Source organism: Hemiscyllium ocellatum, chromosome 17 (assembly GCF_020745735.1).
Source record: "Hemiscyllium ocellatum isolate sHemOce1 chromosome 17, sHemOce1.pat.X.cur, whole genome shotgun sequence".
NCBI classification, from domain to species: Eukaryota; Metazoa; Chordata; class Chondrichthyes; order Orectolobiformes; family Hemiscylliidae; genus Hemiscyllium; species Hemiscyllium ocellatum.
The window spans coordinates 31,704,036-31,776,124 of NC_083417.1; the positions used below are offsets into that span (position 1 = coordinate 31,704,036).

Genomic DNA, 72,089 nt, shown 5'->3' on the forward strand with positions numbered 1-72,089 from the left:
TATTGACCAATTTGTTGAAAGTTGTTGCAGGAAAGGGCATTAATTTGACTTTTCCAGAAAGGCTCATTGAGTTAGTAATCATCTCCACACAAATTAAGGTCTTTAGGAAGGCTCCTTTAGACAACAAGGGCCACACCATTGATGCATTACTTGAGGAACAATACTGATATTGGCCAACAACAACAACATGTTTTAGGGGCAGACATCACTGTTGCTATAGTTAGGAAAGTGGACCAAACAACTGTGAGGAAGGCATATGGTATACTGGGCTTTATTGGCAGAGGAATTGAGTTCCGGAGTCCTGAGGTCATGTTGCAGTTGTATAAGACTCTGGTGCGGCCTCATCTGGAGTATTGTGTGCAGTTTTGGTCGCCATACTATAGGAAGGATGTGGAAGCTTTAGAACAAGTGCAGAGGAGGTTTACCAGGATGTTGCCTGGAATGGTAGGAAAATCTTATGAGGAAAGGCTGAGGCACTTGGGGCTGTTCTCATTGGAGAAGAGAAGGTTTAGGGGAGATCTGATAGAAGTGTATAAGATGATTAGGGGTTTAGATAGGGTAGATACTAAGAACCTTTTACCGCTAATGGAGTCAGGTGTTACTAGGGGACATAGCTTTAAATTAAGGGGTGGTAGGTATAGGACAGATGTTAGGGGTAGATTCTTCACACAGCGGGTTGTGAGTTCATGGAATGCCCTGCCCGTATCAGTGGTGAACTCTCCTTCTTTATGGTCATTTAAGCGGGCATTGGATAGGCATTTGGAAGTTATTGGGCTAGTATAGGTTAGGTAGGATTCGGTCGGCGCAACATCGAGGGCCGAAGGGCCTGTACTGCGCTGTATCCTTCTATGTTCTATGTAACTGTTACACATATGGCTTGTGATATCTTCCCAAAAGCTGACCGTTTTTTAAAATATCTTTTCAATTAAGTGTCAACAAGGAGCATTGGCACACATATACATACATCTGGTTCCAAATGTTATGATTCCAGCTGATTATTGTTGGGCAATGACATGGATGAGTTGAAGTCTCTATTTCCGTGCTGCACAGCTCTATCAGTAAGTCAGATTCCAAACACATACCTGAGTTGATAAATAATATTTTACTGTTTCTCTCACTGAAACATGGCCACACAAGGCTGCAGATTTTGCTTGAACAATAAAACAAGTTTATACCAAAAGAAATGAAGATAAAAATGACCCATATTTCATAATTGTGATATAGATTCAAAGATTTATAAACACACTGTAGAAATATGATCTCATTATATCAAAATATTCCTTTATTGTACCCAAAACACAACCCTACTAAAATACAGGTAATTCTTCTGTAACATGCGTTTAATCAGTGCAAATTGGCTATAACGTGATTGATGAATTGTGGACTTTGTTAGCATAACGCAAGCTTTCTGCTGAATGGGTATATGCAATCTTCTACAGAGTGATTTCTATAACCATTTCTCATACCACAATTTTCGATAGCACAAGGTTGCAGAGGATCCTTAATTTTTTTGCCCTGATGGCAAGTCTCAAAGTGCTCAACATCTTCAGGATGCTCCTCCTCCACTTTGAATGGTCTTGGGCCTGTGATTCCCCGGTGTCTGTGGGAATGCTGCGCTTTGCCAGTGAGGCCTTGAGGGTAGCACTGAAGTGCTTTCCCTGTCCACCTGGGATGGACTGCTATTTTGAATTGGGAGTAGAGCACCTGCTTTGGGAGTCTTGTGTCAACAAAAGAGTGGTCCGTATCTTTAGGCTAGGGATGTTGGTGTATCTTTCATTTCAGCAGATACACAGAATCATGCACAAGAGGTGTTGGTGGTACTGCTCCATGTCTCAGAGCCATATAAGAGGGCAGGAACCAGCACAGCGTGTAAACCATGAGCTTGGTGTTGAATCTGATGTTGTTGTCCTCAAACACCCTTTTCCTCAGGTGACCAAAGACTGCATTAGCACACTGGAGGTGATATTAGATCTCTTCATCAATAGTTGCTTTGACTGAAAGGATATGCCTGGGGTATTGGAAGTGCACAACATTCTCAAAGACCTCCCCATGGACCTTGATGATTGGAGGTTTGCTCCACAATGCCAGGAAAGGTTGATGGAGGATCTTTGCCTTATGGATGTTCAGGGTGAGAGCCATGCTCTCATTTGCCCCCATAAATATGCTAAGAATGATCTGGAGTACATTCTCGGGGACTGCACATACACATGCATCATCCTGTGTACTGCAGCTCAACGACACTGGGGGTGATTTTGGTTGTGGTTTGAAGGCATCACAGGTTTGCACAAGTTCTGTAAGTTAGCTTCACTCCAGCAGGGAGCTGTTAGGGGTGAGGTAAAGCATTACAGTAAGGTAGATGAGTCAGAGTATTGAGTACAGGAGTTGGGAGATCATGTTGCGGCTGTACAGGACATTGGTTCAGCCGCTGTTGGAATGCTGTGTGCAATTCTGGTTTGCTTCCTATCTAAAGGATGTTGTGAAACTTGAAAGCGTTCAGAAAAGATTTACAAGGATGTTGCCAGGGTTGGAGGAGTTGAGCTATAGGGAGAGGTTGAATAGGCTAGGGCTGATTTCCCTGGAGCATCGTAGGCTGAGGGGTGGCCTTATAGAGGTTAAAAATAATGAGGGGCTTGGATAGGATAAATAGACTAAGTCTTTTCCTGGAGTGTGGGAGTCCAAAACTAGAGGGCACAGGTTTAGGGTGAGAGGGGAAAGATATAAAAGAGACCTCAGGGGCAACCTGTGCATATAGAGGGTGGTACATGGATGGAATGAGCTGCCAGAGGAAGTGGTGGAGGTTGGTACAATTGCAACATTTAAAAGGCATCTGAATGGGTATATGAATAGGAAGGGTTTGGAGGGATATGGGCCGGGTGCTGGCAGGTGGGACTAGATTGGGTTGGGATATCTGGTCGATATGGATGAGTTTCTATATGAGGTCAAGACTCAGTGGTTAGCATTGCTGCTTCACAGTGCCAGGGACATGGATTGGATTCCAGTCTCAGTGACTGTGTGGAGTTTGCACATTCTCCCCGTGTCTGTGTGGGTTTCTTTTAGGTGCTCTGGTTTCCTCCCACAGTCCAGAGATGTACAGGTTAGGTAGATTGGTCATGGGAAATGCAGGATTACAGGGATAGAGGAGGAGGATGGGTCTGGGTGAGAATCTTTTCAGATGGTCCGTGGGCCATATGGCCTGTTTCCACACTGTAGGAATTCTGTGATCCTATGAACATTATTGGGGCAGTAATGCAGCCCTGCTTGACATTGGTCTGAATGGGCAATCAGTCGGTGGCGGAGCCATTTGTCATTACCACAAATTCTGTGCCCTCATGGAGCAGGGGAAGGATGGTGACAAACTCCATGGTGCAACCAAAAGGAGAAAGATGCTCCTTAATGCTTACCTATTGACAATGGGGAGAAAGTGAGGTCTGCAGAGGCTGGAGATCAGAGCTGAAAATTAGATTAGATTACAGTGTGGAAACAGGCCCTTCGGCCCAACAAGTCCACACCGACCCGCCAAAGCGCAACCCACCCATAGTCTACATTTACCCCTTACCTAACACTACGGGCAATTTAGCATGGCCAATTCACCTGACCCGCACAATTTTGGACTGTGGGAGGAAACCGGAGCACCCGGAGGAAACCCACGCAGACACGGGGAGAACGTGCAAACTCCAAACAGTCAGTCGCCTGAGTCGGGAATTGAACCCGGGTCTCAGGCGCTGTGAGACAACAGTGCTAACCACTGTGCCACCGTGCCGCCCACTGAAGTCTCATTCCTGAAGAAGGGCTTATGCCCGAAACGTCGAATCTCCTGCTCCTTGGATGCTGCCTGACCTGCTGCACTTTTCCAGCAACACATTTTCAGCTACCTATTGACAATGTCAACATTACAACACTGGAAGCAAGGCAATCTTAAGAATATGCACAAACACATCAATGAGGCATAGAGGCAACCAATTGATAGACAAATTTCACGAGATGACCAAATTTAACATATTGTTAACCTCACCTATATGTCACTGGTAAAAGGTGATCAAAAGCTTTTACAGTATTTCCTGGAAAGATAGGACACCATGCACCAAAAGCTAAACTTGACACAAGAGCTAGCGCCTACATATTGGCACAATATATCTGATTGCTGGTTCATGGCCCACAAGAGACCATCTCACAACATGTAATGGATCATCGGTTCTATCCAATGACAGAATCACCCTGCTGTGCTAACATGCAAGCTCATTTTGACTTCCTGAAATCTACCTGATAGGTAACTAATTGTTCCACAACACCAGGTCATAATCCAACAGGTTTATAAGTACAAACTTTCAGAGCACTGCTCCTTCATCAAGTAGTCCAAGGTCCCTTGCTATCTGACAAACGAAAACTTGTACTTCCAAAAACACCTTGTTGGGCTATAACCTGGTGTTTTGTGAATTTTAACTTTGTCCACCCCAGTCCAACACTGGTACCTCCACATCATCACTAATTGTCCAGCAGTGGCAGGACTACTGGCATTTTCGTAGTTATAGTTCATGTGATTCAAACACCACCAAATGTAGAAGAACAGACCACACGTATCACAATGTAATCAGTCACTAATCTTCAAGGATAAGACTTTGAAATGAGGTATAAGTCAAGTACGAGGATAATTGTCTGACATAGTGAGTAAATTGTTCCACTCCTAGATATTCCTCTGAATCCACATATCAATGCTCTGGATTATTAAACTGAAGGTGTTATCCAGGCTGAACTGTTGCTGTTTATTCAGAGCCAGTCTGAACAATCGCAATTGGCAACGACTGAAGGTGAGTATCCAGTGATGGCCTGATAGTATGAGAAACTGGAGAATGTATTCATTTCTGGCCATACAGAGATAAATCAGATATATTGAAACGTCATTTTCAGGATATCCATTGCTTCATGAAAGCATGTGCCTTATGCCAAAAGTATCAACCTGAGCATTGGAGGGACCCCCTAAACCTGATGACATTGACTCATGAAATTAAAATGGCAAAAAAAGTATTGAAGTATTCACAGTTCATGGAGAAGATTATCCTTGTAATGGATTGCTTCTCTAAATTTCTTATTATTTGACAATTTGCCATTGCAACAAATGTAACCATGACTAACAGAATGAGCACAGTTTTAGTACATTCAACTTTTCAGAATGGATAGTGTCTGACAACAGACCGTAGTGAACTGGCAAACTGTTTAAGATGTGTAATAATTTAGGAATGATGCGTATCCCTTCATCATTTCATTACCTATGTTCAAATAGTCTGGCAGAATGTATGGTACATACATTCAAATAATTGATCATTATGTTTCAAGCAATGAAGCAAAATGTTCATATTGCTCTGCTGCATTCTTGTGCATCACCAATAGAAAAGGGACTACCATCCTCAGCACAACATATGCTCAAAAGTTAAATGTGCATCATCTTGCCTAGCAATCAAATGTCGAACCATTCCGATCTTCTTCAAAGATAGAGGAGAATGAAAGACATACATGAGCACGCAGGTTAGCACAGCTGCCTCACAGTGCCAGAGACCTGGGTTCAATTCCAGCCTCAGGCAACTGTCTATGTGGAGTTTGTACATTCTCCCCGTGTCTGCATGAATTTCCTCCGGGTGCTCTGGTTTCCTCCCACAGTCCAAAGATGTGCAGGTTAGGTGAATTGGCCATGCTAAATTGCCCGTAGTGTTCGGTGAAGGGGTAAATGGGTGGGCTGCTCTTCGGAGGGTCAGTGTGGACTGTTAGGCCGAAGGGCCTGTTTCCACACTGTAAGTAATCTAATCTAATCTAAAAAAACACTTGGATACCGACAAAGGTTTCTAGGCTATGTAACCAGTCTTGATCATGAAGTCAACACTGATCATAGTGCTACTTTGCAAAGGAACAAAAGCCAACTCACACTGACTTAGGACATTCAAATAATGCATAAAGGAAGTAAGGAAGGCCACACTGATGATGTTGGTTGTGTCGCGATGATGTGTGACAACAAATACAACCGAAAATGGTACATACTTCTCCAGATTAGGTAAATGATCACCAGATGAGGATGAGTTGTCATAATTGCAAAACATTACACTTAAATTTGAAATGTTAGTCTTGTAAACTCTGTCCTACCTGTTTTTATATTTATCAAATTGACTACACATATCAATGTACAATCATATATATGTGTTTGGAATATTTTTTAGCTTTGGAGAAAGAAGAATGTTGTGTTATGTCTCACGAATCGATATGTTAACCTATCTTTAAGAAACATGCTCATGTTGTTGTCAGCAATCATTCACTATTGAATAAAATTGTTCATCTAGCAAATTCTGTGTTACTGGTCATGGATTCTGTGGGTCCTTGTGTGGCTGATGAGCCAATCCTAGAACCACATCTCTAAGCCATGCATTTAGCATGTGTTTCCAGGAGGTGGAAATGGTCCTTGGCTTCAGCTGACTGGCATTCTTTTTTCCGGTACTCTTCCGTACTTCCTCTTACTAACGATGTTCTTAAAGAATTGTGTCCCTTCCTTCACAAGATTCCTTCAAATCATGCTTCTGCTGAATGACAGTCTCCCATGCTTTAACATCAATGTTGCATTTCTTTAGGGAAACCTTCAGAAGTCTTTGAAATGGATCCTTTGTCTTCTCCTCTTTCGAGTGTATTACTTGAGCTGGGTGAAGAAGATTTGCAATGACAGTTGGAACTCAGACATCCTAAGCAGCAGTGTTAGCCTTGGCTTATCATGGCCTCAATGCTAGTGCTTTTAAGTTCTTCAAAGACTTCATTCACCATATTTTCAAGATATTCTTGATTACTGGTTCCTTTTCCCATTTATGGGCAGATAATTTGAATCTCTTAACTGATCTTCATGGTAAGGATTATCTAGAAGATCCCGCCTTCTGGTCAATTCCAGGCAATTCTCGTTTAAGTCCTCATGAATGTCTTCTGTTCCCTTTGAGTTCAAACATATTCTGTGTGGTGTTACAATCAGAAAGAAAATGAACTATCAACATTCAACTTTCATTATTAAGCTTTTAATACCTGAGATCTGCATGAACTAAAAATGGTTTGAGAAAGATGACACTGTGCTATCCATTCTGTCTGCTTTTTTATCTTTCTCTTTTTTTTTGTTTTTTTTAGCTTTTTAGTTTTTTTTAAAATTCACTTCTGGTGAGAACTCAGTCCTGGAGGCAGCAGCGATGACGGCATCAGAGTGTGGAGTATGGCAATGGCTGGGGTCAGCGTCAATGCAACTGGCAAGTCCAAATGGCAGTCGCAAGTGAGGGATTCAGCCCAGTGTGGGGTAGAGTGAGCCCTCATGGGGAGTGTGAACCCAGTATGGGGAGAGAATAGGAGAACATAGAACAGTACAGCACAGTACATGACGTTGCCAGTCTTTTATCCTACTCTAAGATCAAACTAACCTACATACCCTTCCTGGTACTATCTTCCTTGTGCCTATCCACAAGTCACCTAAATGCCCCTAATGTATCTGACTCTATTACCACTGCTGGCAGTGCATTCCACACACCCACCACTCAATGTGTAAAGAACCAACCTCTGACATCTCCCCATACCCTCCTCCAATTACCTTAAAATTATGCACCCTCATGACAGACATTTCTGCCATGGGAAAAATTCTCTGGCTATCCACTGTCCACTATCCCTGATCGGTGATACCCTTACTCTAGCCATTTTCTTGCTCCTGACATAAGTGTAGAATGCCTTGCAGTTTTCCTTAATCCTACCTGCTAAAGCTTTTTCATGCCTCTTTCTAGCTCTCCTAAGTCCATTCTTCAGTTCCTTCTTGACTACCTTGTAACCCTCCAAAACTATGTCTGATCCTTGCCTCTTCAAGGTTAAGTAAGATTTCTTCTTCCTCTTGACTAGATGTTCCACATCCCTTGTCATCCAAGGTTCCTTCACCCTACCATCCCTTCCTTACCTCAGTGGGACAAACCTGTCCAGCATTATCAGCAAGTGCTTTCTAAATAACCTCCTCATTTCTGTCATGCATTTCCCTGAGAACATTTATTCCCATTTTATGCTCCACAGTTCTTGCCTAGTAGCATTGTAATTCCCCTTCCTCAAGTTAAATACTTCCTCATACTGTCTGCTCTTATCCCTCTCTGTGAATATAGTAAAGGTCAGGAAGTTGTGATCACTATCATCAAAATGCTCACCTACCAATGATTTGACACCTGGCTTGGTTTGTTGCCAAGCACCAAATCTAATATGGTCTCCCCTCTAGTCAACCTATCTACATGTTGAGTCAGGAATCCTTCCTGGACACACCTGACAAAAACTGCTCCATCTAAACTATTTGAACTAAGAAGGTTCCAATCAATATTAGGGAACTTAAAGTTACCCATGACAACGATCCTGTTACTTCTGTAACTTTCCAAAATCTGCCTCCCAATCTTCTCCTCCTCCGTCTCTGTTGTTATTAGGGGGTCAGTAGAAAACTTCCAGTAAATTGACTGCTCCTTTTCTGTTTCTGACTTCCACCCTAACTGACTCTGTGGACAAACTCTCCTCAACAACCTCCCTTTCTGCAGCTGTGATACTATCCCTGATTAGCAATGCACTCCTCTACCTCTTTTACCTCCCCCCCATTCCTTAAGAAGCATCTAAACCCTGGAACATCCAAGAACCATTCCTGCTCCTGTGATATCCAAGTCTCTGTTATAGCCACAACATCATTATGGGCGGCACGATGGCACAGTGGTTAGCACTGCTGCCTTACAGCGCCAGAGACCCGGGTTCAATTCCCGCCTCAGGCGACTGACTGTGTGGAGTTTGCACATTCTCCCCATGTCTGCGTGGGTTTCCTCTGGGTGCTCCGGTTTCCTCCCACAGTCCAAAGATGTGTGGGTCAGGTGAATTGGCCATGCTAAATTGCCCATAATGTTCGGTGAAGGGGTAAATGGGTGGGTTGCGCTTCGGCGGGTCGGTGTGGACTTGTTGGGCCGAAGGGCCTGTTTCCATACTGTAAGTAATCTAATCTAATCATAGTTCCAAGTACTAAACCTTTGTCCTATCTAGTGCCTATCCCTCCTCACAGACTCTTTGCATGCTGTAACTGGTTTTTCATTATCTACTCCATCATCTGATCTGTAGCTCAGATTCCCACCCCCAACCAATCTAGTTTAAACCCTCCCGCAGAGTTCTAGCAAACCCTCCCATCCAGGATATTGGTGCCTCTCCAGTTCACATGCAACGCATCCTCCTTGTAGAGGTACCATCTTCCCTCCCAGGATCCATACATCTGAAGCCCTCCCTCCTTCACCTGCCCTGCAGCCACGTGTTATAGTTGCACTCGCTCTCTATTTGTAGTCTCACTAGCCTGTGGCACCGGCAGCAACACTGAGATTACTACTCTGCTCATCCTGCATTGTAGCTTCCAACCTAACTCCCTATATTCTCTTTTCAGGTCCTCAACCCTTTCCCTACCTACGTCAGTAGTACTGATGTGTACCACGACTTCTGGCTGCTCTCCCTTCCCCTTCAAATTCTGTAGACCCGATCCAAGAAACCCCTGACCCTGGCATCCAGAAAGCAACTTACCATCCGGGAGTCTCGCTTGTAACCACAGAATAGAGTCATAGAGTCATAGAATCATAGAGATGTACAGCACGATAACAGACTCTTTGGTCCAACTCGTCCATGCCGACGAGATATTCCAACCCAATCTAGTCCCACCTGCCAGCACCCGGCCCATATCCCTCCAAACTCTTCCTACTCATATACCCATCCAAATGCCTCTTAAATGTCGCAATTGTATCAGCCTACACCACATCCTCTGGCAGCTCATTCTATACACATACCACCTCTGCGCGAAATAGTTGCCCCTTAGGTCTCTTTAATATCTTTCCCCTCTCACCCTCTAGTCATAGAGTCATAGAGATGTACAGCATGGAAACAGACCCTTCGGTCCAATCTGTCCATGCCGACCGGATATCCCAACCCAATCTAGTCCCACCTGCCAGCACCCGGCCCATATCCGTCCAAACCCTTCCTATTCATATACCCATCCAAATGCCTCTTAAATGTCGCAATTGTACCAGCCTACACCACATCCTCTGGCAGCTCATTCTATACACATACCACCTCTGCGTGAAAAAGTTGCCCCTTAGGTCTCTTTTATATCTTTCCCCTCTCACCCTAAACCTATGCTCTCTAGTTCTGGACTACCCAACCCCAGGGAAAAGACTTTGCCTATTTGTCCTATCCATGCCCCTCATAATTTTGTAAACCTCTATAAGGTCACCCCTCAGCCTCCGACACTCCAGGGAAAATAGCCCCAGTCTGTTCAGCCTCTATCTATAGCTCAAATCCTCAACCCTAGCAACATCCTTGTAAATCTTTTCCGAACCCTTTCAAGTTTCACAACATCTTTCCGATAGGAAGGAGACCAGATTTGCACACAATATTCCAACAGTGGCCTAACCAATATCCTGTACAGCTGCAACATGACCTCCCAACTCCTGTACTCAATCCTCTGACCAATAAGGGAAAGCATACCAAACACCTTCTTCACTATCCTATCTACCTGCGACTCCACTTTCAAGGAGCTATGAACCTGCACTCCAAGGTCTCTTTGTTCAGCAACACTCCCTAGGACCTTACTATTAAGTGTATAAGTCCTGCTAAGATTTGTTTTCCCAAAATGCAGCACCTCGCATTTATCTGAATTAAACTTCATCTGCCACTTCTCAGCCCATTGGCCCATCTGGTCCAGATCCTGTTGTAATCTGAGGTAACCCTCTTCGCTGTCCACTACACCTCCAATTTTGGTGTCATCTGCAAACTTACTGACTGTACCTCCTATGCTCACATCCAAATCTCTACTTCTGGATTCCCCCACCGCAGGAAAATATTTTGTCTATTTATCTTATCAATGCCCCTCATGATTTTATAAACCTCTGTAACGTCACCCCTCAGCCTCCGATGCTCCGAGGAAAACAGCCCTAGCCTATTCAATCTCTCCCGATAGCTCAAATCCTCTAACATCCTTGTAAATCTTTTCTGAACCTTTTCAAGTTTCGCAACATCTTTCCGATAGGAAGAAGTCCAGAATTGCACACAATATTCCAACAGTGGCCTAACCAATGTCTTGTACAGTTGCAACATGACCTCCTAACTCCTGTACTCAATACTCTGACTGATAAAGGAAAGCATACCAAACGCCTTGTTCACTATCCTATCTACCTGCGACTCCATTAAGTGTATAAGTCCTGCTAAGATTTGCTTTCCCAAAATGCATCACCTCGCATTTATCTGAATTAAACTCCATCTGTCACTTCTCAGCCCATTGGCTCATCTGATCAAGATCTCGTCATCTGAGGTAACCTTCTTCGCTATCCACTGCACCTCCAATTTTGGTGTCATCTGCAAACTTACTAACTATACCTCTTATGCTCACATCCAAATCATTTATACAAATGGCAAAAAGTAGAGGACCCAGCACCGATCCTTGAAGCACTCCACTGGCCTCCAGAGTGAAAAACAACCCTCCACCACCACCCTCTGTCTTCTACCTTTGAGCCAGTTCTGTATCCAAATGGCTAGTTCTCCCTATATTCCATGAGATCTAACCTTGCTAATCAGTCTCCCATGGGGAACCTTGTTGAACGCCTTACTGAAGTCCATATCGATCACATCTACTGCTCTGCCCTCATCAATCTTCTTTGGTACTTCTTTAAACAACTTAATCAAGTTTGTGAGACATGATTTCCCATGCACAAAGCCATGTTCTGTTCCTTTCATGATTGAATCTCCTATCACTATTGCTCTCCTATTCTCTCCACTTCCCTTCTAAGCCACTGTGGCTTTACCCTGGTAGGTCCTCACCAACAGTGTAGAGAAAGGTATACTGATTATTGAAGGGAACGGCCACATGAGCGACTCCTCATGACAAGTGCAAACCCAGTTCGGGATAGAGTGAGGTCAGCGTGGGGTACAGTGAGTCCTCATGGGGGGAGCGAGCCCCTGGGGGAGATGTGTGAGCCCTCAGGGGTATGGTGAGCTCTCAGGGGTATGGTGAGCTCTCAGGGGGAGAGTCATCCCTTCAGGGGGAATAGGAGCCCTCGGGAGTGGTGGGTGCGCGCAAGCCCCCATGGGGTAGAGCGAGCCCTCGGGGGGGAGAGTGCAAGCCCTCAGTGGGGGGGTGGGGTGAGCCCTTGGGGGGAGAGTGCGAGCTCTCGGGGCAGGGTTGCGGGAGTTGAGCACTCTCCATGATGGCTGGCACTCTCCCTAAGGACTCACACATCACCCCGCCCCCCCACCCCATCGAGGATTCACACACCACCCCGACCCCCCCCGAGGACTCACACACCACCCCCGAGGATTCACACACCCCCTGAGGGCTCACACTATCCCCCCCCCACCCTCCCATGCAGCATGAAGTACAGCAAGCCCAGAATTGGGTAGAGTGAGCCCTAATGGGGAAAGTCCAGCTCCGACTGACTGCAGGCTAAAGAAGGACTGCAATGTTGAATTTTATTTTCTCTACTTTATATGAAGAAGAACTGTATTATTGAACATTAACTTGTAGCTTTATTTTTCTATTTTGTACCTAAGATTTAGTCCCTACGTATTTGTATACCTAGGATGATGCCAGAATGGTAACTTTGTATAGTTTTCTATACCTGAATACATGTGACAATAAAATCTAATTCTAATTCGAAAAAATGACTATGATCAACTGAAAAGCCTGGGAAACCCACATGGACTATAACAGATTGGCTGCATTTAAGCATCAAGAAATCCATGTCTCTTGTTTTAATTACACTTGCATGATAAATTCACGTATTGAGACATGAAAGATTGCCTAGAGCCATCCACTTTGGAATGAAACAGTAACACAGACATCAGCATCTGCAAAGGATCAGTATATCAACAATAGTCTTTGAGCAACAAAGGAGAAAGAAAGCAACATGTACTGGTAACAGTAAGGATGCTGAAAGCTCTTCTCTCTGCGCTCTCAATCACCGAAACCAGGGCTGGTGAAAAGAAAACTTGGAAAACCACTGTTTACTACAAATCAAGGCTACTGCAAGCTTCACCACTCCTGAGGGATCATGGAAACAGGTAAATAGTTGCTTATTCTAGCAACCTCAAGGACTCTATATACTTTAATCTGCAAATACCTTTACATTCCTATCAATATTGAAACCCCTCCCATTTCTTTCTAAAACTTTATTACCTGTGCTTATATGTTTGATGTCACATTAACTTATTTTCATTGGGTTTAATAGATAATAAAACTCCATTCACTCAGTCTGAATTGATTCACCTTAATTTATGATCTTATTTAAGTTTAATTAAAGTGCTAAAAAAAGGCACAAAAATGTTTCTTATGACCAAGTGAGAGGGATTTAAAAAGAGAAGAACTCATCACGGTTCATTACCAGTGGTTACAAACTTGGGGGTTCATTGGGACTTAGAATCTATTGATTACAGATGAAGTAGAATGGTGAAACAAATTGTTTCTTCAAAATATGTTTACAAAAAGCTGAAAAAAAAGTTTTATTTCATTCTGAGCTTGAAAGATGCCAACATATCCACATGTGATGTTGATATTTTACATGTAGCAGGATGAATGAACTTAGGAAAACAAAAAAAGCCTCATTCCTGGAGGAAAGAAAAGAGATAACTAAGTGCTCAGAGGTGGAGTTCTGCGTAAAAACCAGGAAAAAAAGTAAAAATAAAAATTTTTACTGAAGTAGCTGAAGTGGCTACAGCTATATACTGATAATAATGAGGCGGATAAAGTAAAATTGAAACACATATGAGCTGGAATTTCTGCAAAATAAATGGAAAGAGAATTTGAGGAAAAAGGAAAAAGTGATGGGAAATGGAAACAAATAGAGTGAGATAGGAAAGGAAGCAAGAAAGAGAATTTTGAGAAAGGGAACAAGAAGAAAGGAGTTCTAATTGAGGCAGATTGAGCTGAGAAAAGAGGCTGGAAGCGGCTTATGTAAGGGAACCATACCCAACTGAGATTTAAGGGCTGAAGTCTTCAATTTTTCCTATGAAGTCCCTAAATTTGACAAGAAGATGTGGACACCTTCTTTATCTCTTCTGAAAGATTAGTACAGAAGTGAAAGTAGCCTTTCCTGATGAAGGGCTTTGGCCTGAAACATTGATTTTCCTGCTCCTCGAATGCTGCCTGACCTGTTGTGCTTTTCCAGCACTACTCTGAACGTAGTGAAAGTAGCCAGTCCATTCTTGGATAAGATGTTCCATGGCAGGCTAACAGAGAAAGGCAATAAACCTTATTCCCTCTTACCTGAGGACAATTTCACTGACTCTGATGCCATAGTAAAAGGGACTGTTTCACTTGTGTACCAGTTAGTGCCAGAAGTACATGGAAAACATTCTTAACACTCAAGAAATGGCCTGGCCAGATGTACTGAGAATTTGAATGGCTTAACCAACTTGTTTTTGACAAATAGGTATTGGCACTTAAAATTGAAGGCAGCTATGAAAACTTTAGTGAAGTAATTCTCCTCAAAGACTTAAAAGAATCTCCATACTCTCTGTAATTTTGACTCCTGATGAGAAAGGTTGACGGATCCTAGAAAGGTGTAATTCTGGCACATTGCCATAAACTCAGAGAAGTGGGTCTGGAAACCATCACAGACCAGAGAGAGAGAAAAGGATGAGGAAGTTAGCCCAGAGACAAGTTGCAAGGAAAGGGAGGCCAGGCAAAGAAGACAGAGCTGTCTCGAACAGAGAGACTCGGATACAAGATAGCTTGTTCCACTCATTGCAAACTAACCTGTATGTAGAATAGCTTAAGAAAAACATTTAAATTGTGGAGGATCCTTTCCTTCTCAGTGTCTATCTCCATTGCAATACAGATCACAGTGACCTGATATGTAGATAGAAATGCTAATTAGTTATCTTTTAGACTCTAATTCCATTCTATCTGGAAACTAACAGTATATCCATTGTCAGCATAGCTGTCTGGTTATCATTTATAAGTGCAAATACCTGCTCCTTCTTTCTGTACAGAAATGATAAATGATAAGGTTTAAATAAACAATGCTGTTCTCGTAATGATAAAATTATGTTTTAATCCTGGATTATGTTCAGATGCTCCCAATATAAATTATTTCTTTAATAATCTTTCAAACTGCTAAATGAGATGCCATGTAGAATCATTTGAGTAATGGTGTGGGGCTAGTGATAGTGAAGACAATCTGCAGATCAATGTCGCAAATGATCAAACATTGAAAGTTACAAGCATTTGGAGCTGTTCTCAGCTAGTTTACTTGTCAGAGTAACTTCCAAAGCTGAGGGCAGAGTGTCATAGTCAAATATGCAACAAAATAATTGAACTATCAATAAACTGAATGGCCATACTTGTCTGTGAATTTTTGTATTTGTTTATATTTAATTGTACTTCCAAATAAATATTATGAAGACATTGTTTTAGGTCCCCACTCCAAACTCCATTCGCTTGCAGACTGTATCCCTCGCTTGCCCTGAGATTGTAGATAAAGCCCTGGCACAAACTTAGTGCATGATTTAACTTGCTACTTCAGAATTGCACCAACAAAGTTCCAATGTCAGAGGTACATCTTTCTCATGGAACATGAGTTCTGCATCTTAGGGGTGGCATGGTGGCTCAGTGGTTAGCACTGCTGCTTCAGAGTGCCAACAGTGCTAATTTGATTTGATTCCAGCCTTGGGTGACTATGTGAGTTAGCATGTTCTCCTGTGTCTGTGCAGATCTCCTCCAGGTGCTCCACTTTCCTCCCACTGTCCAAAGATGTGCAGGTTAGGTAGAATGGCCATGCTAAATTGTCCAGATATGCACGCTAGGTGGGAGAGCCGTGGTAAATGTGGGATTTCAGGGATAGGCTAGGGATCTGGGTGGGATGTTGTTCAGAAGATGGGGTGGACTTAATGGGCTGGAAGTCCTCTTTCCACACTGAGGGATTCTATGATTCTCTGTTCAATTACCACTATTTGAAGAGAATCATGAGAGATGTCCATGCGTACATTTCTCCCTCAGCCAATAACATGTTGTCTGGGCTATTGAAAGTTCCTTTGCAATAGCAATAGCAATAAATGCCTTCTATTTTTGCAGTGAGAGTGGTGAGAGCAAGGACAGGTGGGGTGGGGGGGGTACTGCTGCCAGGATGGGAACTTAGTTGTATAAAAAACTTATAGTGTGAATAGGTGAAGCACATGAGCAGGGGCAGACATGGGAGGGATGAATAAGTGAGGTTATATATTTGGCCAGTTGCTTTACCAACATTATTTAGATAGTGTCTCCCAACTATCCTCTTCCTCTAACAAACAAAAAGGTCCTGTACGTTGATTTGGTAAGGTTACTAGTTTTTCTTTCAGTAGTCTCTTTGGGACTTCAGAATGGTGGGAATGGATGTTAGGGCAGTTGAATGCTCCTCCTCTAGAATGTGGGAGGCTATGGTCACCAGCAGTGTCTCTGCTGACTTCATCTGCGAGAAGTGCACCCAACTCCAGCTCCTCAGAAACCACGTTAGCGATCTGAAGCTGGAGCTGGATGAACTTCAGATCATTCGGAGGTGGAGTGGGTTATTGAAAGGAGTTATGGGGGGTAGTCACACCTCAGGTACAGGAACAAGGTAGATGGGTTACAGTCAGGGGACGGAAAGGGGATCCCCTGTGGCCGTTCCCCTCAATAACAAGTATATCATTTTGGATACTGTTGGGGTATGGCTTACCAGGGGTAAGCCATGGAGTACAGATCTCTGGCATAGAGTCTGTCCCTGTCTCTCAGAAGAGAAGTTAAGAGGAGCAGAGCATCTGTCGTTGGGGATTCCATAGTTAGGGGGACAGATAGGAGATTCTGTGGGAATGAGAGAGACTCGCAGTTGATGTGTTGCCTCCCACGTGCCAGGGTCCATGATGTCTCGGATCTTGTTTTTGGGATCCTTAAGATGTAGGGAGAGCAGCCCTAAGTTGTGGTTCATATAGGTAGGAAAAGGAATGGGGATATAAGGCAGAAATTTAAGGAGCTAGGGTGAAAGTTTAGAGCTAGAACAAACCGAGTTGTAATCTCTGGTTTGTTACCTGTGCCATGTGCTAGCGAGGTGAGGAATAGGGAGAGAGAGCAATTGAACATGTGACTACAGGGATGGTGCAGGAGGGAGGGACTCAGATACCTGGGTAATTGGGTCTCATTCTGGGATACTTAGGACTTCAATACTGTGGCTATTTTGGAGACATGGATAAAGTAGGGGCAGGAATGGTTGTTGCAGGTTTTGGGATTTAGGTGTTTCAGTCAGGACAGGGAAGGTGGTAAAAGAGTTGGAGGTGTGGCATTGTTAGTCAAGTATTACGGTGGCAGAAAGGACATTTGATGAGGACTTGTCTACTGAGGTAGTATGGGCTGAGATTGGAAACAGGAAAGTAGAGATCATCCTGTAGGGCATTTTCCATAAACCCCTGAAAAGTCCCGAAAGATGTAAAGGAAGGGATTGCAAAGATGATTCTGGATAGGAGTGAAAGTAACATGTAGTTTTATGGGGACTTTATTGGTAACTTTCCTAATATTGACTGGAAAAGCTGTAGATTGAGTACCTTCGAGGGGTCAGTTTTGTCCAATGTGTGCAAGAGGGTTTCCTGACACAATATGTAGATGGGCCAACAAGAGGTGAGGCTACACTGGATTTGGTAATGGGTAATGAACTTGGCCAGGTGTTGGATTTGGAGGTAGGTAAGCACTTTGATGATAGTGACAAATGTTAAGTTTACTTTAGTGATGGAAAGGGATAGGTACATACTGCAGGGCAAGAGTTATAGCTGGGGGAAAGGCAAATTTGATGTGAGTAGGTGACATTTAGGATGCATAGGATGGCAAAGGAAAAGGCAGGGGATGGGCACAATTGAAACATGGAGCTTGTTCAAAGAACAGCTACTGCGTGTCCTTGATACGTATGTATCTGTCAGGCAGGGAGGAGGTGGTCGAGTGAGGGAACCGTGATTTACTAAAGAAATTGAATCTCTTGTCAAAAAGAAGAAGGAGACTTATGTCAAGGTGAGACATGATGGTTCAGTTAGGGCACTTGAGAGTTACAAGGTGGCCAGGAAGGATCTAAAGAGAGAGCTAAGAAGAGTCGGGAGGGGATATGAAAAATCTATGGCAGATAGGAGTAAGTAAAACCCTAAAGCTTTCTATAGCAATGTCACGAATAAAGGAAAGTCTACAGTACGATTAGGGACAGTCAAGGACAGTAGTGGGAAGTTGTGTGTGGAGTTCAAAGAGATAGGAGAGGCACTAAATGAATATTTTTCGTCAGTATTCACACTTGAAAAAGACAATCTCGTTGAGGACAATACCGAGATACAGGCTATTAGACTAGATGGGATTGAAGTTCACAAGGAGGAGGTGTTAGCAATTCTACAAAGTGTGAAAATAGATAAGTCCCCTGTTCTGGATGGGATTTATCCATTAGGATTGTCTGGGAAGCCAGGGAGGAGATTGCAGAGTCTAGATTAGAGTGGTGCTGGAAAAGCACAGCCGGTCAGGCAGCATCCGAGGAGCAGGAAAATCGATGTTTCAGGCAAAAGCCCTTCATCAGGACTGAGCCTCCACTCTGGAGGCTCCCTGCCTTCAGACCTGCAGTCCTCAATTTTGCCGAGGAGATTGCAGAGCCTTTGGCTTTGATCTTTATGTCATCATTGTCTGCAGGAATAGTGCCAGAACACTAGAGGATAGCAAATGTTGCCCCCTTGTTCAAGAAGGGGTTTAGAGACAACCCTAGTAATTATAGACCAGTGACCCTTACTTTGGTTGTGGGTAAATGTTGGAAAGGATTAGAAGAGATAGGATTTATAATCATCTAGAAAGGAATAATTTGATTAGGAATAGTCAACACAGTTTTGTGAAGGGTAGGTAGTGCCTTATTAAGTGCTTTAAGAAGGTGACCAAACAGGGGGTAAAGCAGTCAATGTGGTGTATATGGAGTGTTTGATAAGGTTTCCCATGGTAGGCTATTGCAGAAAATACAAAGGTATGGGATTAAGGGTGATTTAGCAGCTTGGATCAGAAATTGGCTAGCTGAAAGAAGACAGAAGGATGGTGGTTGATGGGAAATGTTCATTCTGGAGTTCAGTTACTAGTGATGTATGTCAAGGATCTGTTTTGGGACCACTGCTGGTTGCCTTTTTTCTAAATGACATAGATGAGGGTGTAGAAGGAAGGGTTAGTAAATTTGCAGATGACACGAAAGTAAGTGGAGTTGTGGATAGTGTGGAAGCATGTTGCAGGTTACAGAGGGGCACAGATAGGCTGCAGAGCTGGTCTGAGAGGTGGCAAATGGATTTTAATGTGGAAAAGTGTGAGGTGATTCACTTTGAAAGGAATAACAGAGTACTAAGCTAATGGTAAAATTCTTGGTAGTGTGGATGAGGAAAGAGACCTTGGTGTCCATGTGCATACATCTTTGAAAGTTGTCACCCAGGTTGATAAGGTTGTTAAAAAGGCGTATGGTGTGTTAGCTTTTATTGGTAGAGGGATTGAATTTCGGAGCCATGAGGGCATGCTGCAGCTGTAGAAAACTCTGCTGCAGCTGCACTTGGAGTATTGTGTACAGTTCTGGTGGGCATATTAGAGGAAGGACATGGAAGCATTGGAAAGGATGCAGAGGAGATTTACCAGGATGTTTCCTGGTATGGAGGGAACGTCTTATAAGGAAAGGTTGAGGGACTTGAAGCTGTTTTCATTAGAGAAAAGAAAGTTTTTCCTCGGATAGTGATGGCTTGCAAGAGGGGACATAGCTTTAGATTGAGGGGTGACAGATATAGGACAGATGTCAGAGGTAGATTCTTTACTCAGAGTAGTAGGAGCATGGAATGCCCTGCTTGCAACAGAATCACCAACTTTAAGGGCATTTAAATGGTTATTGGATAAATGTATGGATGATAATGAGACCATGTAGGTTAGATGGGCTTCAGATTGGTATCACAGGTTGGCTCAACATTGATGGCTGAAGGGCCTATACTGTGCTGTATTGTTCTATAATTTATGTTCAAAAGTAATCTGTTGGTTACAAAGTGCACTTGGGTCATGCTGGAGAATAAATGCAGGTACTAATGAATTCAGTTCATTTTGTGTACACACACATCTCAATGCCATTTTAGAACTAATAAGAATGCAGAAATTAATTGATTTCCAAGCTGCTGTTTTCTTATTCATGTGACTGCAGTGGAAACATTTAATAAAATTGAGAATAATGAACAGGGAAGAGTTCCCTGGATCATTCTTTCAAAGAGTGCACAAACCTGACAACCTGGATAACCTCCCTCAATGATATCTAATTCAAAGGTTCTTTGTTCAAGTTTAATCTGTTTGCCCTGTAAAATAAAAAGATTAGGAGAAATCTTTACTGATCTAAGAAATTAATTTGATAAAGGTATGGTAATTTTGTGCTGAGTAAATGCATATCATTAATATTGCAGAAGACAGTCTTCAGGAAGGAAATTAAGAGTTTGAAAAACATTTGGTATATGATATACCTTAGTTGTATGTTCAGTAATTGAAATGTCCTGATTTTCAGAAGAATTTCCTGAACAAAACATCTTTGTCAGGATAAGAAGATCATGGATCAAATGTTTTTTATCCATTAAAACCTTAGGTTAAGAACGGATTTCACATTGTGGAAATAGCTGACTATCACAATTTCCAACAGAAGATGGCACTATTGTGTTTCCTAGCATATTTGGATTTTTTCAGTTGAAACATTTTATTTCCAAAACAACTTGAAATGTATGTTATTGTAGCATGTGAGGGAGCTGTTGAAAATCATTTTGGTTCAACCACGTTAGAACCACATTGTTTATTGAAGTGTATTTCTACTATAGTAGACTATTCTAATAAGACTTAGTGTTTAAATGTTTTACTATTTGAGGTGCAATTAATACATTTAATATACCAATGAACACATGCTAATAACTTTATAGCCTCTCTCTTGTACTTGCTGAACCAGTGGTTCAGAAAAAAAGCTGGGAGCAGACAAGTATTTCAAAACAAAAGACAAAAGCAATAAATTGATGGTATGAAATGTTGCACAATCTAGTTACCTTCTGGAAAAATGATATACATGCAAGCATTGATTAATTGAAGGAGCATTCAAGGAGGGCATATAGCAATGTTTGAATGAAGTATAAACACTGGCATACAAATTGGACATTAATACCAGTGTCAACACAATATGGAAGTTCAGTATTTGTTTAGAGTTTCTTTAATGTACCCTTACCCTTTTTGTATTACTGGTTATATTAAAAGTAATCAGAAAGGTAGTGAGCTCATTAAAAAGGGTAAGGGTATAATGACATTAAAGGATTTTGCAGGAACTATCCGAATAATCTTTATAATTAAATGTCATGTGTTGTGTATGAAACAAAAATGGTCAGAGGATAAATGTCTGGCACCTTAGAAAGCATGCTAATTAATCCTTTTGATAAATTAGTTCTTTCAACAATCAAAATAATTGATTAAAGCTATTTTCTTACCAGTTTTAAAATATGTTTAAACATTTTAGTGAGGACTTAGAACATAGAACATTACAGTGCAGTTCAGGCTTTTTAGCTCTCAATGTTGGACTTGATCTGTGAAACCAATCTAAAGCCCTTCTAACCTAAACTATTCCATTTTCATCCATATCTTCATCCAATGACCATTTCAATGCCCTTAATGTTGACAAGTCCACATCTGTTGCAGACAGGGCATTCCATGCCCTTACTACTCTCTGAGTAAAGAAACTACCTCTGACATCTATCTTACATCATCACCCCTCAATTTAAAGTTATGTCCTCTTGCACTAGCCATCACCACCCGAGGAAAAAGGCTCTCACTGTCCACCCTATCTAATCCTCTGATCATCTTGTTTGCCTCTATTAAGGCATCTCTTAACCTTCTTTTCTCTAATGAAAACAGCCTCAAGACCTACAGCCTTTCCTCATAAGACCTTCCCTCCAAAGCAGGCAACATCCTGGTAAATCTCCTCTGCTCCCTTTCCTATAATGCGGTGACCAGAACTGTATGCAATACTCCAAGTGCGGCCGCAAACTAGTTTGTACACCTGCAACATAACCTCATGGCTCCAAAACTCAATTCTCTACCAATGAAAGCAAACTCACTCGCCTTCTTAACAATCCTATCAAGTTAGGTTGCAACTTTCAGAGTTGTATGCACACGAACACCAAGATCTCTCATCCACACTACCAAGAATCTTATCATTAATCTGTATTCCAGTTACTCCTCCAAAGTAAATCACCTCACTTTTCCACATTAAAATCTATTTCCCACCTCTCAGACCAGCTTTGCAGCTTATCTATGTCCCACTGTAACCTGCAGCATCCTTCTGCTCTATCTACAACTCCATCGACATTAGTGTCATCCGCAAATTTATTAACCCATTCTTCTACACCCTCATCCAGATCATTTATAAAAATGACGAACAGCAGTGGCCCCAAACTAAATCCTTGCGGTACACCACGAGTAACTGAACGCCAGGATGAACATTTCCCATCAAAAAACATCTCTGTTTTCTTACAGGTAGCCAATTTCTGAACCAAACCGCTAAATCACCCTCAATCCCATGCCTCCGTATTTTCTGCGACAGCCTACTGTGGGGCACCTTACCAAACACTTTACTGAAATCCATATACACCACATCAACTGTTTTATCCTCATCCACCTGTTTGGTCACCTTCTCAAAGAGCTCAATAATGTTTGTGACAACCCTTCACAAAACTGTGTTGACTATCCCTAATACCATTATTCCTTTCTAGATGATTATAAATCCTATTTCTTATAACTCTTTCCAAAACTTTGTCACAACTGTAATAAGGCTCACTGGTCTATAATTACTAGGGTTGTCTCTACACCCCTTCTTGAACAAGGACAACATTTGCTATCCTCCATTCTTCTGGCACTATTTCTGTAGACAATGACAACATAAAGATCAAAACCAAAGGCTCGGCAATCTCTTCCGTAGGTTCCCAGAAAATCTTAGGATAAATCCCACCTGGCCCAGGGGATGATCTATTTTCACACTTCCCAGAATTGCTAACACCTTCTCCTTATGAACCTCAATCCCATGTAGTCTAGTAGCCTTATCTCAGTATTCTCCTCAACAACTTTGTCTTTTTCCTGTGTGAATACTGACAAAAAAATTTCATTTTGCACCTCTCCTATCTCTTTAGACTCCACACACAATTTCCCACTACTGTCCTTGACTGGGCCTAATCTTACCCTAGTCATTCTTTTATTGCTGACCTAGCTTTACTTGATCCTACCAGCCATAAATTTCTCATGTCCCCTCCTGGCTCTTCCTAGCTCACTCTTTAGGTCCTTCCTGGCTACCTTGTAACACTCACGCACCCTAACTGAGCCGTCAAGTCTCATTTTTACATAAGCCTCCTTTTTCCTCTTGACAAGCGATTGAACTTCTTTAGTAAATCATGGTTCCCTCTCTCTCAACCACTTCCTCCCTGCCTGACAGGTACATACTTATCAAAGTTGTTCCTTGAACAAGCTCACATTTTCAATTGTGCCCATCGCCTGCCTTTTCCTTTGCCATCCTACGCATCCTAAATGTCACCTAATTGCATCAAATTTGCCTTTCCCCCAGCTATAACTCTTGCCCTGCAGTGTATATGTAAACCTTTCCATTGCTAAAATAAATGTAATCGAATTGTGGTCACTATCACCAAAGTGCTTACCTACCTCCAAATCTAACACCTGGCCTGGTTCATTATCTTGTACCAAATCCAATATGGCCTTGCCTTTTGTTGGCCTAACCATATAATGTGTCAAGAAACCCTTTTGCTCACTTCAACTGACCCATTTAAAGTACTCGAATTATCATGTTTCCATTCAATTTTTGGAAAGTTAAAGTAACATAATAACTACCTTGTTACTTTTACTCCTATCCAGAATTATCTTTACAATCCTTTCTGCTACATGTGTGGAACTTATTGGAGACCTGTAGAAAACTCCCAACAGGATGACCTCTCCTTTCTTGTTTCTAACCTCAGCCCATACTGCCTCAGTAAACAAGCCCTCATCAAGTGTCCTTTCTGCCACCGCAATACTGTCCTTGACTAACAATGTCACATCTCCCCCTCTTTTACCACTTTCTCTGTTCTTACTGAAATATCTAAATCCTGGAACCTGCAACAACCATTCCTGCCCCTGCTCTATCCATGTCACTGAAATGACCGCAACATCGAAGTCCTAGGTACCAACCCATTCTGCAAGTTCACCCACCTTATTCTGGATGCTCCTGCCATTGAAGTAGACACACTTCAAACCCCCTTCCTGCCTATCGGTACATTCCTGAGATCTTGAATCTTAGTCACGATCTCATTACTCTCAACCTCCTGTACACTGGAGTTACAGTTTAGGTTCCTATCTCCCTGCTGAATTAATTTAAACCGTTCCGAATAGCATTAGCAAATCTCCCCCCAGGATATTGGTACCCCTCTGATTCAGGTGTAGACCATCCCATTTGTAGAGGGTCCACCTACCCCAGAATTAGCCCTAATTACCCAGTTATCTGAATTCTACCCTCCTGCACCATTCCTGTAGCCACATGTTCAACTATTCTCTCTCCCTATTCCTCGCCTTGCTAGCCCGTCGCTTGGGTAACATTTCCCCCCAACAACTCTGCTTATTCAGGCTCGAAGTTTCCACCCTAGCTCCCTGAATTTCTGCATTACATCCCCAACTCTTTTCCTACCCATGTAATTGGTGCCTATATGGACCATGATTTGGAGCTGCTCCCCCTCCCCCTTAAGGATCACCGAAACACAACTGAGACATCACGGAACCTGGCAACATACAAACCGCAAGTCTGTCTCATTCCCACAGAACCTCCTATCTGTCCCCCTAACTATGGAGTCCCCAATGAATAATGCTCTACTCTTCTCCCCCTTCTCTTCTGTGCAACAGGGACAGACTCTGTGCCAGAGACCGATACCCCATGGCTTACCCCTAGTAAGTCATTTCCCCCCCAACAATGTCCAAAATGGTATATTTGTTATTGAGGGGAAGGGCCACAGGGTATCCCAGCACTGATTGCTTCTTACCCCTTCTAACAGTCACCCAAGTATCTTTATTTCTACGAGTAGCTATTTCCCTGTAGCTTGTATCCATAACTGTCTCTGCCGCCTGAATGATCCTGAGTTCATCCAGTTCCAGCTCCAGTTCCCAAACACAGTTTTCAAGGAACTGGAATTGGGTGCACTTCCTGCAGGTATACTCAGTTGGGACACTAATGGTGTCCCTCACCTCAAACATCTCACAGGAGGAACATTGCACTGCCAGCACCGTCATCCCTGCTAACCTCCCTTATAAGAAACGAAAGCTTACCTGATTTGGGCTAGTGTTTCAGAGTTCACACAACCTCAGGATCTAATGGCCACATAACATGGCCAAACAAGCAGTAAAATAAGTGCTTCCTGTTCATCTAGATCCATGTAGTATCTGCAGTGCAGCAGTCTCTCATGTTAAATGACTCTGCCCACAGGTTCTTGCTGAGAGCAAGCGCCATTCTCTTTCAATGGACTATCACAAATCCAGCCATTCACTGAAAATAACAACTTATTGGTGACCACAAAGTTGAAGATGAATGGTTTAATGAAAAGGAAACCATGTGCCTATTTTTTAATGATATTTTACCACAAGGTAAATATAATCCAAAGGTTGTTTTGCAATGATTATAATTTAAAGTGATATTTTTGTTTTTGCCCAGATGCCACATTTCAAACAAAGTTATCAATCCTAGGTGGTGTCCCTATATTGGTATTACTGCTTGTGTTCAGAAATGACATTGTTGAAGGTTATTTGAAGTCTACATCAGACCCAGTGGGATAGTAATATACGTAAATGTAAAATTCTGAGGAGTCCTATCGGAAGGATTTTGTGAAACTTGAAAGGGTTCAGGAAAGATTTACAAGGATGTTGCCAGGGTTGGAGGGTTTGAGATATAGGGAGAGGCTAAGTAGGCTGGGACTATTTACCCTGGAGTGTCGGAGGCTGCGGGGTGACCTTATAGAGGTTTATAAAATCATCAGGGGCATGGATAGGATAAATAGATAAGGTCTTTTTCCTCGGGTGGGGGAGTACTGAACTAGATGACATAGGTTTAGGGTGAGAGGGGAAAGATATAAAAGAGACCTAAGGACCAACGTTTTCACGCAGAGTGCGATGTGTGAATGGAATGAGCTGCCGGGGAAGAGGTGGAGGCTGGTGCAATTAGAGCTTTTAAAAGGCATTGGCATCGGGCGGCACGGTGGCTCAGTGGTTAGCACTGCTGCCTCACAGGGCCAGGGTCCCAGGTTCAATTCCAGCCTCGGGCAACTGTCAGTGTGGAGTTTGCACATTCTCCACCCTCCGGGTGCTCCGGTTTCCTCCCACAGTCCAAAGGTATGCAGGTCATGTGGATTGGCCTGCTAAATTATCCATAGTGTCAGAGGGAAATGTGTCTGGGTGGGTTACTCTTTGGAGCAACATCTAATCGAAAATGAATAGGAAGGGTTTAGTTGGATATGGGCCAAGTGCTGGCAAATGGGATTGGATTAGGTTAGGATATCTGGTCGGCATGTCCAAGTTGGACTGAAGGGTCTGTTTCCGTGCTGTCCACCTCTATGTCTCTATGATTCTAAGTAATAGAATCCAGTACTTCTAAAATAGATCATCATATCAACTTGAAGAAACTAGTTCATATCTCATATAAAAGCAAATGCTGGAAATCTGAAATAAAAACAGCAAATGCTGGAGAAACTCAGCAGATCTGGCAGCATCTATAGAAACAGAAACAGAGTTAACATTTTGATTCTGGTACAGGTTCTGAAGTTCTGAATAACTCTGTTTCTCTCTCCACAGATACTGCCAGACCTGCTGAATTTCTCTAGCTCTTTCTGTGCATATTTTAAATAATATCTTACATTTGGTGTGTAATACTTTTCTATTCAGAATTTAGCCTCCAGTCTGGTCCAGTTTTTGTATTTGGTACTGACTTCATGTGGTGTACAGCAATGTCACTTAGATATAAACATTGTTTCAAAATGCTTATAGAAAACAACAGTCCAGTACTCCGTAAATTTTATACTGGTTTGAGTGCTGTGAGCTCTAGTGACATTTTGGCAGAATTAGACAAGAAATCCAACAACACAGATAGCAACATCAGGAAACTCTTACTCCATTTTTATGCTTTTCACAAATAGGGTGGTGGGCTTCTCACTAGGCAGTGGTGAGTTGCCAATTGAGGGGGATTATTACTTGCCTTATTGACTGCCCAACTTACCTCATTAATGTTCAACTTTCTACCTTAAAAATGTGGTAGAGAAACTAATTGAGATAACTCAGTATGAAAACCAGAGCACATACCTAGTTAATTCAGTTTGCTACTTACTCCTAGGGTCAGAGTCAACGTAAGTCCCATTTCTGGTAGGTGGACCCCACCACCCCACCCAAAATATAGGCTCCCACCCAACTCAGATAGGGTTCTTCCTGTTCACCTGGAACGTATTGATTGGCTATAATTTATTGCTTTTGGTGTGAATCACAGAGCATTTTGGGCATTTAGAAGGGCACTGCTGTTTTATAATGTAATAATTAGCATGCTCGATAACATTCATTCAAGCCATGCATGAAAAGATTTGATCTGCTTATGAAAATCGCCCTTTTTGCAGTGAACTTGAATTATGCGTGTTGTAAGGCAGCCTGAATCATCATGATTACCATAGAAGTAACCAATCATTTTAGTTGTGATGTTGGTTTACTACCTACTCTTCTACTAAGAATAAATTCATAGCATAATTACATGACAAGCAAAATTATCTTTCTAGATTTGAGCAAAAGTAAATGCATATTTAACAAATATTGGGCATTGTAATACTTTGTGATCTCAAGCAATCCATTTCAATCCAGTCTCTGTGTTCTTTGTTTAAAGACAGGTCCTTGACTCATTGTTTGCTGAAGCTTTTAACTGAATGGTTTTCTTGGCATTTTCTTTCAGTTATAAGGGCAGGATAAGGAAGCTGTTCCCAAGACTTGCTGAGCCAGAATAGAATCCAAACAAACACTAGCCATCCAGTCAATTGAGCTAATACGTCCCCATGCAACCATCCTTCCAAATTCTGATAACTCTACAGCCTTGAATCAGAAATTTGAGAAACTGTTTTAGATTTCCAAAGCCAATAATTCATTATTCCCTGTCCAAGGTGCCTTTGCATATTAAATGGAAATTGCAATCTTACAATGTCTTCAACAACTCACAATCAATTACTATTCTTATGCTGATTATATTATTATTAATTTTATTAGTATGTTATGTTCCATTGTTGAAATATAAACTTTGCCAATAATTATTGAATCAATTTTTTGCCATTATATATCGCCATATTTATATAAAATATGGTAAGGTCAGTTTGTGCAGACCTAGATGAGGTCCTAATCCTGCAGAGCCAATACCATGTTATCGGACCATCATATGTCTGACAGGCACTGAGGAGAGAAGACCATGAGGGAGGATGTCTTCAGAAAGATGTGCCATGTGCCAGAGAAACATTCTGGTCTTATTTCCCATGAAATGTTTTCGTACTTGTTGTCCATAACAGCAGAATCTGATAGATCATTGCATAGTATTAAAGGTGGCTTCTGTGTTCAATTTTTTTTGTATAAGAGACCCCCTTCCCTTGATAAGTTTCACATTTCCAGGATCTGCCTCTTCTCTGCTCCCCCCTTTCCACTCCCTGCCCTGTTAATAACCTCTGAAAGTCTATTAGCCAAAGGAAAACAGCACAATCATTGAAAAATACCAAACCACAGAGGGCTCAAGAGATTCCCTTGTATCCATGGTCATGCATTTTTCAAAATGTCTTTCAACTGTTGCAATGACTGGTCCAAATTCAGACATTCTCTATGTAATGACACATGCAAGTTATAAATTTATATGCAGTTATCTGAACCTTCATGAAATGTTGGTATGGAGCTACAGTATTCATGCAGTACACTGAAATGTCTTGCAATGTTCACTTAATTTATATACAAAGATTAGCCATCTTTTCCATTTACCATCAATGCAAGGAGCACTTCAGAAAAGTGTAGTACTAGTAGCAGATATTTTTTCTGCTTTCTCTCTATAATACCAGTTCAATGGGGACCAGACCACAGGTGTTGCGCGGCTGAGGAGACTCGCTGCATTTATTTTTAACCATCTATTGTTTGATATCCTTTGGCCACTGATTTTACAGCCAATGCAGTGAGAAGCTGTTGAGAATGTGTACCAGTGAAGTGTGTTCTGCTCAGCATAAGGTCAGTAGGAAACAAGTCAACAGCTGTACAAATATTAAGAGAAAAATAGATTTGATTTCAGAAGCAAATGTCTGTTGTCAGTTGTGGTCTGAGTATGTGAAGGAGTTTTGGAATAAGAGTGAATAACAATAAATTTGTAGGAGCTGCAAATAAAAAGTCCAATTCCAAAATGTAAGATTTGAAGAATAAAAAAAGTTAACAGAAAATAGGAAAGTTTAATTTTGAAATGGTTCAGCATAAGATATTTAACTCAATTATTTAACATAATTATGTTACTTTTTGAAAATAATAAAATAACAGAAGACAAATCCAGGCTATAACCAGCAGATTGATTTAATTAAGTAGAGCTTAAAATGATAACCAGCTGTTTTCAGACAATTAAAACTATTAACTTCCACACTATGAAAAGATTATCCAATCACTAATTTTCAGAGGTTATTCTTTTCCCTGCACTCTTTTTTTTTAGACCTGTTAAAGGTTTTGGCTGAACTTCAATTTCCATAAGTTTCTGGTATTGTTGATTAAACTGTTAAAAAGAGCACCTTGCAAAAATTCAGTGTTGAAATGTCCTCTGTAAGGGGACACACGTTACCATAATCTAACCAGTTCCAACGTGGAGGTGCTGATGTTGGACTGGGATGGACAAACTTGAAAATCACACAATACCACGTTATAGTCCAACATGTTTATTTGAAGCACTAACTTTCGGAGCACAGCTCCTTCATCAGGTGGTTGTAAAGCAGGACCATAAGACACAGAATTTATAGCAAAACATCAAAGTGACATGCAAGTAAAATGATATATTTAACAAAGCTAGATTGTTGTTAAGTTTTTTTATCTTTTAGAATGGCTTACAGGTTTTGATTCATTAATATGTAAATCACAGAACTTCTTTTAAGTCACGTTTTCAAGATAACAAGGTTTTATTTAAAAAAAGGTGACATCTTAGCTCAGACAATGCATTAAAGGTGTGAGGTCAGAGACTGTCTGTATCCCAATCCTGAGTCTGACTGGTTCGATTTCCAAAGTGAATTTACAAAATATTACATGGATTGACTGTCTGCATTGACTGCCTGCAGATTGTGCATTTTTTGAGCAAAATAGAAAGTATCTGCAAATATAATTCTGCAAGTGTAAATTCACCCCATAGACTTATATGTGTGTGCACATGCAGGATACAGAGAGAGAGAGAGTGTGCGCATGTGAGAGTGTGCGTGTGAATGCACATGAGAGAGTATGTGTTTGCATATGTGCAAGCTTGGTAAAGTGTGTTTGCGAGTGTGCTGGGGTATAAGCCTGTGAGAGGGTGTGTGCGTGGGTGTGAGTGTGGGGAGTGTATGTGTGTGTGTATGACAGAGCGTATGTGAGAGAGATGGTCTGCGCGAGTGTGTGAATAGGTAAGTGTGTGTGTGTGTGTGTGTGTGTGTGTGTGTGTGGGTGTGTGTGAGAGAGAGTGTACAGTGCAATGGGGTCACTTGTAGTGTGAATGCCAAGAAGCATGGTACATTGGCGAGACCAAGCAAACGCTACAAGATTAATGGACATAGGACATTCACCAGACAGGAGTGTTCCCTCCCAGTTGGGGAACACTTCAGCGGTCAGGGACATTGACTTTGGATCTTCGAGTGACCATCCTCCAAGGTGGACTTCAGGACAGGCAACAATGCAAAGTGGCCAAGCAGAGGCTGATAGCTGGAACCCATGAGGACGGCCTCAACTGGAACCTTGGGTTCATTTAATATATTCTGTAACCCATTCTAAAAGATGAAAGACTTAACAACAATCTAGGTTTGTGAAATATATCATTTTACTTGTGTGACACTGTAATCATTTGCTATAAATTCTGTGTCTTATGGTCCTGCTTCACAACTATCTGGAGAAGGAGCAGCGCTCTGAAAGTTAGTGCTTCCAAATAAACCTGCTTGGACTATAACCTGGTGTTGTGTGATTTTTAACTCTAATCAGCTTTAATTGAACTAACCAGAGTCAATCATGCAACAAATGTTCTGCAGTGTCCTCTATTCATGGTCGACTTTGAGAATTTTCATGGACATTTCATGGTCCTTCTTCAGGGTCAGTCAGAGACAGTGAAGACCTTAAGAGAAAAAATGGTCACCTTGAGCATTCCTCATCCAGGTCTGTGAATTGCTGTTGCAGCAAGGACAGGGAGGATACCTTTGCTCTGACTACCTTATCCATATCTGGTCATTCTTGATTGGGTTAGTATACATTGAGGGATTGTGTTGGGATTTACTTAGGTGTACAATAGCATAGAAGCACACCAGAAAATCATAATTAGGACTATATGCATTAGAGAGTATTTTCTATGGAGGCCGAATTAGCTACTGAGTTATCAGAATTGAATCTTATAATTAATTACTCATATTAACAGAAAACCGGTTCTTAAGTTTAACATTTCTCTCAACCATAGCTATCATCATGTAAGATACAATTCGTCACAATATTGTAGAAAGCAGGCATAATATGTTGAGAGCTGAAAATAACACTCAGTAATCACAATAGTTAAATAACTGAGAAAAAATTGAACAGCAGAAATTCATGAACCAATAAAACCTTTCAAAATAAAACTGAAGTGTCTAGAACAAAATTTATTAAATATTAAAATGTAGTTTTCTTATTGCTGTTATTTCAGTTATAATTATTTTATAAACTAATTACTGAATCAAATGACCAGAAAGTTCAAAAAAGTAAAATAGTAGTTGAAGAAATTTATTGGTAAGGTACCTCCGCAAAACAGGAGGAAAAAGGTAAAATAGCAGTTTTGAAAAGTTCAGCAGGTTTTCTATTTACTGAAAGCATGTATAGCATGGAAATACCATCAAAGGCTTTGCAAAAATACCTGCTAAAGTACATACATAATAATTTTCAACTAAATATTACATTGGGAACCACATTGTAGAACAATTGCAAAAGGAAAAGAAAGACTTAATACCTACATTATCCTAAAGCAACATGTTTTGAAATTGATGGGCATTCGATGACTAAATTGTTGAATTACGTGTAAGGATATAAGCAGTGTAACCATGGAAGCATATAAGCAGTGTAACTATGGTTACAGATATAAATTCAGATCAAAAGCATGTGACTAGTGGCTGATTGAAGGGGACTATATCAACCTGCCCTGATTGGGTTGCCTACAATATTGTAACAAATCTTCTACAGGGGGCTCTGCAGTCTTTCTTCATAAGTCTTGCCTCATCAAGAATCAAGGATATACACACAAACCTTCTCAGAAAGCGAATGTTACCAATGCAGTGGATTTTATTTCAAGGTATGTTAATTACTTTGAAAATTATTATCTTTGGAGGAAGTACAAGTTTGAGAGAAGGAAACTAACAAGAATTTTAAATTAAAAATCTCAAATGTTCATTGTAAAACTAAATTAATGACTGAGTAATGACTATTTCAAAATGTTTGAAGTAAATGTATTTCAGAATTTGCAAATTAAAACTATGTTAATTATACTGATTACATTCCTTACCTGCTTAATTGAAATATTACCAGCATTCATTGTAAACTAAGAAGAAAGACAGCTACAAATAGGGGTATGGTTAATATTTTCAAATGTATTAGCATTTTCCCACAGCATGTAAGGAAGTTGATAATCCGAGATGATGGATAGTTTTGGCTAATCTGTGTTAATTTGTTTCTGTTTTAAATATAATCCAATTAATTATTAATTATATGTAAGGTCCGTATGTGTAATTACATTCTAAAGTTATTTTGAATCAATAATTCACTTTGGATATTCAAAGTAATAGTTTATCGTATATTTAGTTATATGTTGCAAGAAGCTTAAATCAACAAATAATATTCAAGATCCTAGAATGGAAAGATTGTACCAAAAAAAATTAAGGCATAAAACAGATGAATGGAAGAATAAGTTTGTAAATTTGAAGATGGTCCATATTAAATAGTAATGAAATAGATATCTTTATCACATGTTTAAGTACTTGATGAATGAAGTAGCATTTTGAAATAAAAAGAAAACTAATAAAATTATGTTTTCAAATAGATTCCAAAAGGACTATGTTTTGATAAAACCTTGAGAGTTAATAATTGTGCAGTTTCTTTTTAAATAAAAACAATCTTTTGATATTCGTGAAACAATTGATTTTCAAAATATTTTCAAAAAATTAAGCAGACGCTTTTCAAAAACTGGAATCTTTCAGTCTTCAAAGGTTCATTCTTTGTCCCAAATAAGCAAACAATTTTGTTGTGGTGTGTGCATGTTAATAATGGAATTACGAATTGAATATATCAAGTATAAATAACGGCAATGGCTTATTTTTTACAGACTAATACTGTGTGGGGCCACAGAAGCATCATCGTTCAAGTTAAATCCTTTATCTCCTCTTAATTTGGGAGAAAAACAGACTTCGTTTTCCACTATGAAAAACATGAGTAGATTTCTGACCCCCACTAACATCTCCCTAGCAAATTCTGCTTCTGCTGGGACTGACTTGATTTACAAATCCTTAGAATACAAGGCTGCCTCAGTGTTGTTGGTGTTGGCCATTTGTGGAACTGGAATCATCGGGAATATTATGGTGGTCCTGGTGGTCCTGACTGCCAAACACATGAGAACCCCAACCAACTGTTATCTTGTCAGTCTCGCTGTGGCTGACCTGATGGTCCTGGTGGCTGCAGGGTTACCCAATATTTCTGACAGTCTGATTGAGAAATGGATCTATGGGCATGTAGGATGCCTGGGTATTACCTACCTCCAATACTTGGGCATTAACGTGTCATCCTGTTCCATCACTGCATTCACTGTGGAAAGATACATTGCCATCTGCCATCCAATAAAAGCCCAGTCCATATGCACTGTCTCCAGAGCTAAGAAAATCTTAGCATTTCTATGGGCAGTTACATCCTTCTATTGCATGCTGTGGTTTTTCTTGGTGGACATCAACATCAATAGCAGACAGAATGCTCAGTGCGGCTACAAAGTCTCAAGGAATCTGTACTTACCTATTTACTTCATTGATTTCACCATCTTCTATGTGATTCCCCTGATTGTGGCCACTGTGCTCTATGGTCTGATTGGGCGGGTCCTTTTCCTCAGTCCTATTCCAAACCAAATTGAGATAGGAATGGAGCGTTGGAAGGAGCGGCCTGGGACAGAAAGTAGCAGTTCACAGTCTTCCAGTCGGACAAGCAAGGGGGGAGTCTCATCTAGAAAACAGGTAATGCTGTGTCTTGGGAAATGGGCAGAATACAGTTGCAGGGTTGATTGTTTTGTGTAGAAAAGCTGACTGAAATACTTTGGTTTTAGTGGTAATGATTCTGCTGAAGAAAGGGGAATGATGAAAGTAGACTGGATCTGAAGTGAAGAGAACAATCAGAAACTCAATGTTAAAAAATAAATAGAGTTCCCGAAGGAATTATGAGAGGATTTTCTTGCTTCAATAAATAATTGAAAAGACAGTAAGGAACATTTTCCTTCAGGAATGTTCTCCACCTGCACTCCGATTTTGCACTCACACCACACTTAAGCTGGTGGTAGTCTCTACGTAACACCTTATTTCTAGGTCACACCTTGGACTGTCTCCTTAGTACTTTGACCTAATTTGACCCTTTCCTTAGTTCCAACCTCATCATTCTGATTTCCTAATAGTCTCCTAAGTATTTCACCTCTCAGCCTCTACTTTTTGTCTTTCATGATTTCGATTTTCATCTCAATTCTTCTTGTTCCTTTATCTCTGAGCACGCTGCTCCCCTTCCCTGTATAAATCTTTCTCTACATACTTATACACCCACCCACATTCATCACTACCTCCTCAATCTTGCCATCTGGTGTAGTCTTGCTCTTCCTACTATATTGATCACTGATAAGGTCACCTCTTATTTTCTTTCATCTTCAAAACCCACTTCCTTCTGTGTCAACCCCTGGAAAAACACTTTGGTAAATAGCTGTGCTGCTGACACTCCTTTACATTGGTAAAACTGGATGACTGCTTTGTGGAACACTTCTACTCTGTTCATGGGAATGACCCTGACCTCCCAGTTGCTCACCATTTCAATTAACCATTTTGCTTTCATGGTAACATTCCTGTTCTGGGCCAGGAATGTTTCAATGGTGAAGGGTTTATGCTGGAACCGTCAATCCTCCTGCTCCTCGGATTCTGCCTAATCTGCTGTGCTTTTCCAGCTCCACACTTTTCAACATGTTCCAACGAAGCACAATGAAAATTCGAGGAATGACATCTCAATTTCCATTTAGTGGACTTGTAGCCTTGAGGTCACAGTATTAAATTCCATAACTTCAAAACTGACTGAATGGTGTCTTTTCTCCAATTTTCTTACATTCTCTTCCTATGCTCCTAACTCTCCCCACAGCTTTGGCTTGTTGGTGCCTGTTTACTTTGCTTAGTAGAGAAGATTCAGTCTCTCCCATTCACATTATAACTATTTTATGTGACTTTATCTCTTACTCCACCATTAACAACCTCTTGTCTTTTGCACTGAACCCCTGCTTTTATCAGAAGTACAAAAAGTTCATTTCCTTTCAGTTCTCGAAGTGTCATATTGAACTCGAACCATTAACTCTGTTTCTCTCTCCACAGATCCTGCCAGACCTGCTGAGTTTCTCCATTATTGTTTGTTTCTGGTAATTAACTTACTTCCAACAACTAACAATTTCCAACTATTTAGTCCATGATTCATTGTAACATTTCTACAGCTTCTGATTTGCCACATCACATCCTCTCCATCAATTTAATTAGAACCCGCTCACCTCAGTCATTTTGACAATTTATTCTACTCAAATTGCAGGAGTGTAGATTTGAACATCTTTAAAAGAGAACTGGTTTAGCAATCCTTTGTCAGATCTGGCTAGACCACATAAAATATAATCAGATCCTGGTCTCCAACAGTAAAACTGCTTCAATTTCAAAGATCATGCAGGAATGAAATGAGAATATTCTCTTTTTTCATTACAATTGAACTCCTTGAACCATCCTTGCATGCCTCCTCTTCTCTCAGTGAATGTGAGAGGCTCATGGATTCTTTTTTGTCAGAAATGTGAAGATCTTCTGTTCAGCTACCCCTGCCATTCCTGTTTCTTTTCCTCATAAACTCAAATGCCTTGATCCAAGGACCCCTGTCTTTGATCTGCTCCAGAAACTATTGCCTAGCCACTGACTCCATTCCTTTCTACTGGAACTGTCCAAGGCTAAACTGGACCGTTAGCAAACGTAGTATCATATTTGATCTCAAGTTGCACTCCTGATCATTTATCTTCGCCATCACTAAATCAGCCCATTTCTAAGTGCACAATATTGGCTGCCTCCACCTCTGCCTCAGTTCTTCGGTTGCGGAAATCCTCATTAATGCCTTTGGTATCTCTCTGTTTGACTATTCCAACATACTCCTGGACAACCTCCCAAAGTCCAAAACTCCATAAATGTAAACTCTGCTGCCTGAGTCGTAACTTCTACCATGAGCCCCAGTGCACATGGACCTTTTTTTAGCCCTGGTTATGCAACACACCAGTTTTAAAATTCTCATCTTTTGAAATCCATCCCTGAATGGAGTTCTTTTGAGGCACTGGGGGGTCTCACAGTCTGGAGAGCTGATGAAATACCTCAGCTGCCTCTCCTAGCTGGGCCACTAAATCTAACACAAACTATTTATTGTTGAGGCCAGTCAGAAACTAGCAACTCTTGTACTCACAAGCAACAGGGAGGAGGCTATGGCTGCTGCCAGGATTAACAACTAGGACTGTGGAGGACTCAGGAGAAAGGTAAGTGATTTGTTGGATACTTTGGGGGTGGTTTAAAAGCTTGGGAGTATATGGGAAGATGGCTGCAATAGGTTAGAAGAAAGGGTAGGAGGGTGTTGCTCAGTGCACAGCGTCTGTCTATGTCCAGTCCATTAATCAGGCACTGATTTCCTTTCCTTGAGTGATGTCCCTCCCCACAAAGTGACAAGCTGCCAATGACAACAGAAATTTCTGGGGAAACTTAGCAGGTCTGGCAGCATCTGTGGGGAGAAAGCAGAGTTCACGTTTTTCTAACAAGCTGCTTAAATCAGTTTGAGCTGTTGGGCATGATGCATGGCGACTGGACAGCTTACAACTGGGTTAGTCTCTCCAGTGGCAGCTTGAGACCCTTCTGTGGTCATTAAGTGGGGACTGATTGGTCAACTATTGGTCTCTCCATCTCAGACCTTATTCAGATGGAGGTTTGCATATGCAACTGGCTCATTTCATTAAGTGCCCTACTCTTCTCTAAGCATGTCCCCTCCAGGAGCAGAAAAATCTGCACACTATCTGTTATGATCTCATCCAGTCCTATAACATTGCAAGATATCTTTGCTCCTCAAATTCTGGACTCTTATACATCACTGATTTTAATCACTTTACCATTGGTGACTGTGCCTTTAGCTGCTGAGACCCTGGGATATTATTTATCTGTTTCATTTTAGCCTCATTTAAAATGTCCCTTAATACTTAACTCTGATCAGTCTTTTGATCATGTGCCTGAATATCTAGTTTGGTTCAAATTCTGTTTGGTAACTTGCTTGAGAATTGCCTTGGGATATTTTATTATATTATAGGTACTATATTAATGCACTTGGTTGTTTTCATCACTCTGAAATATTTCATTCTGTGTTTGGATTTTAGCCATTCATTGCATATGAATTTATATCCTTTGATGTCAGCCACTCTCCAAATCAACAAGAGCTAAAAAAAGTTTCCTTTATTCATTATATGTAAAATTCAAAGTTTATGAGTGGATTTTAGTGCCTACCAAAACATGGTTGGTGCTATTGTGAAATTAAATGCTTTTCACCTGTGCATTGAGGTCAAAAGCCAGGTGAGGAATAGTTTTCTTAAAAACCTCAAGAAAGCAACCAGTTTCTGTTTGACTCACACTGGTGGATCTTTTGCCTTTCTGACAGGTCAAACACTACTATGGCATTTGAAGCCACGAGGCATTTGGTCATTTGAGCATTCTTTAACATTGAATAAATAAAGTCTTACCTTTTAGCTCAACTACATCTTCCACAGGATCACAGTGTCTCTCAATTCCCTTTGCATTCAAAAGTTCATTGATCGATCTTGAACACTTTCAATGATTGAACATCCAAAGATTGCTAGAGTAGAGAATTCCAAAGATTTACAGCCCATTAAGTAAAAATGATTGTCCTCAACCTAGCCCTAAAATGGCTGACTCTTATCCTGAGGTTGTGATACCTGGTTCTAGACACCTAAGCAAAGAGAAACAACCTTTCGGCAACTAGTAGGTTATGCAACAGAATAATTTTATATATTTCAATCATATCACCCATTTTTCTGTAAAAATCTAGAGAATATAAGCCTTGTCCACTCAATTTTTTTGAAAGTGCATGATCATTTCACCCCTGGAATCAGTCCAATAAACATTCATTGCATTTCCTTTGAGGGAAACATACCTATGCTGAGATAGGGAGACTAAGACTATATCCAATTCCCCAAGTTTTAGCATTCAGGCACTATAAAAGTGCGGTATCAGATTTTTTATTCTTATACTCTAATCCCTTCATCATAAACACTAATGTGCTTCCTAATTGTTTGTTATTTGTTAATTTACTGAATTAAGATACATGTATACCTAGATCTGTCATCATGTCAACTTTTCTCATGCTCTGACAATTTGATAAATATTTTGCTGTGCTATTTGTTTTCCTGGAAGCTGCAATTTTTCAATGTTATATTCCATTAATCACATTCTTATCACTCACTTATACTGTCCATACATTTTGCAGTCTTCTCATAGTTTACTTGCCCTCATTACTTAGCAAATTATACTCAGTCACCTGATGGATGTACATTGTAAATTGCTGAGGCCCAAGAACTGATTGTTGCTATATCCCATTGTTACACCCTGCCAAGCCACAAACAACTTGTTTATTGCTATCCTCTGGTTCCTGTTTGTTCGCCAATCCTTAATCAATGCTAATATAATACATGCAATCCCATGAGTCTTATTTTTGGGTAATGACCTGTCATGTATTACATTAATGAAAGCATTTGAAGATTCAAATGTGTTACATCTAATGGTTCCTGTTATTTATCCTGCTAATTACAAATTCAAAAAGCTCTAACAAGATTGTCAGATGCAATTTCCCTTTCATGCCATTACTCTCAGACTATGGTCAATATAATTTTCTAAGTGGCCTTTTATCACGTTCTAACATGAGTTTCCATTTTCCCTACTACTACTGATATCAAGCTAACTGGTTTGCAGTTCCAATTTCTCATTCCTTTTCTTGAACATTTGAAACTTTCCAATTCATAGGGACAGTTTCAGAATTTAGGAAAGAACACCATCAACCAAACGACTGTTAGCTCTTTTAGAACTATGGTTTCTGTTGGGAGTGAGGTCCAGGGGATTGCTGATTTTTAGTCCTGTTAATGCTTCTATTTATATTTCTATTATAATGTTAATCCTCTTCCCTTCCTCATTTTACTGCAATTCTGGAGGAGACATTAAACTGAGGCTCTGTCAGTCTCTATAGTGAAAGATCCAATGGCACTGTTTAGGCAGAGTTCTTATCCCTCAGTGAAACCTACAAAAAACAGGTTTTCATTTTCATTTATCATCTTACTGTTTTTAGGATCGTGGTATGTATAATTATTTATGTATTGCCACATAACAATAATGATATCTTCAAAATAAATGTATACTTAAGTCACATGTTTATCTGATTAGATATTACTGATTGATAGTTTGACAGAATTGGACTGTGGGTCCTATACCTCCACCAGAAAAGGCACACAAAATATTATAGTAACTTTGTCAGTGCTCCCATTACTATCACAAGGCAGGTTACTGAGTCAGAAATAAAGGAGTATGGCCTTTGTTATGGTTCCAGCTGATGTGAGTACTGGACAAGTCTGATCCCAGACTGAAATAAGGCTTGATAGACCATTTTTTAAAAATATTGATGAGGTGAGTCTTTTGCTGAAATACAAACACACAAAGCTGAAGATTTGATTTTAACCATGAAACCAAAATTTCTAACACAAAAAGAAAAAGAAAAAAATAGAAGCTATTTAAATTTTAAAAATGTTTGGTGGGTGTTGCTGGCTAGCTCAGCACTTGATACTGATTCCTAATTGTTCATGAAACAAATGGCTTGCTAGGTTAGTTAAGATGCGACGATATTGCTGTGGATCTGGAGTCATATGTAGGCCAGACTAGATAAGGAAGAACAATTTTCTTCCCTAAAGGATATTAGTGAACTAGATGGGTTTTTACAACAATCAACAATAGTTACACAAGTATTATTATGTTTGCTTTAAATATCTGAATTTCGTTAATTCAACTTTCACTATTCATGTTAGTTGGTTTCAAACCTATGTGCCCACAGCACTAGCCAGGTTTTTCTCGGTTACTAGTCCAGTGACAATGTCATGATGCCACCACTGTTCTTAAATATGACCCAATTTGAAAGGTGCTGAAACACAGTGTATTGACTTTGTAGTAATCAGTCTAGAATCTTTGTGACCCATCTGATTTTGTCACTATCACAATAGGCAAGCTCCAGCAACAATGAATCATTTCATTGACATGGTGCTCGGTGGTTAGCACTGCTGCTTCACAGCATCAGGGATCCAGGTTCAATTCTAGCCTCAGGCGAGTGTCTGTGTGGAGTTCGCACATTCTTCCTGTGTCTGCAAAGGTTTCATCCCTCAGTCCAAAGATGTGCAGGTTAGGTGAATTGGACATGCTAAATTGCCCATAGTGTTAGGTACATTAGTCAGGGGTAAATATGGGGAATGGATCTGGATGGGTTACTCTCTGGAGGGTTGGTGTGGACTTGTTGAGCCCAAGGGCCTGTTTCCATACTGTAGGGAATCTAATCTAATCATTTTCACAATGAATATAAACTCATCTTTCGCAAAAGCTAAACTCTGCTTATTGAGTCTTTATAGGTAACATTTAACATATTAACATCACAAACTACCAAAACGTGTTTTCCCTGGCTTATTTCCATAAATTGATTTATGATTCTGTATTAGTCTTCATAAGTCACTTCATTGGCTATCTGGAAGATGCAAAATATTCTATTAACCTTTTAAGCAATTCCATATTATCCAATTCAATTGCAGGAGGGTCAAGTTTTGAATTTTCAGTTTCTGATTCATTCTCCACTTGTTCCAATATTTCTATTTCAGTCCTTACATCATTCACAGCTGCAAGTACACTTTTCTCCTGGCTATCTCAGTCATGATATTTCTAACATTTTAACTTGACACAATTGTTGATTCTTTCTTCTGCCTGGATTACTCACTATGAAACTACATCTTTGGGCTTCTTTTTGATTTGAATCTTGTTGAATCAGAGAGTGGTGGGCTTGTGGAATTCATTGCCGCAGAGTGCAGTGGAGGCCGGGATGCTAAATGTCTTCAAGGCAGAGATTGATAAATTCTTGATGTCTCGAGGAATTAAGGGCTACGGGGAGAATGCTGGTAAGTGGTGTTGAAATGCCCATCAGCCATGATTGAATGGCGGAGTGGACTCCATGGGTCGAATGGCCTTACTCCCACTCCTATGTCTTATGGTCTTATGGTCTTTGTTTCTTATGATTCCCCAGAGACAGTTAACAATATTAATGCATTGTCTGCAACAACAAGATTTCAAACTTTATCTTTTTACTTACTATAATTTTCATTGTTTATTGAGAAAGCCCTTCAATTTCTTTATAACTAACTCACATGTTTTAGTCAGTTTCTCTCTGAAATTTGAAACAGTCTGGAGGCATAGTCTTTGAGCTTTGGTTTATCAATTTTTCTTCAGTTTTAATTTAAGTGGTCCTCTCACCTCACGTCCATATATAAGTCCAAAAATGATTAAGCCTTGTGAACTCATTAGGAGCATCCCTAATGGCAAATAATAACAAAGAAATTCTTTTATTCCAATTAAAAGGACATTCTTGATGATAAGCTTTACCACGCTGTTCAAAATTTGATGCCATCTTTGTGTATGATAAGCAGAGAATGTAAATTGTTTTATTCCTAAACTAGTAATAATTATTTTTATAATGTGATGTAAAAATTCAACATTGATCTGATTGTATTTCTTTGGGTAATTCATATCATATTAAAAATTGAATTAACTTTTCCACTACCGATTTTACAGTAAATTCTGTATATTTGACTTCATGTTGCTTTCACTTTGTAGTGCTAAGGTTCTGATAGCCTTTTCCTTGAGTATTCATACAACTGAGCTTAGAATTTCCCAGTTTAAAGAAACCCCTTTAGGATTCTAACCAAACACTTCTAGTCTGGAACTTTCAAACTAAACTCTTACACTGACATAACCTATTTCTAATAGTTTTAAAGTAACTGTTTCACATATCCAAATTCAGTCAGGGCATCTGGAAACTGAAACCAAAAAGTTTCTAAGCTATGGGTGTTTTCCTTAAGAAAAACAAAAGTCAATTCCTGATCTTTCTAAATGAAAGCAGTCTAACGCTCTTCAATGTTTATTCTATATACTTATAAAGCACTCCTCATGCAAACAAATTCCTGATCACATTTCAAGAACTATCACTCTTATACTTACAAAATAACAAAGTTCATGGCATTCTGACAAGTTAATCATTAAACCTGGTCACACACACACAGACCATAATCCACTTATTCAAAACCTGAACTCTAAAATAATTGATATTGAAATATATACAAGTCACACACATTACATCACACTAAATATGAACTAAGCAAGTGTTATTTGATAGCACTGTTGATGACCCCTTCCATTGTTTTATTAAAGATTGAGAATAGACTGATGGTCTGTTAATTGGTTTGATTGGATTTGTGGTGTTTTCTATGTGCAGGGCATACCTAGACAATTTCCACATCATTGCATAGATGCCAGTTTTGTAGCTATACTGAGACAGCTTGGCTAGGAACATGGCAAATTCTGGAGGACACACTTTCAGTAATATTGCTCGAATGCTGTCAGAGCCCATCACCTTTGCTATGTCCAGTACCTCCTGCTGTTGCTTGATATCACATGGAGTGAATCAAATTAGCTGAAAACTAATATCTGTCATATTGGGGACCTCTGGAGGAGGCCAAATGGATCATCATTTGGCACTTCTGGCTGAAGATTGTTGCAAGTACATCAGCTATATCATTTGCAAATATGCAATTTTATATAGATTTCTTGGGAACAGATAATGCTACAATGAACAAATTTCTTTCCCTTGATGTCCCCATTGCACTATGAACAGAGTTTTTGATGTATAGAGTGCAGTACATTAGGTATAATGGAACCAAAATTTCAGAAAACCTGAATGTATATTGTATCATACTGATATATATATATATAGAAACCAAATGTAATGATGGAAGTCTGTAAATATGTTGCTTATTTGTCTCCTTAGACTGGGATCACAGCTTGGCTTGAAATTTGGTAAAAAGTGGAAGAGAAAAATGTTATTAAAAATGTGAAGTTTTCTTTAATCATGTACATTGTGTTACAGCATGGTGTAAATTCCTCTGCTAATTTAAACGTGACACACAGAGAAGCTCACCTTGCGCTGTAACCTGTTAAATTTCGAGAGGCAAAGAACTATCCCAGAGGTCACTATTTAAAGTAAAAATTAACAATTTCATTCTTTAAGTCCAACAGAGAACATTAAAACAACAGCTATTTACAATTCCTTTCTCTTAAACCTATCTTTTACCCCCCAATCTACAATACTGGTCCAATTAAAAAAAAAGTTTTAAAATTTTAATTAAAAGGTTTCTCAATGATCTAGCATTTTTAAAGAAACTAAATCCTTGAAGGAAAATATATTTTATTCAAGATCACTACAAAGTCTTAATACAATGTACGGATTTTGCTTCTCTACAGGTCACTAAGATGCTGGCTGTGGTAGTCATTCTATTTGCTTTACTTTGGATGCCATACAGAACAATAGTAGTGGTCAATTCCCTCATAGACAAGCAATATGAAAATGCTTGGTTCCTTTTATTCTGCAGACTATGTGTGTATGCCAACAGTGCTATCAATCCTGTCATTTATAATCTAATGTCCCAGAAATTCAGATCTGCTTTCAAAAAATTGTGCAATTGTAGCCGAGATGACATACAGCAACGTCCCTTGTACACAACTCCTCTTAACTACAGTGTGGTGCGAACTCCAATCACTGGGAGCCCTGAAGTCAATGGCAAGCAACAAGGGAAAAAGCAGACACAACAGGAGGAAGCCAGCAATATCAAAACAGAAGGAGGTAAATCTTCATCAAAAGAACAGATGTATTTTAGTGTTGTTTAGAATTAGACCTTTATTTAAAATGCTTTGGATCAAAAATATAACAGTAAATTAGGGAATCATTTTCTTTGGCTATCAATATGTGGAGCATTTATGCGATATAAGTAATGCCCACAAAAACACTTTATTCAGCTGACCACTGTACTCTTCTTGATAAATACAAATCATCAGACTTAATCTCAATTCCTAAGAGGTCTTGCAGTATTCAGCACAAACCATAACCACCATGGCTCTGAACATTTGCAGTCCTTTGTTCATTCAGGTACTGACCAACTGGGACCCTGTATTCTTGACCCTGTTAGTCATTCTGGGCTCAATGGAGATTAAGCCCACCACTAAAAAATCCTGCCAGGTGCCTGCACTACTACAACCTGGAAATGCCAATCATTCCCGTGGAAACCCACTGCTTTTGGAACAAGAGGAAGTGATACCTAGAGACATTTCTATGTTTTCCATCAATTTCATAGAGAAAGTGGTCAATTCAATACATAAGATTCCAAATTTCTAAGCGTCCAGATTAAATCTTCAGTCTGATTCACTTGCTGGTCAATTCCATAAGCTCATACCTCTTCCCATTGGGTGCACTGGATACATTAGCTGGTTGGAGGATTCTCTGGTCACGATGGTGGAGTAAACAATCCCTGAACATTTCCTCCTCCTATCCATCCGTGATTATGCCTCCTTTGATTCAGGCAGTGTGTCATGACACAGAGAGGTCTGGCGAAATTGATGGGAAGGACCTGGACACAAGATATTTAGTGTGTACTTCACTTGCACAGCACACAACTTAAATCAGAGAGTTCAAGATTCACCCCAAACTGCCGCATACCTCATTTCAATAATCAGATCAAGCGCTGGTGTCTCTACAGGAAGTGCACTCATTTCAGAAACTTAATGTTCACCCTTAGGGATAAAGCCACTCCTTGGGAGGTCAGCCAAGGCTGACAGGAGTCAGCGAGAGACAGTCAACAGCCAGTGATGGTGTTGCACATACACTTTTCTAAACTTTGAACAAACATTTTTAGTGGTTGGAGCATACTCATGCCCAGAAAACATGCTGTACATAGGACAGTTGGTTTTCCATTTGGAGTCCTAAAGCAACGTTCTCAAGGCTGATACATTGTCAATCACTTTTCCAATTTCCTTAGAAGCAAGCTGTAACTCTGAAAAATGGTCATTTGGGTCATCAAGCTCCATTATGAGCTTGAAATGAAACCCCAATGAGCTCTTTACACAGCTTTCTTAATTATGGAAAGTCATAAAGGAAAGCTTCCTCAATTCACTATACAGAGAATAGAGTTAATTTTATGGATGTGGAGCACACTGGGTCAGAGACTTAAGCCACAAAACAGATTATTAACAAACCCAATTTAAAATGAGCCACGTTTTGCAATCAATATTAATTCAAAAATTGCCTTGGTCTTATTAAAGCTCTGATTTTTATGTTCATGAGACCGTTGTTGTATTTGCAGTGGCTACTTGGTAGTGTGGCTGCTTAGTCAGTTGACACTTAGGAACTGTTTGTATATTCTCTCCTAGAATAGACAGTGTAGAGGATTTGAACACAGATTTGATCCATATTTCATTTGGTTCTCTATCACAGCCATTTTGTGATGGGAAGTCTGTGAGACAATAGTGTTACCGATAATTTTACAAAGAAAAGTGAACAACCAGTTAGTTTAGTTTAACTTTAAAGAAAGCTAGGAAAAATTCACTGGCACTCTCATGGCAATTAGAAGTGTATAGAGCAGAACCATGAGGAAAGGGCCCATGGACTTTTGTTAACAAAGAGCTTCTAAACTTCTCAATACAAACATTGAGTTTACCATGCATAATTTCTGCTTAAATATATTTCTCACTGGATCTTTATTTGAATATTATTGCTATCTTTGAAATTCTTGCTCAATTTAAAAATAGATTATTTTATATTACTATTTTCATAAATACGTTTGCAATTCATGCTGGATTACCGGTATCGAGATTTCAAGATTACTCTAGCTTGTGAATAAACTTGATTTCTCAATATCTTTAGTTGTTTTCCTCAATCTCTCAGCTGATTGCTGATGCTGTGTGCATGCTGTCTCTTCCTATAATCTGTTTTATTTTGTTTCTGTACTAAAATACAAGTTTAATTTAATTGTTCATCTGTATTCAATTCGATTATTAAGGCTATTTCATAGCTGTTTAATGACTTGAACTTTATTGTATATCTATAGACATGTTTCAGATAGCAATTTGTTTAGATGTTGGCTACTCAGAAATTTCCTTCTGTATTATTTTATAATCAAATTTAGTTGAAATAGTAATACCTGTGTATTTCAGTGGTGTAAATTGTTAAATATATTAAGTAATCTTAAAAGTAATGTCAATTTACATTGTCATACTGTTGTAGACATTAACAGAAAATATTCATGTATGCGGTATAAATTGATTGTCAGCTCAGTTACATGCATGCATACATTCTGGCAGACAAACATAATAACGTTGCATGCTAAATAGTGTTTGTTATGAAGTTGTTTAAAATAAATCACAGATAAATAATTTTTGATATATGATATAGTCTTAGTGCGTGAAAAGTTTCTGCAAATTTTATTTGTCCAATAATGTGATGCTTAAAGCCCTGATATTATACTGCTGTATTTACTGAGTCTAGACTGACCTATCAGCTCAACACAGAATAGCTTAATCCTATGTCTCTGGCTCTTTCAGCGAGCAGCTGAAGGCAGAAGTACAATGCAATACAAGTCTTGTTACAATTACCTATCTAGGCTGCATCTAGCAGTTTAACATGGCCTTTAGTACTGGCATTAATATAATTGTGGCTGTGAGATGTTTCTTGATTTTTGCAGTTGCCAGTTGAAGAAGGAAGCATAAAAGGATACTGCATACAATTTAGTGCATGATAGGATAGATTGGATAAATAATTTTTACAGAATTAAGAAGCTTAATAATGAAATTTGCTTATCCGTTGTTTATCCCACTAGGAAGTGAGCAGGCTGTAAATCTGAAAACCTTATTTTATATGTTTAATTTTGATGGCATAAAACAGCCATTAACCTTAAAAAAAATCATGTGTAGCATGCCGAGATATTTTATTCTCATGCTTTCATTTTTCTGTCACAAAGGCCCCTTGCTCATATATGGCTGTCTTTAACCCAAAAGTCAGGTAGCTTAAGTTTCTACATTTATTTGCAGCACTCCTTGATCACTGATAATAAGCTGAGATTAACATCTTAATTATTCCTGCCTAAAAATCAGAATATTAGTGCTTTAGAATACAAGTCAAACTGATGAGCTGCCGAGAACTGCTTATGAATGAATGTTGACATGAGACTTCTTTCAGGATTGAAGCTAATAATCAATAATTTGTTTTTCAATTTATTCTAGAAACAGCCTAGACACATTTTGGTAGGGCAGCAATCACAAATGAATTAACTGTAGTGAAGCTTTGCATTTTTTGTGTGAATGTCATTTTTTTTTAAAAATGAATTTTGCATAATTTGTAAGTATTTTGTTTTTTTCTACAACTTAATTCTGTAAACCAGTGTTAATTATGGTGCAGATATGTTATATTGCCAGCATCATCTCTCCCCTTGCTGTAGTTTTCAGAACAATTCACAGATGTTTTAACAGCCGTATATTCTCCTATGTATTGGCAATGATTTTATGATACCACTGTAATGTAATATGAATGCCATGTTTGAATATTGCCAAGGAAGATGTCTTTCATTACTTGGCTGGAAAAGATTAAAATGAAACCATGAAAATGTTGTTTGTCCTGATGACTTTAATTTTGTTTAATATCTATTATTCTTCAGGAATGCAAATGGAAAGGTCTACATTTGATTCCAGCATCCAATATTTAGCTTGAACAGATTTCCAATTCTAATTCCTAAATTATATTTGTTATAAGGAAGTAAGACATGCATTTACAAAGCATCTTTCACATCTCAGGATATCCCAAAGCACTACACAGCTAATTAATTATTTTTGAAGTGTCACTGCTGTTGTAATACAGGAAACAAAGCAGCTAATTTGCAGCTAAAAAAATTCCATGCTCTTCCACTGGTGCTAGCTGGTTCAATTGCCATTTGTGAAATAGGCTCAGCTGAGATGGCAGACCAGAGACAAAAATGAAGGTGTATCAAAAATGGAGGGTTGAAAGGTCTGTCAACATTCACTGAGATATGAACCAAGTTCTGCAGATAAATGTAAAGTCCCCCTTACCCACTTATAACACCACTCATCCCATCCTCCACTTCATTCAGATCTTCTTTGACTCCTGCATCCCATCGTCCTCACTCCCCAACCATTTCACCTTTGTCATCCTGCTCACCCCCTTTACTGTCAATTCTAGTCACCACTTTAAAATGATAATTCACATGTTTATAATGACACGTGGAAGTCTTTGAAAAGTTCAGAAATATCTTAAACAAACATTACTTTGTTAATGACTTAGAAAATGATAATACTCAAAATAACCAAGCTCACACCACACCCTTTGTTGTCTGAACAAACCGTGCAGTGTTTGAAGACGGCCAAAAGCTCAAATAGCTGAACAAATGGCTGAGCCATTGTTTAAAATATAAATGAAAGTCATGGGAGAAGTTTCAACAATAAGCTATTGATCTCACATTTGGCTATCATTTCCATATTGTACCACAAGAGAGAGGGGATGATCTATCTGAATGCATATCAAGGCTTATGGAGTTTTATTTTCACTGCTGTCAGAAGTAACATCCTGACAACTATGTTATTACTTTTGCAATCACAACGTTGTTAAACGTCACCTTAGTAAGCATTTTACAACATTCCATGAGGAACTGGAGTGCATGCTACAAGATCTTTGCTCCCCTTTGTGATTCTTTCTGCTTCAGTCCATGAATTCTGTTTGCCTGAGCAGCTGTAACTTAGAAAGTTTGAAAGTTTCTACTTCCAAAGTGGAGCTGGTAACTTCTAAATTTCAATGTCTGGTGTTCACAAACAGTCCTTCATTCTGCATCAATGAAAATAGCCAGAGATGGTGAAATGTGAAATCTCCAGAAATGCCATAATTGCCATTGATTGTTTCTTCGATTCCATGCAATCAAAAATCTGGGTCCATAGTTCCTAATCTACCATCTAAAAGCACGCATTAGAATTCCTTCTGTGTGGAAACACGCCCTTCAGCCCAACAATTCCACACTGACCCTCCGAATGGTATCCCATCCAACTGATTCCCTTACGTTTACACATGACTCATGCACCTAACCAATACATCTCTGAACACTATGGCAATTTATCATGGCCAATTCATCTGAACCTGCACATCTTTAGATTGTGGGAGGACACCGGAGCAAACCCACACAGACACAGGGAGAATGTGCATTTCCACACAGACAGTCACCTAAGGCTGGAATTGAACCCAGGTCCCTGGTGCTGTGAGGCAGCATACTAATCACTGAGTCACCATGCCACCCCAAGTACAAGGTGCTAATGACTGGTATACAGGAAACTCTTACAGATATTCAATGAATCATTTGATTATGATATTACTATATTAGCTTACACTGTTTCCAAACTGCAAGGTGGCACTTTGGATTAACTAATTAAGTTACCTGAAACTCTTTTATGATCACTCTTTGAGGTTGCAGTTTGGAAACATTATATGTCTGAAACAGCTACACTTTCTCTGATTGATCAGCCCCCAGTCACTGAGCCACTAGCACTGTTTCTGACTAAACACAAACATGAAATATCCATAATCAACTGTTCATCATTACACAAGTGCCTCCCTTTTCAAAATAGTGAAAAGTGCAGTTGATCTTAATTTTGTTTTGGCAGAATAAGCTGCCAACAGCTACTGAAAGTAGTTTTCAAAACAGCATGACGGAAAAAAGTCTCCAATATTACACAGCTGAGTTCAACTCTTGATTATTTTAATGGTGGACACATATTCATAAAGCAGGAAGAAAAGCTACAGTATAAAGAATAACTTTGCAAATTAGCTGCACTAGGACTGATCATTAATAAGAAATTTGATGGTATTTATCTGTTCCCAAAGAAAAGGAATTGACTCGGCAATCCAGCAGAGTTCTATTGAACCTTTTGAGTAAATGACTTTGATATAACTAGCATATTCCATGCTTAGTTAAAAATCACACAATACCAGGTTATAATCCACAGGTTTATTTGGAAGCACTAACATTTGGAGTGCTGCTCCTTCATCAGATGGTTGTCGCCTGATAAAGGGACAGTGTCTGAAATCAAGTGCTTCCAAATAAACCTGTTGGGCTATAACCTGGTTTTGTGTGATTTTTAACTTTGTACACACTAGTCCAACACCAGCATCTTCAAACCATGACATTCCATGCTATCACTAAGACAGGAACCATCTAACCTTAAGCTGACGGTTACCAGAACTTAATGTCATTTTTAGTCTTAGCAAATGCCACAATGAATTTACATTTTGACTTTTCTTAGTCCCTTGAACTTTAATATTTCCACTTTTCTTCCTCAGGCTAAATTTCAGTTCTGATATGTGTTGTTTGTTGGTACTTGAGTGACTCTTTCTCCAATTTATGGTTGAAATACAATAACAGCATTAAGGCAACAAGAAAATAATGGTTCTGACAAAAGAAACTTGCTTACAGGCTAAATGTAGCTGGGACATTGGCTCTTAAATATCTCTTGTAATGTCAGAATGAACAGACAATGCTTTCTGCCTGGTGCAAGAAGATCATCAATCCAAATAACAACACTGAAAGAAGTCAGCATCTTCATGCGAATATGTTTCAGAAACTTCCTTTTGTTTGGGAGGAGAAGGAAACAGAAAAGCCATTACTTCACTTCATCAGACTTAGATCAAATATGAGTGACATTAAAATATTTTCATTCGGTTAACATCAGTAAGTCACGGGCTTGCAAATATAAGCAGGTTTGCCAAATCTTTTGTGACAGAGATGATGCTATTTTAAAAACTAAGGAAACAGAGTACATTGTTCCTTTGTAACAGCATATATTTAAACTATGTAACATAGACTGAAAGGGAGACACAACAAAGTAATTACAAATGGGTTTAGATGTGATTGAAACCATGAAAATGTGGAGCCCACAGCAGATGACAAAGTCAAGGAGGTGGTGGAAGAGTTTAACTGGAGGGAGGACAAGATACCAATGAATCCAGAAGAAAGAAAGCACGGTGAGTTAAGACTGAGGTTAAAATCAAAGAAGTTATGTTTCCCAAAGGTTGAGGATATGGGTGGTAGAAAATGTGCATTTTAAAGAGGAGGAGAAAGAGATGGGCAGAAAGTGATGGGCAGGGTTTTCTTGTTCCAGAAGTCACAGAAGAATGGTGGTGAGTGACATTAATCAGTTGAGAATCAAAAAAGTTGATTAGATAAGCCATTAGGTAAACTTTGACAATTAGGTTCTCTGATCCCCAAATGCAGGTTGATGTACTGAACAGCCGGGATCAACAAGCTTATTTGTATATATTAGCATCTTACTGAAACCTTACCTGTGTGAATTAAGTCAGCCTCTCCAGTTATTTCTTCCCAATTGAGAAAGTTGTCATTTCAGATACCTAATCAAAATTATGGATATATACGTCTGGAGGCCTCTTGCTGAACTTCAGAGTAAATAGTTATTGCTTTGTCCTGACAGTGATACTGTTTTGTATTGAGCTGCTGTACAGTTGCCATACCTGGCAGTGACACATCCAGACAGAATGCTCTCAATGGTGCACCTATAAAAGTTGGGAAGGGTATTTGCCGTCATGCCAAATTTCCTCAGCTGCCTGAGGAAGAAGAGATACTGTTGGAGAGGGAGAGATGGGGGGGGGAGAGAGAGAGAGAGAGAGAGAGAAAAGCACAAGCTATCAGGGGTAAAAAATCCAACATTAGTCGGCGTGGCATTGCAGATCGGAACAGGTACTTATAATTATGGAAGAACTGGAATTTCAGGTTGCAGCTCAATTTTTTTGTGAGTTGTTTGCTGTTGTTGTTAATGCACAATTACAAAAGAATTGTGTGTGTCCTGGTGGATGTCCTGTGTATGATTGTGAGTAAGCATCTCTCTAATAGTGTGTGACTTTATATAGAGGTCATAACAATTTATAGCACCTTGAGATCTTGTTTGGATAATCTGGAATTCGGATAATTGATGTTCAGATAACCGAGGGCTGTTCTGTCAATAATTTGGAGGAGTATGTAGGTGGCCTGATTATAGAGGAACATCGATTATCTGGCAGTCAATTATCCAAATTTCTGATTATCCAAACAGGTTTGCAGGGTCCTGATGTTTGGCTAAACTATGTTATCTGGCATTTGATTATCTGAACATTTGATTATCCGAACAAAATACTCCCCACCCATGTTGTTCGGATAATCGAGGTTCCTCTGTAGTAGGTTTGCAGATGACGCAAGGTTTGGGAGAGACGCAAATAGCGAGGAGGATTGCCAAAGGATATAGGTAGATATAGTTGGGTGGGAGACTTGGGCAGAGAAATGGCATGTGGAATTTAATACAGACATTAATGTGAGGTGATGCATTTTGGAAGATTTAATGCAGGCGGGAAGTACACAGTAAATGGCAGAACCTTTAGAAGCATCAAAATGCAGAGGGATCTAGGTGTTGAAGAAGGCATATGGCATACTTGACTTCAGCATCAGGGGCATACAGTATAAAAATTGGCAGGCCATGCTGTAGCTGTGTAGAAGTCCAGTTAGACCACATTTGGAATATTGTGTGCATTCTGGTAGCCACACTACCTTAAGGATGTGGAGGCTTTGGAGAGGGTACGGATATGGTTTACCAGGATTTTACCTAGTTTGGAGGGTATTAGCTTGAGGAGAGATTGGACAAATTCAATTTATTTTCACGTGAATGCTGGCGGCTGAGGGGCAACCTGAAAGAAGTTTACAAAATTATGAGAGGCATGGATAGGGTAGGTAGTTGGAGTCTTTTTTTTCCCTAGGGTAGAGATCCCAATTACTGGGAAACACAGGTTTAAAGTAAAACAGGGAAAGTTTAAAGGAGATGTGAGAGGCAAGTTTTTAATGTAGAGTGCATGGTGCATGGAATGTGCTGTCAAAGGAGGTGGGAGAAGCAAATACAATGCAAAGTTTAAGAGATATCTTGACAGACACACGAATAAGCAGGGAAGAGAGGGAAATGGACTGAATAAAAGCAAAAATCTTTAGTTTAGAAAGGCATCATATGTTGATGAAGCCTTGGTGGGCCGAAGGGGGCGTTGCTGAGGGACAGGCTGTGTGTGACAGTCTGTAGGCTGGCTTTCTGTCAAGGCCATGATGTAACACAATCATAGACAATACGCTCATGGATTCCAAGGGTCTTGTGGACAACTGAGCCTTCATTCTGAAAGAAGGTATGAAGAAAAGCAGTCAGCATTGACTGAATTCTTAAATCCAGCAAGACCATGATGGGAAAGAAGCTGAAAATAATTAGTCCCCAGTTGTTGGGTTCAGTGGTAATGTGGATGAGATGAGGGGGTGGGCAATTGAGGTTGCTGCTTGTAAGGAGACAGTGACAAGAGACTTGGTAGGGATTCTCAGGAATGCCAAAGGAGGCACGGAGGATAACTCTGTGGTTTGTCAATGAGTCAAACTAGGGGAAGCAAGAGAAGAGGAATAGTGAAAGATTTGATTCGGAATGTGATGGGAATGAGGTGATGATGTGATGGTTAACTACCCAAAAGAGGAAAAACAAAAGTAGATCTCATTCAGCAACTGGAAGGAGAGGAGACTGGAGAGATTGACTCCACAGGGAGTGAAGAGAAAAGAAAGATTTAAATTTATGAGTAAGCTTGGAGCCCTGACAAATGAATGCCCATGCTGGTATGGCAGTGAGTCCAGGACCTGTTTGAGGGTCAGACTATCTCTGAGCAGTTCAGGGTATATCATCTGCAGACAATCTTGCTACAGTTCTTTAATCATCAATATTAGTTCTTCATTATTTCAGTTCTGAATGAACAGAAATTTCCTCCAATTAAATATTGAAAAGGCTGAGGTCACTGACTTTTGTCCTTATTGGAAACTCTTCCTGACTCCATCCCTTTCCCTGGCAAATGTCTCAGTCTGAACAAGATTGTCCACAACTTTGGTGGTGTTTAGACCCTGAGATATGCTTTCAACCACATACATGTACTGTCATAACTGACCATTTTCATTTCCTTAACATCAGAATTTGCCACAGCCTCAACTCTCCTTCTGCTAAAACCATCATTCATGTTTTTGCTATGTCCAGATGACTATTCTAACTTTCTCTTGCTGGCCTCTTATATTCTACCCTTCAAAATCTTGAGGTTGTCCAAGTCATGACTGCTCTTGTTCTAACACCCAAAAAATCCCATTTACCCATCATCCCTGTTTTCTCTAATTTACACAGGTGCATGGTAGAACACTTTGACTTTAATGTGTTCAGTCTTGTTTTCAAAAACCACCAAGGATGTGCCACTCCCTATGTCTATAATTTCCTCCAGCCCTACAGCTCCCCAAGACATCTACATTTCTCTGCAGCCTCGAGCATTTGAATCCTTTCACTATCTGTGACCAGGCCTTCATGTGTCAAACACCAATGCTCTAGGATTCACTCCCAAATCCTCTTTGTTAAACAAACCAGATTTCTTAGTAACTGTTGAACTATGACTATTGTGCACATGATGAAAAGGTTATGGAGCAGTAGGCTGTGAGCTGTACAGGGTCCAACCTTCTGGTGGAACCTTACAGCATGACCACTGAGAAAACATCAGTCCTTGCCTTAGAAGACACTCTGCACAATCATCAATCCTATGACTACATGCTCCACTTCTTTACCTCAGTTACCTTCTTTAAAATCTTCTTAAAACCTATCTCTTTGACCAAGCAGTTAGTCATCTGACCTAAATCTCTTCATGTGATTTGGGGTCATGTTTTGTTTTATAATATCCAGGCGAAGCATCTTGCAATGTTTCAGAGGAGTACAACTTGCTGTTTCCATTGCATGGTTAACTTCTAACTCTCGGTGGTTTAAAGCGTGTGAGCTAACTTTTGTTTTGCATTAACCAGCAAAATTAATGTTACTACTGCTAGGCAAGTGTACAAGTGGTCGCTGAATTAGTACCTGCCAATATGCTTGCCAGCAAAAAGCAAATATGGAAATTAATGAACCATCATGTTAAATATCTATGCCCCAGTGTACCTCAAATACTGCCACACTTCACAGCACCTTTTGAACAAGTAATATGCTTTGAGGGAACACTGTATTGCTGCCACTGCATGTTTTGTGTTCTCCAATGTATTTTTGGTAATGACGTTTTTTTGTAAATCTGAAGGTACCTGATATTTTGTGAGATCTCATTTCATTTTGTGCAGCCAATTTGATATTCTGTGATATCTTGATCATCATATAATAATAACCAACTTTAGTAGCTGAGGTTAAATGATAAACCCTTTATGTCAGATAACACAAGAGGCACATTGTAGCAGTCTTTGTGCTGAGGTGCTCGCTGGCAAGTCCAGCATTTGTCATCCACTCCTCCTTTTGAGAAAGTCGTTGTTAATTGCTGCTGTCCATGCGTTGCTGAATTTGAACTCAGCAACAGTGTAGGAATTGCAACCTATTTCCAAGTTAGAATTGTTTGTGACGTGTTGCTGACATCATTTGGGATCAAAGATGTCCATTTAGCTCTAGAGGCAATGACCAAGCTCATTTTATTTAGGGATGTGGAATTTCTTTAGGAATTCCTGGATGCAAATGTTAATGACTCTTTAAAATATATTTTTTCTGAATTGGACTTCCTTTGATTTCTTACTTCATGTTTTCAATATTCTCTCTCTCCATAAACTCACAGTAATTGCTCTCCTGGTCTGGAATTACTGATCTACACAGCAGGAATGCAGCAGATAGACCATGTGCAATTCAACTTATCTTCCAATTTCAAGTCAGGAGATCCAGGATAATCCATTTTTCCTCATTTCTTCTATTTTCCTTTACTGTCTGTTCCTATTTCTCTTATGGCCTTTTCATCCATTCAGATACATCCAGTGATTGCACAATGAACCACTTATTTAGCTTGATGAAGCATCAACATATAGATGCTGTCTATCAAGAGGACTGATAAAAGAAAGAACCTGCATTCATATTGCATTTTTCACATCCTCAGGACATCATAAAGCACTTTATAACTCAACAAGATAGTTTGGAAATGCAGTCACTGTTATGTTAAAAAAAAAGGTTATAGTCAATTTGCACATAGCAAGAAGCAAGACAAAGCAATTCCCAATTAATCTGATTTGGGAACTATAACCTTCTTAAGTGAATTACTGGTCTGACAAGTGAGATTTATATTTTGACAATGGATCTTCTAGTAATAACTGATAAAGAACACAAAATCAGCAGTCACTAAATGTTTCACTTTATTATTAGATTACCTACAGTATGAAACAGGTCCTTTGGCCCAACCAGTCCATCACCCTCTGACTAATGCACCTAATATTACGGTCAATTTACCATGGCCAATTCACCTAACCTTTGGAGTGTGGAGGAAACCCCTTGCAGACACAGGGGGAATGTGCAAACTCCACACAGACAGTCGCCCAAGGCTGGAATTGAACCTGGGACTCTGGTGTGTGAGGCAGCAGTGCTAACCACTGAACCACCATGCCGCCATTGAAGGAGGCCTCATAAAAAAAAACACAAAAATTATGCAATTTGTGGAGCTGGGATTATTGGGTGAATATGGGAATAGACAACATTTTGGGGACAATAATCAGTGAGCTTAATCTAGCATCTACTTCTCATTTTCAAGCACAAAAAGCAGAAATTAATTTTTTTTCAGACTTGTCTTTCATTGTGGTGAACACAAACTTGAGTACCCTAAATGTCTTGGTCTCACTGTAGCAGTTCAGAGGCTGCATATTGTATGGTGTATGGGTTGGAATTATAACATTAAATGCTAATCCTATTTTTTTGTTATGCAAAGGCTCTCTTAAGATTTTCCCTTTCTGTGTCTCTCAGTCACGTGACTTGCTCCAGGCTCTTTCCATCTGTCACTCCTGAAGCACTGACTGAGCTGCAAAAGGACGGACTCATTTTCTGATCTTCTTGTCAATGCTCTGGCTAAGCAGTTGACATCTGCTCCCATTGATTACTTTGCTGAGCTTGGAAAGTGTTTGAACTCACATTAAATAAGGCATGTGAGTGCACTGACAACATTAAGATGTCATCAAGATGTGTTCAAATCAGTAATAAAAGATTTTAAATACTTTGGGACATGGATACAGATAAAAATGCCAGGATTTCCTGTGATTTTGACTTGTGCTGATGTCTAACCTTACATCTAAATTGAGCACAATAGACCTAGCTATCTCTAATAGTCAGCTAATCTATTGTGCATCCGGCTTTCCTTAAATATTAATTCCAGTGTATATGTCACTCACGTACTCACTGATATGTAAGAACAGTATGTTGTTTAGCACTGACCTTTATTAATTAACAATTACTCATTGCATAAAATAACTTATGTGCTGTTAGTGAGTGGTTAACACAATACAGTTGGTGACTCATAGGCACTACAGTGGCTAATTACAAAGAAAGGAAAATGCAACCACTCATTTATAGTTTAACAGGCCAACACTAGTGGTAGCTGAAATGTTTGCTAGAGCAACATGGCATTTTCCCTGTTGTAAAACAAGTTTTATTCCTTTAGCTATAAGCAAAAATAAATTGTGAAATTAGAAAGATGCATTTTTAATTGTCACATTTTAGGAAGTTACATTTAAATATTATAATAAATTTTAGTGATGTTTCACAATTGATTACAAAAGTCCATTTCCAGCTTCCTACATCTTACGACTGTGGGGCACTTTATGTAATTTGAGGGATAGACTTTTGTGCAAAATATTAATTTGGATCTAACTTTCATTTTCATTTTTTCGAAAGTCATCCATTGTGATGTTGTATGCCAGCACCACCAGCACCACCATATTGTAAATGTTGGTTTCTGCTGGAACTATCAGAGATATTTTTTAATACCGCATTACCAATTCTTCTTGCTGGTATTAATTAAGTGACTGATAGTGTGATGGGAAGAAGGTGTACACTGTCTTGAATAAATTATAAGTGTTTTTTTACATTTTTCATAATAGTATGTTACATTACATCTAAAGTAGTTGATTGTCTCTTGTGTCACATGAAGCTCAACAAAATAGTAAATATACATTACTACTTTAGCTATATGCTGTTAGCATGTAGAACAATCATTAACAAGGTCTCTGCAACTCTGGTGAACAAATGGAGAACTTATGGCACACATCATACAATTCTGGTTCAGTCCCTCAAGGAATATACAGATGGGTGGAGCTTACCTTTGAGGCTAGTAAATTCTTTCAGATGCTAATTGTTTTATACAACATCATAACCTGAAAGGTTTGACTGGACTCTTCTACAGATTTCAGGATCCATAGAACATAGAACTTAGAACATAGAACATTACTTTATAGCCCTTTGACCCTTGATGTTGTGCCTACCTGTCAAAATAATCTGATGCCTATCTAACCTACACCGTTCCATTATTATCCATATGTACATCCAATGCCCATTTAAATCCCTTAACATCAGCAAGTCTACTACAGTTGCAGGTAGGCCATTCCATGCCCCACTACTCTCTGAGTGAAGAAACTACCCCTAATATCTGTCCTTTATCTATCACCCCTCAATTGAAAGCTATGTCCCTTCATGTTGGCCTTCACCAACCGAGGAAAAAGGCTCTTACTGTCCACCCTAACCCTCTGATTATCTTATACATCTCGATTAAGTCACCTCTCAACCTTCTCCAATGAAAACAACCTCAGTTCCCTTAGCCTTTCCTAGTAAGACCTTCCTTCAATACCAGGCAACCATCCTATAAATCTCCTCTGAACCTTTTCCAAAGCTTGCACATTCCACATCCTTTCGATAATGTGGTAACCAGAACTGCACGCAGTATTCCAAGTGCGGCCTTACCAGTGTCTTCTATAGCTGAAGCATGGCCTCGTGGCTCCAAAACTCAGTTCCCCTGTCCATAAACACTAACACACCATATGCCTTCTTAACAACCCTATCAACCTGGGCGGCAACTTTTAAGGATTTATGCACAGGAAACCGAGATCTCTCAGTTCATCTACACAGCCAAGAATTTTACCATTAGCCCAGTACTCTGCATTCCTGATACTTCTTCCGAAGTGAACTACCTCACACTTTTCTGCATTAAACTCCATTTGCCACTTATCAGCCCAGCTCTACATCTTATCTCTGTAACCACAACATCCTTCGGCACAATCCACAACGCTACCTATCTTAGTGTCATCTGCAAATTTACTAATGCATCCTTCTACGCCCATATCCAGGTCATTTATAAAAATGGCAAACAGCAGTGGCCCCAAAACAGATCCATGTGGCCCACTACTGGTAACTGATCTCCAGGATGAACATTTCCTATCAACCACTACCCTCTGTCTTCTATAAGTTCACCAATATCTGATCCAAATCACTAAATCACCTTCAATCCCAAAACTCCCTATTTTGTGCAATTGCCTACAGCATAGAACCTTATCAAATGCCTTATGGGAGTCCATATACACCACATCAACACTCTACCTGTTTTGTCACCTTCTCGAAGAACTCAATAAGGTTATTGAGGCACAGCTTACCCATCACAAAACCGTGTTGACTATCCCTAATCAAATTATTCCTTTCCAGATGATTATAAATCCTATCTCTTATGACCTTTTCCAACACCTTACCCACAACCAAAGTAAGGATCACTTGCCTATAATTACCAGGGTTGTCCTGACTCCCCTTCTTAAACATGGGAACAACATTGCTATCCTCCAGACTTCTGGCACTACTTCTGTTGACAATGATGACTTAAAGATCAAAACCAAAGGCTCTGCAATCTTCTCCCTGGCTTCCCAGAGATTCTGAGGATAAATCCCATCCAGCCCCAGGGACTTATCTATTTTCAGATCTTCCAAATTTGCTAAAACCTCCTCTTTGTCACTTCAATCCCATCTAATCTAGTAGCCTGGATCTCTGTATTCTCAGTAACATTGCCCTTTTCCAATGAAAAGTATTCGTTAAGCACTTCCACTATGTCCTCAGATTCCACACACAACTTTCCACTAGTATCTTTGATTGGCCTTAATCTTACTGTAGTCATTCTTTTATTCCTGATATACTTATTGAAGGCCTTAGGGTTTTCCTTGATCCCATCTGCCAATAAATTCTCATGTCCCTCCTGGCACTTCTTTGCCATTTCTTTAGATCTTTTCTGGCTAGCTTATAACTCTCAATCCCCCTAACTGAGCCTTCACATAAGCTTTCTTTTTTTTCTTGACAAGAGCTTCAACTTCTTTAGTAAACCATGGCTCCCTCTCTTGACAATTCCCTCCCTGTCTGATAGGTATACACATATCAAGGACCTGCAGTAGCTGTTTCTTGAATAAGCTCCACATTTCAAGTGTGTCCATCCCCTGCAGTTTCCTTCCCCGTCCTATGCATTCTAAATCTTGCATAAACGCATCAAAATTGCCTTTCCCCAGTTATACCTCTTTCCCTGCAGTATATACCTATCCCTGCCCCTTACTGTTGTAAACATAACCGAATTATGGTTACTATTGCCAAAGGGCACACCTATTTCCAAATCTAACACCTGGCCGGTTCAATCCCCAGTATCAAGTCCAATATGGCATCTCACCTTGTTGGCCTGTCTTCATACTGTGCCAGAAAACGCTCCTGCCCGCATTGAACAAAAATTGACATATCTAAACTATAGTATTCTGAACTATAGTATTCCCAGTCAATATTGCGGAAGTTAAAGTCCCCCATAAAAACCACCCTGTTACTCTCGCTCCTATTGAGAATCATCCTTGCTATCCTTTCCTCCACATCCCTGGAACTATTCAAAGGCCTATAGGAAACTCCCAAAAGGGTGACCTCTCCTTTGCTGTTTCTAACCTCAGCCCAAACTACCTCAGTGGATGAGTCCTCAAACATTCTCTCAGCTGCTGTATTACTACCCATAATTAACAATGCTATGCTCCCCTTTCTTTTACCATCATCTCTGTTCTTGCTGAAACATCTAAATCCTTGAATCGGCAACAACCATTCCTGCCACTCCTTGAGCCATGTCTCTGAAATGGCCACAACATCAAAATCCCAGGTACCAACCATGCTGCAAGTTCACTCAACTTATTCCGGATGTTCTTGCATTGAGGTACACACATTTCAAACTGACATCCTGATTGCCGGTGCCCTCTTACGACCTTGTAAACCTATCCCTGACCTTACTACCCTCAACCTCCTGTATACTGGAACTACGATTCAGGGTTCCATTCCCCTGCTGCATTAGTTTAAACCCCTCTGAAGAGCATTAGCAAATATCACCCCCAGGATATTGGTTCAGGTGAAGACCATCCTGCTTGTAGAGGTCCCACTTTCCCACTGAAAGAGCTCCAATTATCCAAGAATTCAAAACCCTACCTCCTGCGCCATCCCTGCAGCCACGTTTTCAGCTCCGCTCTCTCCCTTTTCCTTGCTTCACTAGCACGTGACATGGGCAACAAACCAGAGACAACAACTCTGTTCATTCTAGCTCTGAGCGTCCACCCTAGCTCCCTGAACTTCTGCCTTAGATCCCCACCTTTCTTCCTACCTATGTCATTGGTGCCTATGTGGACCATGAGTTGGGACTGCTCCCCCTCCCCTTCAAGTATCCCGAAAACACAATCAGAGTCATCACAAACCCTGGCACCTGGGAGGCAACACACCAGTCATGAGTCTCTCTCCTTCCCATGGAACCTGCTATCTGTCCCTCTAACTATGAGTCCTGGATGACTAAAGCTCTGCTCCTCTTCCCCCATCCTCTCTGAGCACCATGGACAGACTCTGCACCAGAGACTTGTGCCCCATTACTTACTCTTGGTAAGTCATCTGTCCAACAGTTTTCAAAAAGGTATACTTGTTGTTGAGGGAAACCACCACAGGAGATCCTTGCACTGCCTGCCAGTTCCCTTTCCTACCCCTGACGGTAATCCATCTACATTCTTTACTTGGCTGTGGAGTAACTACCTCCCTGTAATTCCTCTCAATAACCCCCTCTGCTTCCCAAATGATCCAAAGTTCATCCAGTTCCAGTTCCAGTTCCCTAACATGGTTCTTGAGGAGGTGGAGTTGGGTGCACTTCCCACAGATGAAGTCAGCAGAGACACAAGAAGTGACCCTTACCTCCCACATACTGCAGGAGGAACACTCAACTGCCCTAATCTCCATTCCCACTATTCTATTCCTAAATAGACCACTGAAAAAAACAAAACATGAAAGAAAATACTTATCACCTTACCAACCAATGTACAGAACTATTTTTGTTTAGAGGAGGAGGATGGGTGGGAGACACTAACTGAGCAGCGTTTCGGGTAAAGCAACCGCCCAAATATGTAACCTCGTGACCTCTCAGACTGCCTCCTGCTCGATGCTCCCGCACCTCCTGCTGCTGGAACAACAATGGCGGACCCCTATGCTAGAGATGAGTTTTTACATTTTTTGCTCACCTTCATAACAGCCTCCTGCTTGATGGTCCCACACTACCTGCTGCTGGAACAACAGTGTAGGCCCAGGAGCCCCATGTCAGTACCCAATGGGGCTCCTGGGCCTACACTTGTCTGAGAGTGAGACTGGTGGGGCAATCTTACCTAAGGCAGTGAGCTGTTCTCCATCACCATTGTATTAGTGATACAATTAAATATCATGGGTAAGCTCTTGCTGCTGCCCCCTTTTACACATGGAGGTTCCATTTCTGGTCCACAACTGCCAAGTACAAGAAGGCTACTTCCGTGGAGCTGTTCTATACATGGCTGTTCTATCACCAGCACAGTGGTAGTAATTCCATAAAATTTCCTCTAATTAGGACCTTGTATATAAATTAGGGCTTGCTCTATTATTTGGGTGACAAATCCATTTTCAAGGCTGTTGCTGGAAAACTTTCTCAGAGACAGAAATGTGTTAGGGAACTGTGCCTGAGCAACCCCTATCTATTCTTCTCACTCCTTCGTGTCTTCCAAGCCACTCACAACAGGTCACAGAAAATTGACTTGTTAATATTGTTTCTCTCTCCACAGATGCTACCAGATCTGCTGAATATTTTGGAATTTTCTGTTTGTATTGGGTTTACATTGCATACTTGGAATAATGTTACGTCTCATAATTAGTAAAGTCATCTTCCAATTGTCCTTCTAAATTGTCCTGACATTATGGTTAACATGACTTTCTCCTTAGTAAGTATTAATGACTAGAGCTGTGGTTTGTGTGTGGGTGGCAGTTCAAATTAAACAATTTTAACTTTCTTTCTGAACAGTGGAGTAATTTAGTGGGACTACGCAACTAAAACGAGTTCATTAGTGGCAGTAAATAGTCCTACAATTGGACAGGCCTCATTACAGCACGTCACATTTTGCCACATAGAAATTTGAGACTTTCATTAAAACATGATGAAACCATAGCTTGATTGTAGGCTTGAGAATTTGAAGAATGGATCCAACGCCAGATGTTATGTGTTTTTGGGGAGGCTCAATGATGGATGTGGTGCAGTCAGTGAATCTATCTTCAAATGTCATATTCCATCAACTGCACTACTAGTCTTACAAATAGGGCAAAGTGCCTGATCCCCAACACTCATCTAACAACAATCACTGTCAATCAGGACTCGTATCTCACATCCATAGCTTCACTTCACCTTCATACTCACAACAATATGGTAAATCCCTTATACATTCCTCAAAACTTGAAAACACCACCAGTTATTCGGCTTTGACAGATGTATCAGCCAAATACAGAGAACCAAAATCACTGACATACTTGATTCCTGGGATGGCAGGACTGATATAAGAGGAAAGACTGGATCAATTAGGACTATATTCAGTGGAGTTTCAAAAGCTTTAACATTCTAACAGGGCTAGGCATAGTGAACACAGGAGGGATGACTGGGGAGGCTAGAACCTGAGGTCAAAGTTTAAGGATACAGGGTAGGCCATATAGCACTGAGATGAGGAGAAATTTCTTCACCCTGAAAGTGGGGAGCCAGTGAATTCTCCAAAACAGAAAGCAGTTGAAGCAAAAAAAAAGTGTTCAAGAAGGAATTAGAGACACTTCATAGGGCTAAAGGAGTCAAAGGATACAGGGATAAAGCAGAAATAGGGTAGTGAGTTGAATGATCAATCATGATGATATTGAAAGGCAGAAAGGACCCAAAGGGCTCGATGGCCCACTCCTGCTACTAGTTTTTATGTTTATATCTATAATCTTCCTTCCCACATCCAAATTCTCCCCCACCCACACTCTGTTCTGATTTACAAGATGTTTAGAATACATAAAAACTATTTCGAAAGGTTGAAGGGTCAATAATCAGATGAGTCAGATTTAATTTCACTTCAGTTTGATTACCAAAGAACCAAAGATCATATGAGAAAAACTTCTTTTTCCATTAGAAACCCACCAACGCCCGCAGTTACCTTGACTATACATCCTCAAACCTTGCTTCCTGTAAAGGTTCTATTCTATTCTCCCAGTTCCTCTGTCATTGATGCATTTCTTCAGACAATGCCAACTTTGACAAAGGGGCCACTGAAATGTCCTTCCTCTTGGTCAAACGAGGATTTCCCAGCACCCTCAGCAAGGTCCAATCTATCTCTCAAAATTGAACCCTCACAGTGCATTAGTCAGAGGGAAATGGATCTGAGTGGCTTACTCTGCAGAGGGTCGGTGTGGACTTGTTGGGCTGAAGGGCCTGTTTCCACACTGTAGGAAATCTAATAATTTCACTCCCTCTCTTCCCTCCTGCAACAGTGATAGGGTCCCCCTTGTCCTTACCCACCATCCCATCAGCATCCACATCCAGAGGATCATTAGCTGCCATTTCGTCCACCTCACCACGAGACACACATTCCCTTCCCCTCCCTTGTCAGCCTTCCGCAGGGACCATTCCCTCACAGACACTATGGTCCACTTTTCCTTAATTCTCAACACCCTCTGACAACCAACCTCCACAGCACCCAATGGCATCTTCTCCTGCAAATGCAGAAGGTGTAACATCTATTTGTTTACTTCCGCTCTCCTCAGTATCCAAGAACCCAAACATAGTTTCCAGGTGAAGCAGCACTTTACCTGCACTTCACTTAATCTAACCTAATGCATTTACTGCATATGATGTGGTCTCCTCTACATTGGAAATATGAAGCATAGACTGGGTGACCTCTATGTTCTGTCTGCAAAGAATACCCTTGGCTTCTAATTGCCTGCGACTTCAATACACCATCTTGTTCCCTACTAACATCTCTGTCTCAGGCTTGCTGGAGTGCATTAGCAATGCTCAGCACAAGATGGAAGAACAGCACAACATCTTAGGCTTCAGAACTCCACGGCCTTCTCGACTCAACGTCGAGTTCAACAATTTTACAGCTTGAGGAACCTTCTCCCATGTCCTTGACCTCGCATACCAGGCCTTATTATCACATAGTCTGCTAATACACAACCCATTGTTAGCTACCAATAGTTCCCTTTCGCAACTATTCATTCTCTTAGGCTGATCGTTGTCAATGCCTTTGACTGTCCAGCTTTTCTTCCCTCTCTTTGGGCTCTAACTCTATCTATCATTTACTCCTTACCCCTCCCTCCATCATATCTCCTGCATGAAAATCAACTTTTTCCTAGCTACCATCAGTTCTGAGGAAGGGTCACTGGACCTGAAATATTAATTCTGATTTCTCTCCACAGATGCTGCCAGACCTGCAGAGTTTTTCCACAACTTCTGTTTAGGTAAGAACAGAATCATGTGAGTGGAGTCCCACTCAGCAGAAAGCTGCAGGGTGATGATGTAATCACTTGGGTCAATTCCTGCAGTCAGGCTGAGAAAGGTGAAGATGGATGGTTTAGTAGGGGATGTCCGTAGTGAATTTGAAAAGACCCATTTCAGTACTGTGGCAGAAAGCTGATTGGAAGCATTCAAATGAGGAAATCCAGAAAAGCTGCTTTGAAAGGCAACAACACCTTCAAAGATATTTGGCAGATTGGAGATGGGCCAATAGTTTCCAAGAATGAGGAGGGTTCAAGAGTTGCTTTTTTGATAAATAATGATGACAGAAACATCCATCCAAAAACATTGCATTCCCCTCTTATTTTATCATTGAGTTGGATTTTAAACAATGTTTAAGATATCTTTTTTTACAAGATCTTTAAACTTCCAATCTTCAAAAACTGGAGACAAATTGCAATCCAAGAAATATTTGAAAACTTGTGTACGTAATATTCCAAAATGAATGGCATATGGCTGCTTTTATCTTCGAATGCTTCTTTTTCATTCTGTAGCTTTATTCACCATTTAAAATTGTGATCTCTTCAGAACAAAAATGCCTTTCACTACAACCAGTGTTTTCCAGTCTTTTGCATCTCATTATGTGTCCTGGAACTGTTGGATATTTCTTATAGCAGAAGTTTGATGTAAAACACCCACTTGATAATGCATACAAACAGACAAACTTACAAAGTTAGAAGGTAGCTGGCTGAGTTTCTGCTTTTAGTGAACAGCCTCATTTGATTGCAGTCTTGGACCCTCTATCCACTAAACTTCACTGGGCATTGGCAATTTATTTATGGGATCCTGAGGATCCAAGGTGGGAATCATTTATATGTATAAGGTGTTCTGTTGCTTACCATGGTGTATGAGCTCTCTGTGTTATTGCTCGCTCTAAGGTGATTTGCTGCCATCATCCTTTGCAGATAAAGGACCCAAGAGTAAGGTTGAGGAAAATCACTTGGTAAACTATTGAAAAGAGGCTTTTCTTTAACAAGGTGCAGTTTACTGCATGATAGCAACAATGTGCAAGTTTCATTGACATAATAGATGTTTGACTATAAGGAAGACCCAGATGATAGGTCTAAGTCCTAAGCTGTTCTCCCACAAAACCACTTAATATTATCACAGTGGATGGTGCTTAAGGCTCTTTAGCAGTAACCCTTTAAGGCCCTTACATCTTTTTATATAGAACATGGAACATAGAACAGTACTGCACAGAACAGGCCCTTCAGCCCACGATGTTGTACCGACCACTGATCGTCCTGTATGCACCCTCATGTTTCTGTGACCATATGCATGTCCAATAGTCTGTTAAATATCCCCAATGACCTTGCTTCCACAACTGCTATATCATCTTCCCTGATCTTTTGCCAATATAATTATTTATATGTATGTGTCCAATTGCTTTTACCACTACCCTTTCTCTTGTTATGCTTCACTAGGCGCCACTATTACCAAATATTTGAAACACTGTCTATATGATTTAACTATATTTTTTCTGTTGCTGATTAGAAATTGAAAAATGCTTAAAGGTGCTGCTTGGGTGAGTCATAATGGTGATTAGACAGCATTATTGCTAACTGACAAAGGGATGTGCCCAAACCAGCCAACAGATCAGGTAATTTCTTCTCAGCAATATCCTGGATCTCTCAATTTTCCCTTGAGCATGTGCAGAACCTTTAGACATTGATTATCAATTCTCAGTCACGGTAACCATGGAATTATATGAAACACATCTTAAATCTGTGTCAGCAGATTTTTATTACCTATCTCCTGGTGTTGAAGTTTATGTATTTTTAATGCAACCTGTCACTTAGGTTGAATGCTTTCATTTGTCCTTGGTGATAGTAACACTGGTGAAATTAACATGGTCAATTCCTGAATTATACCATTTGAGAATAACTTGTTGGCTGGAATCTTTGTCAGGTACTGAGGATTCTTCCTGGGGAGATAAAAAAAAGAAAATCTGTTTGAACTCATGTCTTCTGAATCACTTCAACATCTAACGTCAATCACAAAATGTCACCTCTATTTTTTCACCAAGCTGTGTTAAACTCTGATTTACAACATTTAAAGATTCACCAATGAGTTCATGGAGTATGCTGCTCATTGGCTATTCACATTTTCTCATAAACCTTGCTGATTCTTGGAGTTTGAACTCTCCATTGTTGATAGCAGTGGAAAACATTCCAGCCAATCCAGTTCAGTTGCACGCTTCCATCTCACCAAAAAACATTTAAGAAAACAGTTCATGGCTCACAACAAAGATATATCTCAAAGAGAAAGAAGGATATGGGAAAAAGGACTTCAGGAATGGGATAAGTCAACCACGGTTAACCAGGGAAATTAAGGAAAGCATCAAATTGAAACAAAAAGCATACAAAGTCATCACAAAAGTTAAAGATTATATAAAAGTAAAATTATTTCAGATTCATTAATTGAATTTTAAATTCCACCAGCTGTCCTCGTGAGATTTCTCAAACAGAGGTCCAAGCCATCAGTTCACTAGTCCAGTAACATCATCACAATGTGACCATTCCATAATTTAACTTTGTAGATGATGAGTCTTTCCTAGTTGCAGGCTAGCCAGTGTTTCATTTCCTACTCTTAAATTGTTCATTGCTGTAAAGGATTGAGACAGTAGACTCCTCTGATGCGTAAATGTCAACACAAATCATACTGGCCATAGATCACAACCAGAAAGTGATAATAAACGTTTATCACAAAATAATAGCAATAATGCTACCTGTCCAACATCTTTATTTATCTAATATCTTTTGTGGGATGTAATCCACCACTTTTTGTTGCATTGCCTTTGTGCATTCAAACATAGAATAAAGCAATGTGAGACACTTTCAGGATGTTAATAATTAGTGAATGGGAGAAATAAAGATGTGCACTTTGAAAAAATGCAAACAAGTGGTGCTCTGAAGACCAAATATTATTGGGTAAACTTCCCAAACATTAAGTAATGTCCGCAATACCCCCTCATGGAGTAGATTGTCAGAGAAGGTCAATGCAATGACCATCACTTCCACATAGGTTGGAAATATGTTAGATGTAATTTCAGAATATTTGAAACACTGACCAAATGATTGTGAGGAAAGATTGAAGATGTTGTGACTGTTCACCTTGGAGGGAAGAAGGATAAGAGGAGTCCTGATAGATGTTTGAAATTCATGGCTGGGCTGGTAGAGTTGACAGGAAGAAACAGTTTCTGTGTAGAAAATGAAGAAAAAATGACAGGCCATAGGTTTAAAGTGACCTGCAAAAGAAGCAAGGATGAAATGAAAAAAACCTTTTTCACTCAGCAAGAAGTGATGGTATGGAATACACTGCCTGGAAACGTGGTGGAGGAAGGTTCAATGGAGGCATTCAAAAGGGTGTTGGATGATCATTTGAATAAAAATAACATGCAAGTGTATAAGGAAAAAGCAGAAGATTGTTATTCATTAATGATGCTCATTTAACAAGCCGGTGCAGCCATGATGGGTTGAATAGTCTCTTCCTATGCCATAACAATTCTGTGATTATATGAACTATTGTGATGTGTTATGCTGTGCAATATAAATATTGCATTGATGACAAAGTTGTCATTGTCATTATTTTGGAGTCTTTTGACCTTCTTGCCAACAACTCAAACAACTTTGCAAAAAGGCAGATATTTTGTAAGTATTATCTTTTATAAGAATTATAAAATAATTAAAAGATGGATCATAAAGTCTCCACATTGCTAAAGGCTCAATTTGATTACATTTTAAAAAGGCTTTTAAAGATTAAACTCTGTGTGTTAAAAGACAAGACTCCTTATAGTATTACGACTGGTTAAGTGCTAGCAATCTGCTTTTCTTGTATAAACAGGTTTGTATTCCAAACAGGAAGCCCCGACTATTAGCTACGTCAGGCAGGAAAAAATGGGAATATTGCTCATCCTTAAATTTCCAGTGGATTAATATCTGCAATTTTGTAATATGTGCAGTAATTGGATGATGTTCCTCACCTCAGGAATTCAGCCATCAAGGCTTTAATACCCAATCTATATTCTAGTCTGATGCTTTTATGGTGCGTGAAGCACATTTAGTAATGAAGAAGTAATTATTTTGCCAGAACCCTTCCTACCTCTAATGATTTTGTCAAGCCAAAGAAAGTTTCATTTTAATGATAATTAAAAAGATGTAAAAATAATACTTTTGAGCACTTAGCAACTTTATTATCTTAGCAACCACTGGCAATCTGGGTGAAGCTCATTAAATCATTATTAAATACATTTTTTAATAAAAAAAAGCTCCTTTCAAAGATAGAAATTTTGTGGTTCTAAACTAAAGAAACCTTGCAGTCAAAGATCATTTAAAATGATTAATATGTTTCAAGCTTCATGGAAATGAAAATACTTTGGTATAAGTTCAGCTCACACTTAATGTAATCTCGTAAATAAATGGATGATAAATTTTCCAATAGATGACGACTTGCTTTAATTTTGTCAATTAAACCCATAAACACTGAGGCAATATCTAGAACACATTTTGTTCAAAGAGAAGTCAGCAACTGATGTGTCACCACTATTTTCAGTATCCAATTTTAATCAAATAAAATGTTGCCAAAGTCCAATAGTTTATTTTGACATCTACCAGTCAGATGTACTTCAGGTGTCTTCAGTAATAAATTATCTGTTTGCACAGGTTCTAGTCTGAAATGGAAATTTGTTCAAATCAGAATTAAATTCTCACCACAAAACTGCAATAAAAAGAAAAAATGCTCCAAGTAAATTTGATTAATTAGAAACAAGAAATAAATTAAGGTTTCAGGTGCAATCCTTCACCAGAACCTATTTATCAAACTTTCACAAAATGGATAGTGCCTTGGATTTTGTACAGTAGTTAGTAAAATTGTCAGAATTTCTCCACTGAAATTTCAAGAGTTTCAGCAAGTGAAACAATAGGGAAGTTCTGATTACATTCTTCCAAACTGCAGTCAATGGAAAAAATCTATGAATTAACCAGAATTTCTACTCTTGCATTTTTAGAGATGCTGTGAACAAAAACATTAAAAGATTATACCTTGTTGATTGAGTTAGTAAACAGTTTACAAATTATGCTGAGTCTTGAATACAAAAGCAGGGAGGTTATGATGGAACTGCATAAAATATCGATTTAACCCCAGCTGGAGTACAGAGGAACCTCTATTATCTGAACAAGATGGGTCGGCACAATTTCATTCGGATATTTGATTTTTCAGATAATTGATTTTAGCTTAAACAGGGAAGTCATACTGATCTAATGCTATGCTCTACTGGATAATTTGCTTAAATCTATAATTTTAATGAGTCTGCTACTTAAACAAACTAATCTTTGCAGTTGGCAAATTACAGGTTAAAATAAGAAGAACTAAACCCTTGGCGTGAAATCTCAGCATTAAACAAGGTCCCAAACAATTTCTACGATCGCGAGCCTATTTACAGTATCAGTTCCCAGGACCTCAGTCTGACAATAGGAAGGCGGAAGCCATGCCTCATGCTTGTGTTTATGTTCTTGGCCTGTTTTTTAAATGAATGGCCTGGTAAAGTGACGGGAATACTGTAAAACACTTACTTTTGCAAAGG

At 39.8% G+C, this 72,089-nt stretch overlaps 1 protein-coding gene across 1 annotated transcript; it reads left to right on the forward strand.

Moving 5' to 3' along the window:
• The first annotated feature begins 33,741 nt into the window (after positions 1 to 33,741).
• Positions 33,742 to 44,631, forward strand: LOC132824070 (thyrotropin-releasing hormone receptor-like). Its single transcript, XM_060838338.1, has 2 exons — positions 33,742 to 34,539; positions 44,209 to 44,631. The coding sequence occupies exons 1-2, from the start codon at positions 33,742 to 33,744 to the stop codon at positions 44,629 to 44,631; spliced, it is 1,221 nt and encodes a 406-aa protein (XP_060694321.1).
• The last annotated feature ends 27,458 nt before the right edge of the window (positions 44,632 to 72,089 follow it).

What these genes read in the sequence shown, in the direction of transcription:
- LOC132824070 (XM_060838338.1), top strand. Translation starts at nt 33,742, where the DNA reads ATGAAAAACATGAGTAGATTTCTGACCCCCACTAACATCTCCCTAGCA. An exon ending in GAGTCTCATCTAGAAAACAG is followed by an intron (nt 34,540 to 44,208) that starts GTAATGCTGTGT and finishes GCTTCTCTACAG; the next exon opens with GTCACTAAGATGCTGGCTGT.